The following is a 72,089-nucleotide window of genomic DNA, read 5'->3' as shown; positions in this document are numbered from 1 at the left end:
TATAAGCTTACAATAATATACGCTCAGCTATTTTATAGATAAAAACTAAGCTTAAGTTATATTAGAATATAGAAACTTGTAAGTTGGTACTATCGACCAAATTTTTTTGTATACTATCGAAATAATAATCGTTTTTAATTTTGGTGCAAATTACAATTCCTATTTCTTACTACCTGAGGGTGGTGCAAATTGCTTACCCTTATTTTGGTGCAAATTACAAACGCATTTTAAAAAAAATGGTGCAAATTACACATGTTTTATATATTTTGGGTCAATTTTGGTGCAAATTGACTACAGCCAAAAATATTCATCAGTTGCTACGCATGACATGATGTATAACCTGAAAATCGAATTTTTTTCACATATCAGTTTTTGGCTCCCAACCACAGAATTATTCATAGAATAACATGCATATAATTATTTAAATATTTGAGACCCATATAGACTTCATCATCATACATTAAAATGTGTAACCATATAAATGTACAAGCAAACTTACTGGAAGGCGAAGATTTCAAATGTATGGGTAGGTACAACCTGTAGGCGTGTGATATTTGTCCTCCTCAAAACTGAAGAACGTCCACATAGGTATGTGAAACACACGGTACGCATTTTAAATTAGTAACATCAAAGTAACCATAGCTCGTGTTACGTTCTCGGCAACTCAAATAAGAATTATTGCTTTGAATGGTCGTCGATGACGAATATTATATGAACGTATTTCTTCCATATTTTACAAACTGAAAAAAAAATGTAAGTATCATCAGTGTTATTTAAAAAATATTGTGTCTAATTTTGGCCAAGATATTTATTGACGTTTGGAATTTTCGATTTTCGATTTTTTTTTCAATTTAAATCTAGATACACAATTATCGATTGAGCGTTTTTAAAGTTCAGATATTGACAAATTCGTTAAAATCGCAACTATTTCCGAACGTCAAATGTGTGTAAAATTGCAATTAAAAACCAAAGTCTTAAAAATGAAACACAGATTCGTCATAAGTAGTTCGTAAAAAATCAAAAAATATATAAGCACGGTTTTTAATATAATATATGGACATTTGAAATTCAAATTTGTACAAAACTGAATACACTTAAACGAAGAAGATCGATTTTAGTTTTTAGTTACCTATGCTGTTGTGATTTCAAGTTGTTGTTCGAAGGGACTTGAAACTTTTACGTATATTATTAAATGTCATATTATGCATAATGACTTTTTCAAAATATTTTGATTAATTTTATACTACCTATATGAACCCATTTATATTCACGCCGTTCTACGTTAAGTCGGCATTGACACAGAAGTTAATAACAACAATATATAATATGATATAAGTATTACAATATACTACCTATTATAATAATAAAATGTAATATGTATTCATGTTTTTCGCAAAAATTAATTCAACCTAACATATCATTAAAATAAATATAAATATTACCATCATATTATAGCGGTATAATAATACATCGAAAAATATGCCAATGGTAATATAGACTGGCAGACTGCGATCTTTGTTCGGAATCATTTTTCGTGTCCATCCAATGATTTGTCATTGAATTCAAATTTAACCCATAGGTACATTGCAATGACACTATAACAGTAACTCATTCAATGAAGAGGGACACAACACTCACTGTAGGTATACATCAGAGCGGTTACCTTCTGGCTGCTTGTCCGATTTTTTTTTAAATTAATGTTGTTTGATATACTCGGTAATATTGCAGATACTCGAGGCAAAATATAATTATATATTTGGTCACTAGTGTAGGTGTAGGTAGTGTAGGTACCTAGGTGTATAGTAGGTCATCATTTTTTTTTTTTGATTACATAGGTACTTGGAATTTCGTTAAATATATTTTCTGTCATAACTTCTAGTGACGACTACTACTATGATAAGTAATAACAATTGATTTTATTTTTACCATCGTAGGTAATTCCTGTTTTTGATTGACTCTCAGCTTTTCATAAGTATAGGTTGAAATGTTCTTTTTTATTTAATTTTTTGTTTCTGTCACTAGAATGGTTGGACTTTCGAGCAGTAAAAATGCTTCAATCTTCGACTTCGGTATGTTTAATGGCAGTAAAATGAACGTGGTTGGTACTCAGGAGGGTCAACATTGAGAAAAGGTGGGTGAGTGGGTATCGCTCTGCTGTGCATTAGGTGTCATGTGGGTATTTGTAATGGATGTGTTAAATTTGAATTCAACGACATATATAACGATTCCGGGCAAAGACCGTCCTATTAGTTAATTAGGCGCTAAGTATATTTTTTGACATTGCGATGAGCGTAAGTAGTTTAATCGATTCGCCCCAAAATGTGGTCAGGTTGGATGCGGTTATGTATATTGTCAATAAAAAAACAATTTCATACTCAAAATATAACTCTATATGGCAGTGCTGTTCCAGGCACACAGTCAACATTAATAACGATTTTGCAATTAAGAAACCAAAATCATACCTATGCGACATTGCGATGTACTCAATTATCGAAGTAATCATAATAAACTCTATTTTTAAAATGTGCCTACGTTCTTTGTATAATAAGTATGTATTTACGATAAACACACTGCGTATACTATCTACTGGTATCCCTCTAACTCAATGACGAAGTACACTATTGACACCTGATCACAGATTTGTGTAGCGACTAGTCCATTTTATTTTTTAAATATGGACGTAAAACATTTTTTACGGGCTACTGATTTTAGAATGAATTTGTTAAAAAATTGTTGCAACATTATAATAATATTATGGTCTATAACAGGGATGGCAAATCCATGGCACGCGAAAAGATTTCGTGGGCACGCGAAAATGTTTACTATTGTATATTTACAATAAATAATATTGTGGATAATAGGTAAAAAGCTTACGGCTTATATCGGCCATTAACGATTAACTGATGAATGCAGTGCCGCGTGTAGGTACTTTATTAAAAGTTACTAATTATATAAACCAAACATCAACGGGTTGGCAACAAGTGTTCAATGACGAAAATCACATCAAAATAAATAATCAACAAGGCAATGTTATTATAATAATTATTATTATGTACCTGAACTAACCTTTTTATACTAATACATTAGTTATACAATCAAATTATAATATAATAAAATATAATTTTTTTTTCGTGGCACGCTCTAAAAAAAAAAAGGCGCGATTTTGGGCACGAAGTGTTCAAAAGGTTTGCCATCCCTGGTCTATATTATCAAAACAATATGGTTTTTATAAATCCAGTTACCTATATGTACGCAGAAGTATCACATTATTTTTACAATTTTAAAAAAACTATAAATATAGCTTGATACGGTTTTGATAGCTTGTCCTGTGCTTTTACCCGGTCTTGGCCTAATTTAGTGCCCGGTCAATGGAAAATAAATCAGTGGTTCTTTAATACCGAGTGCTTGGTAAATAAATATTAACGTGAGGTCCCCTCGGGGTCCACGAAGCTATCATCATTTTGGCCGTATGCACACACAACATGCGTGTTTGTATCTATATAGAGTATTCGAGTCTATATTGTTATAATTAAAAAAAATATTTTTCTCGACATATTTTGAAAAATTAACCGTATAAGTTGGTATCTTTGAAAAAAAGAATAACAGAAATCGCATTAAAAACATAATATTATAAATAGTAAAAAGTAATAACTATTAGTAAAATAAAATTTAACACCTAACGTTAATTTATTTAAGAATATATCTCATTAAACAAACGGTTAACGGATAAACGAGTAATAAAATGTAACTAAATAAAAACCTTTTAATGTTCTTAGTAAAAAGACCTTTTTTTCGACGGGAGCACGTGATCATATTTTAAAAATTTTGTCGTTTCACTCGAAAAATGTTCGCTACCCCTGGTAGAGATAATAATTATAGTCGCGATGAGCAGGTGGCATTATAATTAAAACATTGTAAAAAAATATTTTTTTTTTGTAAATACTCATGGAAATATTATGCAATGTTTGGAGATCGCGATGACATGAATATGCACGTAGATTGTAAATTAATAAATATTTATAAAAAAAAAATCATATCACAATATTTTAATATAAAATCATAGTCGATATGACAATATTTATAATAGCCAACAAGTAATTAATGATGGTGATTCGTGGATAAAATTGTGTTAACATATTCAGTGAATACATTGTAGATAAATAATTCAGACAAGAGATATTGGTAAAATATTAAAATGTATTTTTCGAAAATGTTTATACGATTTGACTGACTTTCAGCTACTTATACTGTACGGAACGTCGATGTCTACATCGGTTACAAAATATTTGAGGAAACGATAGTGTTGCCTTTGATTCGTATTTTCTGGGCTGAAAAAAATCACCGATCCGCCTCCGTAGGTAAGTACGATAATTTAAAAGTATACGTAGCATGCAATGACGTAATCAAATAAAGCAGTGCAAGTCTTAATATTATTAATATTTTCCCCTGCGCATATTTCTGCAAAAAAGCAACGCACATTTGAATACGAATGCGCTTGCGCAGAAACCGGTGGCAAAATACAGATTCCGATTGGCGGTCATTAAAACTACAGCTACATCCGGTACATCGAGAGTGAAACGTCGAAACTTTTAGCAGAATGCAACACCGTCAGCACATTAATCATAATTATTTTTTTTAACGTACCGTTGAATGTCGATTTATTTGTACAATTTGTAGTGGAAAAATACTAAAATTAAAATTAATTTTTCAATCAATACACATCGCGTGAAAAAACTCGGTTTTTAAAAATAATAATTGTTTGTTCGTAAACTTCGAGGTCCGCAGCGGCTTCAGAGATTATTTCGAAGGGTGTCCGCGAGCGACAAAAAATTAAGATGACTTGAGGACGTATTAGAACATTATATATATTGTCTTTGAGATAATATGCTGGTTTCGAATATTTTTAAAAAGGACACAGCGATTGAGCTATTTGTCAGACATGGCGGGAGGGGGGGTGGGACGGTAATCCTCGGTAACAACCACTTGGGCGTCTCCTCTTGGTGCGTTATTATAACTCAAATCATATAGCGTGCGGCACAAAAACAATACCCAGTGCAATGATTGTTTTTTTTTGTTTTTTTTTTTTTGTCAACCAGTGATGTTGTGTACTGCTGACACTACTATATTATGCAAATAGCACCTCCGTCGAAGTGTCCGAGACCTGCAAGTGCGCCCTAAGTATTCGTCGGAATTCTTCAGACGCCTCCGCGTTTGAGCTTCGTAGACATTTTTTTCCTGCGCGTGCACGATATACATACGCAGACCATATTTTAAATCATGCCAGCGCGACAGTATAAATTCGCTGACGCAGTGCAATAATATATATAATAACTCGTATCTAATATTTTATTCTGTATATGGCCACTGGCGGGTGTGTATAATATTATATAATATAGACACATTGTGTGTGTGTGTTGTTGTCTCCGTCTTACAGACTACGTGCGGCGTATAGCAATTTTTCGTTCACTAGTTTCGATATTATCAGAGTAAATTATACTATCAAAGTGATAAATATAAGCGCGTTATCTGAGCTCGAGCGTCAGAGATGTTTCGATATTTTCATTTTCGAGCACGCTGCAGCAGTGATCAAAAACTAAAAACAATCATAACTCGCTTTGCAATCAAAATATCGGACGGAATTCGACGCCCGAGCACATATAGATAATTTCGTTACCTAAACGTTTGATAGCGGGCCATCGATTCCCTCTAAAATCGAAACTAACTATGTTGAAACTAGTGAGCCGACATTTGCTGTGCCAAGTACGTGCGCTAATAGACGGAGACAACGCGAACGAGTGGGTAGCATATACCAGCGACACATACGGTTGCGCACCGTCTTCATCGGCGGTATAGGTACCTGATGCCGGGGACGGGCGACTCAAAGTTACTGGAGGGTCAATTTTTAGAAAATGAAAATCTGGCGGGCCAGAGCACGGAAAGCAAAGCAAAAAAGAAAAGAGCAATTCAAAATGTACATTTTGATTAGAATTTATTTTGTTTTGCAATTTAATTTGAAAATGTAGCTCGGGCTAGATAAAAAAAGGTTCGCCGAGTTGTTCTATTCGAAAATATTTTCGCGACATAAAAACTGTCGAGAGAACCGTTCGATCATTCTTCGAAGTTTTTAAGCACCACCCACTCGTCCACCCATTTTTTTTTTTTTTTTTGAACCAGATATATATTTTATACGTGACAAAAACACATTCGCAGTCCTCTGTAGACCGAAAACTATGAACGAAAACACCGAAATGACCGTCTATAGACAGAATAACAGGCGGCACTGCAGAAATATTCGTATCTGTGAACGACGATAACAACCGAGAACTGGCACAAGTCTGACGAGTAGATTTACAGGTGGGTCGTACGAATTATTATCCAAAGCCGTGGACTGCGGTCGGTTCCTGGTCAATACGTCTATTTCGAAGGTACGCAATATTTAACATTAATTCTAATTATGATGAATAACGACGATTTTTATCATTATTTTTTTTTTTAATTTTACACTTCTATACAAAAATGTCGATCTTCGAAAAAATTACAAACCAAAGCTAATGGGGGGGGTAGGTGACTATAGTCATTCAGATACTCGCATCGGGCACTGCTTTTGCTGCTTTCACTGACAAACAATATATATAGGTACACATCCATGGTAAATATCCATACGGATTGAGGCGATCTATATCTATATACATTATTATAATAGATTATTTATTGTACTTTCAATTGCCGCTGCCAGACAGACTTTCCATCACAAAGCACTAACTGGTTATATTTTGGATCATACTTTTTTTTTTATTTTTTTTTTATTAATGATAAGGCTTCAACAGCTTAGGTTATTAGCCTACAGAAAGTTATAACAATGTGAAATTATAAATATTTACAACTTATTGTTTAAATGTATATAATAAAAGAATTTGTATATAGCTTCTGTGTTTTCTTCGCTGAGGGCAAGTCGGAGAGAAGATGAATTTTTGAATATCTAATCTTTACTTAAGATCATACTTTTATATTGGATCTTTATCGTAAACTCTCATGATGTACACGGGTACGATGATGTGTTAAGTGTAAAAAAATCGTTAAAACAACAATATCGTTATGTTCAAGCCGCGCGTAATGATTTGTCTGATATTGTTCAAAGTCAATATTCAAAACTTTACATAAATCATTATATTATTTTTAAAACATAAAAATAAATCGCTGGCAATCGTACTCCACCGATAATATATATATATATATACATAGACTAGTTGCATACCTGATTTATCGGATTTTCTATCGACCCGAAAGAATCCAAAACATCAGCTCTTCTGCCCCGTTGCACGGTCGGCCGTTGTGGGCCGTCGGTTGATTTCGAGACACTTTGGTGGATCCGTAGTCGTTGTCGGTTTCACGACATAAATCGTCACACTAACATAATTATATTCATTTCGAGTAAAAAGTCTAAACGTCATTCACGGATAAATTCAAATTGTTAAAATCGTTTGAAACGAATGCGATGATATAAATAATTACAGTAGCATGATTGATATCGTGACGAATGGAATAATTCTGATGAACTATGGACGATGAGGTATATGTCGCACCCGACTGCCGTCACCGAGCCGCACAGCCGTCGGCGCGATAATTATAATTTTGCTTACCGATGTTAAAATCGTATGACATCAAACAAGGAGTTCCTAACATGCGTTGTAATGGCTTATAAAAGCGGTTTAATTGTCCATACATTATATAGTGCCGGCGATTTAATTTCGACTCAATATCGATTCATGTTTTCGCTTAGTCCGGTAATTACATTTTGCGTATTTTTTATTATTTTTTTTTTTTGTTTATTAAGTAAGACACTAGCAGGCTATCTACATCTATATAAAGATAAGTTTATGACAATTTTAAGCATGGTAACAATAGTTAATAGTAACAATAGTAAAGATAAGGTTGATTAGACAATACATGCAAAGAAGAAAAAAAAAAAATAGATAAAATGATAAGAGTTTTAAGCCGGTTACACACCTAGCGTTTTAGACGCGGCGTTCAAACGCAGCGTTCAAAACGCTGAATCTATATCTTACACACCTAGCGTACGTTCGCGGTTTTCAAACGCGCGGGAAAAATATTTTTCACTACGCACGCCTCGGAACTTGCCAATCGTTCATAACTCGAGTTTCGTTCAGTACCATCACACGATCGCGGAATTATATTTTTGCTTTTTACTGAAAATATGGACGCCTTAAATAACTTAAATGATGCAGAAGCTGTCTGTATAGTGTATTCGTTGTATAAAATTAATATGAGACAAAAAAAAGATAAAAAAATTAAGCGTCGTTGGTGGGTACATCCACTTAACTTAAAAAGGCCGCGTGAAGGACAGTTTCAAGTAACTTTTTTGACATTAAGGAAATATCCAGAAGAGTTTTTTAAATATTTCCGTATGTCAATTAAAACATTTGATGAGCTGGTAAGTATCAAATTATATTATTTTATATAAATCAAATACGTATGAAGTGTAAAGAACTTGAATTGAATTACTATTTTATTTCTTAAAACATGGGTTTGGTTATATTATATTTAAATTGTAATTGATTATTCAGTTAGATATCATTGGAAGAAAGTTGAAAAAGCAAGATACTGTGTTACGGTTATCTATTCCACCTGAAGAAAGACTAACTGTTACATTAAGGTAAGTGACTAATTATTAGTATGTGATTTACAATCAGTATTTAAGTTTGCTAAAAAATNATATGTAATAAAAATGAAATGCATAAAATACTCGTAAGTTGTAGTTGAATATAAAAAACAACAATATATTAATTATATTAAATTAATATTGTATTTCAAAACATTAAATTAAAATATTAATTTTTTTTTAAATGATACTTCAAACTTAGTATTGTATTATAATAATATATAAAATATTAATATAAAAAAAATCATACTTTATATATTATATAGTATTTAACAATATTAAATACAAATATTAACATATATAAAAAAAAAATGATACTTCAAACATAATGATATTGTATTATAACAATATATAAAATATTAATAAAAAAAAAAATCATCCTTTATAAATTATATTGTATTTTACAATATTAATTCAAATCTTAATATAAAACAAAAAAATATACTCAAACATAATAATATTGTATTCTAACAATGTATAAAATATATTTTAAGATATATTATGTATTTTAATTAAGAATGTTCATGATAGCTAGGAAGATTGTTGTGGTGTGTTTGAGTAATAGGCTGATTTTGGGGCAGATTTACAGGACAATGGGTAGACTGAGAAAATTGTGAACTTTGATTATTTTGCATATAATGCTGTGGCACAGGAGCAAACATAGGAGTCTGATATGGAGAGTTAATATTGTTTACTTTATGGTGTAAAATAGGAGATGAATCAGTGAGTACGTTTAATGGTGTCTGCAAGGGACTTGAGGAATAACCTTGAGGATGTGAAGAATGAAACTCTGTTTGTGGATTATTAGAAATATGACTTATTTGTTGAATTCCATTTAAAAAATAAATATATAATTGAGTTTTATTGTCCTGTGAGATTTGTTTAATTTGTGGCAACAATGATAATAGGAACAATTTGTCAGGGTCAGGTTCTTCTTGTGGTCTATTATGTAAATAGGAAATCAATTTGTTTTCAAATGCTGTTTCATTTTTGATGCTTTTAGTTTTTATTTTTTTACTGATAGTAGGTGAGTAAGGACGTTTGGTTCTTAAATTATTATTCTCACTTGATTCAAAAGAGTTTTCGATTTTTTTATTTTGTTTTTTATCATACAATTTGCTGGTTGAAGGAGATTGGACATCTACTTCACTTTCATTCAAGCCAATCATCAATATTTCATCTTCTCTTTCACTATCTTGGTCACTAATTTCTTCGTTGCTTGACTCACTAGAAATATTACTCTCAGTCCTACAAAAAAAAAAAAATTATATTATTTAAATACTATTTTTACATTGAATTAATTACTTTCTGTTTTCCATTGTCGGACGCAAAAATTCTAATACTTTAGTATAAGTATAACCTTTTGCATTTTTAGCAGCCATACCAGACTTTGAAACACATTTTCTACGAAAATTGTCTTTTAAATTTTTCCACTTTTTTTGCAGTTCTAGAACTGTAAAAACAGTAATTTCAGTAATATTTCAATAATAATAGAATGATAAGAAGGTAGGTATAGAAAGAAATATATTGATGCATATTTATATTTTTTCATGATTTTATACTATTTTTTAAAATCTGAGTGAAATGACTTTAGAATGGTATTAAGTTAGACATACTTTTTGAAATTTTATATAAATTGTATATTAATTTGTTTTTAAAAAAAATGTTATGATTAATTAACGTATACACATGAAATTTTCCCTGCATTTTTATACTGGCATTTTCTATAGATGATAAAATTTTCAAAATATTTCAAATCTTTTTATGTTATTTATAGATATTTTCAATTTTCAATCTTTTTAGTTTTTTATTCTATTAGTTGATAAAATCTTGTGGACGGCCGCGTTTGAGACGTCTTACAGGTGGTGGACGTATGCGAAGGTTGAAGTGTACCGAGCCTGTTGATTTTTGAAGTGAGTTGTGGAAATTAGTAGCAAGGGCCCTTATTATGAGGTCCTGGACTTCGGGGATTTGGAAGTCTTTATGAAGGTTTGCGTTTCGTACGAACCATGGTGCGTTTGTTACTGTTCTTAAGATTTTATTTTGGAAAATTTGAATTTTTCTTATATGTATAGCTGAGCAGTTACCCCAGACCGGACAAGCATATGTTAGTAGGGGGCGAAATAGTTACTTGTAGATTAGTAGTGAGCATTTTTTTTGTGCAGCTGATTTTTTGTTAAGAATAACATTGAGAGGCGTTGGTACGCTTGTTGAAGTTTTGTGGATATGTGTGGCCACCAGATTACATTTTGGCATTTTGCGTACATAATGGGTTCATACTGCGCTTGAATGGCTTTGGCGAGACGTTCAAGTGCATTTTAGTGTTAGGTAATACATTTTTTATAACATGTTTGAGATTTTTAAAATCCAATTTTCTTTGAAACTGTTGTGATGTTCAAAAATATTATTTGTTATTTAAATATTTTAAGTGTATTATTGTTCGTTACAACATCGTTTGGAGTGTAAATTTGTGTTTTATTTTTTTATTGTTTTACAGTATATTTACTAGTATTTCGTTGCGTTAATGATACAATAATGCATAATATGCACACAATATCTACGTACAAAGGTTATAAGACTAGGTATATGGTTAAAATAAATTTTACTTGTTTAATGAGATTATATTTTGTAATGTTAGTTTCTCGGTTTTTTTTGTCTATACCTTACTCGCAAGTCGTATGCTAAATTTCTATGAATTTCTATGGAAGTATTGTTTCAGAGGGTTTAAAATTCACATTCTCTGTAGCTTGTGCAGTATTACTTAGTACTTGGGTGCCTATAGGTATTAGTTATAGTATTAGGTATAGTTCGTATAGAACACTGTTATTGTTATTTTTCGTAAATGAATGTATTTTTTATACTTTTGAGGTCAAATTTATTTTTGCAATCCAATAAATATCAAGTTGAAGTTCAGAATTATCGTGTTTAGTATTATGATACGTATATCGGTAGAGGCCGTTTTTCAACCAAAAACGTACACTTCCCTTTTCGGCCGATCCACTTTTCGACCAAATATAAAAATTGAGCAATTGCCTTTTTCGACAGAGTTGTGGTACTTTAAATCTTTCAGCCAAAACAAAAAGTTTAATATATACTTTATATCATACGTATCAAAAATAATTTTTAAAATTGATCGGTCGCCGAGTTTGATTGTGATGGCAACTACTATTTATAGGTAGGTATATGTAATTTGTATCGAGTATACAACTTACATTTTTAATAAGTTTATTTTTTTATGTATTAAACACATTAGTATTATACTTAATAATTATTGACAACAATTCTATATTATTATTATTTATATTTTATGTAGTTTTGTGTACCTAAGTGGCTGAGTTTAACATAAAAACTTGAAGTGCATGGTATTAATTATTATTAAACTTTTCGTTTGAGTCGAAAAGGAAATCAACCTTTTTTAATTTAGTCGAAAAGTGAATCTACTGAAGAGGGAAGGGTACGTTTTTGGTCGAAAACGGACATTTCCGATTTATCAATATTTATAGTTTTAATAATGTTTGCACTTTGCAAACCGTGTGAGTAATTTTGCATTTTTGATCTGCAGAACTACAATAATAGGTAATAAATTACCTATCTTTCTTGATTATCTAATTTGTGTAGTAAAATTCTTAATTATTAAGGTTTGAGTTATAATGTTGTTAACACAAAATTCTCTAATTATTGTAATATTTTATTGTTTTTGAAATTTAGTTGTAACACTTTAGGAAAAAATATCACTGAAGTAAGTCATCTTGCAACACATTTTTCACGTCAAAACGTGATATTGGCTAACAAAATTTAAAGTTTTTACAAATTATTCAAATATTTTAAACTAGTTTTCGAAAACATCGGGAATAACAATATTAAATAAAACGGGAATTTTCACACGAAAGCAGTTTTCGACAAAATCGATTGTTTTTTGGTGTAACTCTTAAACCATACTTGTAGATGCATATGGAATTTACACCGAATGTTTATTTTGAGATATTTTACACAATACATAAATTTAATAATATTTTGACTTTTTTTGGGGTATAAGAAACTTTCTATTGTTGTAAGTAGGGCGCGGATTTTAATGCCCTAAAAAAAACCTAAAAATGTCTTAGAAAAAATGCAATTACGACCTAAAAAATTCAATTAATGACGTAAAAAAATGTACTAAAGATGTGAAAAATGATGTAAAAAAATGCACAACATTTTTTTTAATTTTATTAAAATTTAATTAATGACATAAAAAATAGAATATTTAGAAGATAGCAATAATAGAAATAGCTGATTAGAACGATATGTAGGTATAAAACTATATTTCGTTGATAAACGGAAATTCTGTCCTCTGACGGGAATATTAATAGTGTGGCTAGTCCCACTATGTACACTATACACACGTAGTCCGTTTTATTGTTATCGTCATCAACTATTATTATTTACCACAATTCATATATGAAACAGATGATAATGTGTAGTTTTCAATAATTTAGTAAAAGAAAAATATTGAATACTTGAAATTTTTTTATTTCTCTCCAAAAATGCTACATTTTTCGAAAATATGAAAATAATAACCTTAAAAGTAGCGAAAATGACCAAAAATGCATTAAAGAAGTTATGACGACAAAAAAAAATGCAAAATAAAAATTGAATTATATGAATCTACACCACTTGAAACGCATTTTTGCCAAACTGAGCATTGCGTAAGGATTTAGGAAAAAAAATGCATTTCAATTGAAATCCGCGCTCTAGTTATAAGTATTTTTTTTAAATTATTGTCGTTGAAATTTGTTGATGAAATTCGTCATAATCACGATAATTTGCAAAATTATTTCGAGTTTGATATTCATAAAAATATTTCTTGTTCTATCTAAGATTTGATAATTTAGTTCAATATTTTTCATGAATTTATAAGTTAAAAAAAAAAATAATAAAACAGTTTACTGAACAGTCCAATCAACTTTTTACGATCCTTTAGAGACCCGTAAGTTGTAACTTATAGATTTCTCTTCGAACAATTTTCTTATTTTGTTGTGATTTAAAAACGAATAACTAAGTAGATTCTTGAAATTTTCAACATTTTGGAACTATTTATAAACATTTTATTATTATCATCAGTTTTTTTCATTGAAGCAGTGTCAATCATCTTGAAAATTGAATTCAATGTTACTCATTAGTAGTATTAAAATTCATCAAAATTACAAAAATTTGTCGCTATACAGCTAGCACAATAATTAACGGTCAAATGATAGGATTAAATAATAGAAAATATGTAGGTACCTACATGGTTGTTAATCAAATAAAACAACGAGCTCTTATTACTCTTCAAAAAGGAGACGTAGGCAATTTTAATTAACTAAAAACAGCAGAAACTCATTTCGAAAAAAATTGTTCAGAAATTTAAAATTTACTAATAATACTCAATACTTTTAATTTTAATATAGGTACTGAGTGATTTTGTAAGCATGCTCACCCCATTTTTATGCTTAAATTATGCATATATTCAAATTCTGATTTTTGGAATTTTTAAGCGTAGTTAAATATGATATTTTCGTGTAGGTACTTAGATTTTTCACGACATTTAAGGATTATCCTGTGGTGATACCATCTTTTGTTTTTCAAATGACAACCTTTTCTTTTTTAAAGCAAATTGTGATTCAGATAATTTTTCTGAATACGTTGACGTCGTGTAATCGAAATTTGAACGAAAACTTCCTTAGTTATTCTTCTTTACATACTAAAGAATACGGATAGTAATGTATTAAATACTAAATACTTTGTGAATGGATACGAGCTTGTAACGTCTCGCACGATGCCTGTCTTGATTCGACGTGGAGCGTACATTGATGAAACTGGATTTTGTAGGTCGCCAACCCACAGCCGAGATTCGGAAATCGGAGCATGTGGGATTTAAAAAAAAAAAAAAAAACAGGGAACAATAATTTAACACTCAGTTGCTGGGTGAATTGTGGTATATTTAATTTAGATGTAGAAAAAAAAAATTGATTAATCATAGGCAAGAAAATTTGCACCAAAAGAGGGTCACAAAAAAAAAACAGAAACAAAAGAGAACACAATAATAATATATAAGTATATTACTGCCGTGCGTTATGGCGCGGCTCCACTGGGGTTACCGTCGTACATATAGTACTAATAATTACTATTAATATAATAATAATATGTGTTCATTAGGGTGGTCATTAGGATGGTCCTTATTTTTTAATTTTCAAAATGTTGAGTCAGGTATCTGCAATTTTGTTCATTACAACTAGTAAGTTATTTAGGCTTAATGTAGTTATAATAACTCACCCCCTTCTTCCGTGCCTCAAGAGGGTTGAAAATTCGCCATAGGTTTTAGTTTTATAGTTTTTTGATTTAACTCAAAAGTTTTAGTACTTAGCGAAAAAATGTATAGAAGGTTAATTAAATATTTTAATATTCCTCATAAAAATATATTTATAAAATTTGTCGTAAGTCTTTTATTTTCTAAGAAAAATAGTAAAGTACGAAATATTTTATTTATTTTGCAAAATAGATTTTTTACATTTATTCTAGGGTATTTGATAAAATATTAAAAATACAATAAAATTTATTTAAAAATCGAACAAAATTTAATCTCTTGAAAAAAATGTAATTTGTAATAACTACATTTATGTAAGTTAGGCAAATTATATAAAAATTATTATAAAATTGTATTTTAATTATAAGTTTGTTTTAAAACTTCACGACTGAATCCCGGGTATTACTTCCTATAATCTTGAACGATCTAAAATAATACATTTTAATAAGTTCCTAATTATTCCACGAGCAAAAAATACTTAAAAAATACCTGTAACACGTATTGTTTCTGTTTCTCTTGTTTCGTAAATTTGTTGTTGAACTCCTCCATCAATTTCACACCTCTTTCTGCACTATCATTGACAACTTTTAATGTAGCTATAAATTATAATATCTTTTGCTTCTTTATATTCGGTGGTTATTTTCCATAAATTTGGATCTTATGTAAAAAGTCCGAAGAAACACGAAATCTTTGAAAAAACTGTATCGATTTATTTGATATTAATTCAAATTGAAGGTCTTTACACACAAAATGTTGAACGTCATCGAATTGTAAAACAATTTTTTTTTGGAGTCTTTTTCTTGTTCGTCAGCATTGATTTCTTCTTCATTTGTTTCCAATATCCGTTTTGCCATTTTTGATTGAGTATTATAATCAATGTGATCATCAAATAAAGAAAATACTGCACTTCCAGCATTTAAGTACCACAAATGGTTGATACATTTTTTTATTGCTACTTCTCCTATTTTTTTATTATGTTTTGTGTTTCTTCTTCTATAACTAAGAACCACCCTAGTGTTCATACACATGACGCATAGAGACGATAATAATAATAATAATAATAATAATAAGAGAATACCGACCAAGGTGTATAGTTACGGTGACTATTATAAAAATGTGCATTACCATTTCGAGTGCGGTATTGGACATCGTCACCAGGACGTCCTCGGTGAAACGGTGGTGTTTTCACTCGCTCATCGTGTTTGACCGTCGAAGTGACGAAAGATAAAAGAAAGAAGTCTGTGTCAGCGTCGGACGTGTCGCGCATCATCACACCCGAAATACGACTACGTTGTTATAATATAATTCTCGACATTGTTTCGATCAGCCGGTATTCTTGTAATTCTAATTAGTGACGTGGTGCCGGTCGGCCACATCCAAACCACGGGTACTATTATAGGTGGCGGTGATAGTGTGTGCATGTACAAAGATTAACACATCAGCATCTGCGTTTTCTCTGGTGTGGCCAGAGAAGGCAGCGGGACGGACACATCGTATAACGTATCTGCGATGTTGATCTTTGAATTTTTTTTACAATCATAATTCGGTTGGGTAGTAATATTGTTGACGAATATCTTACATTGCATACCGAATCGTAATTATCGAGCTCATATCCATCTTACAAAGCATTTTAGTGCGATAGTCTATCTATATTATCCTTATTATTCCTTAGTATGTAAAGAAGAACAACTATAAGGAAGTTTTAGTTCAAATTTCGATTACACCACGTCAACATTTTCAGAACAATTAACAGAATCACGTTTAGCTTTAAAACACACACGGGTTGTCATTTGAAAAACAAAAGTTGGTATCGCCACAGGATAATCCTTAAATGTGGTGAAAAATCCAAGCACACGAAAATATCGTATTTTACTACACGTACAAATTTCAAAAATCAGAATTCGAATATACCTATGCACAATTTAAGCATATAAATGGGGCGAGCATGCTTAAAAAATCATCCTGTATATTTACACGACTATATAACAGACACAACATTTAAATTCAAATTGTACATACAATATACACACACACACACACGTACACACACACACACACGCGCGCGCGCGCATAAACGTATACATACATACATATAACAGTAAATAAACCTTGTCATAAATACGTTTTTTAGTATGTGCATATTATTGTGCATTTGTGTGTGTACCTATTTTGGGTTTTTTTATGCACTCAATATAGCGGCCATCTGGAAGTATACGTATTGCACTTCTGTTATCGGTTACGTCTGTAAAATGGCCACCTATAAATAGCGGTCATTGTTTCCGGTCCTTCCGATGACCGGACATGGAAGTTTTACTGTACATGCGATCAGTGGAGACTATTCTAGAAATTGTAATGTGTCTTGCAGAATGCTGGTGATCACGATGTACCTGATAATTTGTCATCGATATTTTATGTACACCGTGCTGGGGACATTGCCAAACTGTACTCCACTATACCATTTCTGGGTTTCATAAACAATCACTAAACATGTGATGAATCTTACGGCGAGCACATATGGATTGTATATTTGTTTGATGATCGTCGCCGAAACATGATTAATGCCGAGTTCCATAAGACATTCAATATAGGTCAATGGAGAAAGCTAACCGCGGTCCCCTAAACAATATTTAGTGGTCCATTACATTTCAGCGAACCGTTCAATTTAATTATTTGTTTATGCGACGTAGTCCATTTAATAATATATAGTAAACCGATAAATAAATAATTTTATTTATGCAGCCGGCGTGGCATAATTATATCAATATATTAACTATAAATTACTATCAATTTAAAAATAATTAGAACTAACCATCCGAATTCCAAACCCAAAACTTAAGGGAGGGTTCCCTTACACTTCTCAAGTTCACAAAAATTGCTGATACATATAAACTAGGCATAGAATAATGTTAACGTTGTTTGTGATAAGGAATGGGAATTTTATCAGATGATATAAGCTGCTATTAATTTGAAAATTAACACACTAAACGATGTAATTTCGTTTAGAAAAAACAAGAATATATAATTCAAATAATGACGAAATTGTAAGGCTCATTTGATATTTTATTAAAAAAAAAAAACAACAAAAAATGTTAAAAATAATTATTAAAATTACAATTTCCTGTAAGCTATAGCATGATTTTTCTTTTTTTTAAAAACATATCAAAGTAATATAATTTGTTTTTATTAATAAATAACATAAAATGTAAATTGTATAACTCATTATTAGTATTTTAAAAAGCGCGAGGTATTAAAGGAATAGACACAAATGAAAAATCATTAAATTAAATACCAATCAAATACAATATTAATTTAAACACACATTTTGGCACAAAATTATAACGTAACTGTAATGACTCAAAACAAATTCAACAACATCAACAAATAATACATTATAATAACATAGTAGTTATGAAACGAAAAACATTTTAAAAACAAACGGCTTTAAATCATATAAACGTAAAATAATTAAAACATAATATAAGAGTATAATAAAATTACATAAACTTAATTAATAATACTGAATAGAAAAAACATGAACTAAAAAAAAACTACACTGAGTACACAACATAGATAGAGGTATGATCTTTAATAAAAATAATAATAATAATAATAATAATAATAATTACTAAAAGTACCTTGGTGATAACAAATATGTGATGACTAGGTCGTTTTGCTTATTATATATTTTAGATATACATATTATAAATATAATCATTAATTTAGAGTAATAATAATAAACTTTCGGGATGAGATTTTTTAAAGTTTGTTAAACAGAATAACAATAATAACTAGGTATATATTTGATTCCAATCAATGTATAATATAAAATTAATTATTTAAACATAAATATAGTTTAATAGAACACGTGATTTTCACACAAAAACTATAATAATAATATTAAAATGATTAAAAAAACGATACGGTAATATTACATAATATTACACTACCTACATCTACGTATAATAAAATAAAAAGGCTTTTGGAAAATAATCAGTGAACTTTTCATAGCCACGAACAGTTAACATTGTTAACGTAAATAATAATAATAATAACAACAAGTAATATTGGGAAGTTTTCAGCACCCAGAAGAAGATTGAAACAAATAAATAAAATTGACAAGCCCACAATATAATGAACGTAGTATTATAATTAATTAATAAATTTAAGTGCATAAATGTTCTTTATATAAGTGGTAATCATTGTAACTAATGATAATTGCGTATTAATAAAATGTAATGCTTTGTTGTATGTTTTCCTATATCACTATAATGATAATAATGATAATGATAATAATAATAATTATAATAATAATAATAATAATGACAATAATAATAATGACAATAATAATATATCCCATTCGGACAACGCAAATTGTGCATAATAATAATATAATACGAGTATATAATATAATATTATATTATATACCATAAATGACGCAGTATTGAACATTAAAAGTAAATAATATAATAATATGTCGTGTCGACACATTTTTACGCCTTTCTATAATATGTATATATAAATATATAGATAATTAATCACTAATGGTATATATATTAGAATTTTTTTTATAATTAAACCTAAGTTATTATCACTAATAGCTTTTATAATAATATGTTTTATTATAATATATATTATATTTTATTTGTTTGTGTTTTTTTTTATTCTTTTTAATGTTTTTTATTATTCCAAAATAGGTACGTCGTCCTCGTAATCGTATAGTCGTTCGGATTTCATAGAATTCAAATGAACAAAATCATTAAAAAATTAAGCTATTAACTACGGTCTTGGACCAAAATATGAAAAAACCTATAGGTAACACGTTTATCGTTATGTTGATAAGCCTAGGTATTTATATCGTTAGCTGTAAAAAAAAAAAATGTCTATATAAATCGTACATAATTATTAAATTGCTTTTATGAGCATAATCGTATATAGTATAATATTATATTATAAATAGGAAACGTTGAAAAGACATATTTTCAAAAAATATGCAATCTACAGATATAAATATGATCCGTTCGAACCCGTATGCATAATATCGTTAATCTACTGTTGTAAACGAAAACTAAGCAGATCTATGTATCAAAATCAAAGTACCTACTCGTATATTATTTTAATATTATTATGTTTCAATTGATAATGTAGAACAGTGTCGGTGGAAGGGCTGCACGTCGTCGTCAAGTTACATAATATTTTATATTAGTGCCGTTTGCAATAATATAATAATATACGTATTACATTATAATATAGATCGTTTGTTCACACGTCGTATTGTTGTGGCGTAAAGTTTCCGTAAAATCGTTCGACAATGCGAGTGTGTTTATGTTTACAGGTGTCGACGAGACGAATTATTATTCTTAGTTTCTCGAAATTATTATTATTATTATTATTATTTATTATTCGCACGGGGTGTAAAACAATAACGACACCATCGCGTCGTCTTGAGTCATCATTTGGGGCGTTCGTTTGCCGTTCGAATTTAACGCGTGCGACCAGGTATTAAGTACCCACGGTTTACATGTATAATAATATTACGAATGGTTTGTCGTTTCGTGCGGTTGCGTTTTTATTTGGTTTCCGGAGCGCGGACGATCAGAGAGAAAAAAAATAAAAGGCGAGTCCGTACTATGTGCATTGTTAGTGCGTCAAGTCTCGTGATTCGAGTGTATGACCGGCACAATATGGAGGCATATGCAAGGATATGCAGACACAGCAGAATACGATTGTCAGTTTTGAAATTCAACCTCAAACTACGGAGTAGTGAAATCTCGAATTGATTGCGTCGTCTAAATAACGCTTCCCACGCAGTATTATATCATGATAACAAGCTTACCAGCAGTCGAGTAAGTGATAATAATATAATATTGTGAAACAACAGGTGGAACATAGAAAAGCGTAATATAATATGGCTTACGGATTGCAGTTATTTTAATACGCACGCGAATCAAGCGAATTTCACTGGAAATTAAAATAATATATTACAAGTTTGTCGTAAATCAATCGAAATGTAATGATAATATTAAATTATAAATTCGCGGGACACCAGTTGATCCATACGGGTACGACCGTTTTCCTATTCGAGTCGACAACGCAACGTCATAATGATTGCGATAATGATGTAGGAATGACGACCAGTGCGTTGTCGGGTTTTGAAAAGCCTACAAAAAGGTCTCGATGACCAAGTGCGGGTGCGGGTGTAAGAAAACTCACTTTTTAAGAGTTATTAAAATATGAACGTAAAGATAAACACACGCCCGAAACAACAAACGGCAGTCGTGCCGAAGCCGAGAGACGCACACGGTAAAATATTGTAAAATAACACGATAATAAATCGTTATTGTTGAGTTCACCTATTAGTCATTTCCACCCGCGCCCATTATCGTGATACGCGAACACCGCGGAGAGACTTGAATCGTCGTTATTGCGTCGTTTGGCTGAAAAATCATGGGAAGCGTTTATGTATTATTTTTATGATCGTAAATTATTGTAATTGGGCACCCTACACATGGTGTATCTGGGGGATTTTTCGTCGAAATTACACTCGTCCGGACACGCAATTTCATATATACGTCTTCCAGACACACCTTGTATAATATACTATATTATTGGACGACGTCGGCACGTGGCAAAATATTACGTCTTCCGGCCACCATATTCGACGGAATGGTGTGTCATGACACGTCATGACGGGCGAAAACTATAGACACCCAGACGCGTGAACGGAAAGCGAAATATTACGGACCGTCGACGGTAATGGAAACGGAAGCGACACACAGAAAAAACCGCCGCACGGAAACCGAATAATTTAAACACAACAATAATGCATAATATTAATTTGTGCGGTTAGACAGAAAAACAGATTCCGTGTATACTGTGCACACCGTTCCACAATACGACCCTGTTCTGCTGCAGGTCGCGTTTAAAAAAAAAAACGAATAAAACAGAAGAAACGTTTGTGGCGCATTATTCTACATTATATTATTATACATAATATTATAACATAGGTAATCGTTTATGTAGGGGCTACGAGTATGGCCATTCAATAAATTGTCCTTTAAATTATTTTTGATATCCTATAGTTAAACACATAAAACACAACGTTTGTTCGATATATTTATTTACTAAATGGTCCGTGTCTTCGTTATATATTGCGTACTTTACTAAAAATTAAACATTTAAAGGCCACTTGAATGAACACACTTTTATGTCTAATCTGAGAAACAAAAACAATCAAATCGTTTTTAAAAATAAATTTGTCATAGTTTTTTTTTCTTTTTCTTTTTTAACGAAACTAGTTTACAATAAAATTTATAATAATAATTTACCTATAATCTATATATAATATGTTATATTATTATATTATGACTTAATCGAGTTTGTATTTAAATCTAAAAATGATTGTTGTTCGATACAGGTAACCCGAGACTAATTTTATTATAATTTATATAACATTAGTTTAAGTCCATTGCTGGACAAACCGCTGCCAAAGCATTTGAGATCCTCGGGACGTATTTATTATTTATAAAAAATAATAATATTATTTGATATACACATAAATAATACAATATAATATATTTTATAATATGTATATGTATATTTTATTCAAGGGAATATGTATATATATTTTATGAATACGTCCAAAGTTTCGAGATGTTTTTTTTTATTGGACTGTATTATACGCGTTTTAGGCAACAAAATAATTATAAATTAATTTGAAAGTTCCGACGTCGGTTACTATGTATAATAATATATTATAATAATTAGATCATAACAAATTCGTAGGTAAGTATTAGAATTTCACGTTACATAATATGTGTTATTATGCGAATTCAGTTTCGGTCACATCACACGGAATTGTATGTCGTATAGAGATTGACGAATTGTCGATGGTCACTTTGTAAAGACGTTTGTAAAATGGTAAACAAAAATACATTGGTAGCGTAGTAAAAAATAATAAGTATCGTAATTCGCAGTAAATTAACGTTCAATTAACATATATACATATTAAATAATTGAGTGATATTCGAGGGTGATTATACGATCGATAATAATATAGGTAGTGACTAGTTTGGTTATATAATAAAATGCAAAATAATACTGTTTAATTTACGATAGAATTCTAGATCATTCCGAGCACGGGTATAATATTTTACTTTAATAATAAATTAGGTACTTTAGTTTTAGCTAAACTAATCAATATTGCTGGATCGATCGATTCGCTTAATTGATCCTAGACTAGACAAATATTAGAGTGATAATCTTATAAGAAGTTATACATATATATACTATATTAGAGGCAACTCGTGAGTAATAATACCAATATGTAGACTTGTGCGTATCACATAACAATCATTTTTGTTTATTGCAGATTGTTCGTTAAAATTCTCTTCGAATCGGTTTTCAGCTGAAAGTACAAAAAATTCGACGATTAAAATTTTATATTTCTAACACGGTCCAGTGAGTGGTGAATGGTGATGATGACGACAGTTTGATGAACAATACATTCATCGAAACGTCGATGCCAAATTTCTACTTGCAGGCCACTCGAAAAATACACAACTCATATAGGTACATTTTTTGGTCAGCTACGCTTCTAGTGTGTATTGCGTAGGTAATACGAAAACAAACTTTTAAGTGACGATGTGATGTCCAATCATGATCATGATGTATTTAATTGATATTGTATATTTTAATATTTATACTAAAAAGACATATTAGTGTTTCATGATAAATATTAAACAGACAATGATTTGGTTTTTGGAAATTATAAAAATCATTATAATTCATTTGAAAATTTTCTTTTGATTGCAAACAAGCCTAATAAAACATTTTTTTAAAATTAAAAATACAAAATTGAATTAATAAACTTACAATGAACCTATACTTTGTAATACACTGCTTGAAACTAATAAATGTAAAATGTTGGTGGTAAAGTTTACTTTAAAAAAATTAAAAAATACTAAACATATTATACTCAGTACTCACCAAAATTAAATATTTGATAGGATTATTATTATTTAGAAGAATCTGAAGATTGAGAAGAGATGAATTTGCTTGGATTGAAGTCAAAATTGACAAATGAGAACCCTTGAAATTCTTCTTGGTTAATAGATAAAGTTACATCCACAGGCACAGGTGTCAAGACTGGTTCTTCCTTAGTGAACTCGGCGTCAAAGTTCATCGCGTCTTTTTTATTTTTCTAATAAGGAAAATAAATAAATTAATCTACAATAGTTTCACTATAAGCGATTTCCAGGAGTTTTACTATACAATATAATACAATATATTATACATATAAATACAAAAATTACAATTTTTGGTTTGAAAGGCGGTTTGACACGACGATTTTCTAAGGCTTCCCAATCCAAATCTCGAAAAAATGAATGGATTCTAATAGCTGATTCTAAGCCATCAGCAACCACACAGCCAAGACGCTTGTTACGGTTTTTTGTCATGAACTAGAATTGATGATAAAAACGTTATTAGCATTATTATGAAGTATAAAGTACTTTTCAATCTGGTTTGTGATTGTGATAAACTTTAATTGGCCTTCGACCTATGATAAAGCTGTAATAATTACCCCTTTTAAAATGGAAACTGCTTCTTTACTGAGCCAAACCGGATAAAGAACATCATCGTGCAAAATAGATTCAAAAAGATCATCTTCGTTGTCAGCTTCAAATGGCGGTTGACCAGCCATCATTTCATACATAAGAACACCCAAGGCCCACCAGTCGACACTTGCACCATAATTTAATTCTTGAAGAATCTGATTTAATTTTAAAATTAATTAAAATAAAACTACGATAACAGCTTGTAAAAATAAATTTTGGACATTATCATACTTCTGGAGCTATGTAATCCGGGGTTCCACAAAATGTGGTAGTAGTCACTCCATCACTTATGCCTTCTTTGCACATTCCAAAATCAGCAAGCTTGCAGTGGCCTTCGTTATCCAATAATATGTTGTCTAACTTCAAATCTCTGCAAATAAAATACAACTATTAGAAATGAAGTAAGTAGGTATGTTCATTGTAGTGAAAATAATTAGAACCAAACGGATTTTATTGTGTCGTAATATGCAGAAAGTAAATGGTGGTTAAGGGTAAATAGAATAAACCTTTTAATGAAATAAAAACACTTAGATAGATATCAATGTAGCCAGATTAATCTGTACACAAAAATGTGTTTTTGAAGTAGGTACAAATCGGCTCAAAAAGATGGTAAGACAGTAATACTTAAACAGCATTATAGGTATACTATCAAGTTAAAGTATGGCGCAAACAACACTTAACACAGTTTTTGGACGACTTAATATTATTAGGTACACTTTTCAACGGACTTTCCAAGCTTCAGTTGCCGGCTATCGCACTACAATGTGACATTTACTTACTAACTGTAACAGTTTATTGTGTGTTTCGGTATGAATAATAGTATGCACATTGAGCCAATTATTAACTTGGGTACCCGAAACCCATTCATATAACTGCATATGGTAGCTTCAACTCGAGAAATAAAAATAAGGCACAGAATCTATATTTCGTCTGCTTCCTGGCAAGTATTGATGTAAATATAAAAAGTATATAACATTTAGTACCGGGCTGAACATCAAGTCATTATTATTGTACGTCAAGTAATTCCAAACACGATACAGTTCCTAGAAGAATACATGGACTGTGTTCACATATACCCATGGACCTTACACTATTAGACAAGAGGTGATCGCACACTGACCAGGGTAACACGAAGAACGCTTTTCGGCGTCATTGAATGACTCAACCCAAGACAGCTTAAATCACTGCAAAATGTTCGCACACCGCTCGTAATGCTGTTGTTAGACACAGTTCTTGTCTGTAAGTTTAAGGTCTATGTATGCAACTAATTAATGAGCAAGTTCCTATATTATGACCGTCTCGTTGGACTAACTATTGACTGTGGACCTCGATTTAAGATATATTTTATATTTGTTGAGGGAATCGAAGCACACATATTTTTCAAACGTTTAAGACCAAAGAGCGGTGGAAAGTGACACATGATTTGGGATGTGCGATTTCAATCTTTAATATATGTTTGAATTCTTTTGAAAAATATCTAAGCTTTCAGGAAGTTGATGTTCAATTTTCAACTTTAAAGGACCTTAAAATTAAGATATTTTTTCGAAAATTTCATGAAATAGCTGCATTACGTTTGTATTTATTTTGGGAACATCTGATTTTAATTCGAAAAGAGATTTCTAAAGAGTCTGGATATTTTTTGTCAAAGAATTCATCATAATATATTAAAAGTTAAAATCGGACATTTCAAATTATGTGTAATTTACCGCCGCTTATTGGTCTAAAACGTATAAGAAATAAGTGTGCTTCGATCCCTTTGACACACATAACCAGCCTAGTACTAAATTGTATATACTTATTTGTATTAACATCAATTCTTGGAAACACACACTAATGTTAATTTACTACTGACGCGTCATGGACATAGCCCAAATGCACATGTCATATGAATTGCCTAAACATTACTCCTTAAAACACAGACCCCTTTCAAGTACGAATCAACATGTTTCCGAAACAGGTGTACTTGTTTACCTATAAACTACACCGTGCCGATGTAGAAACTGCAGAGCAAGCGTCACTTCTGCTGCGTAAAATCTGGCGCGTAGCTCGTCGAACTTCCTGGCCCTTTGTATTTGGAACATCAGATCGCCACCGTTCACATACTCCATGACGAAAAACAACCGATCCTAAACGGACACGGAACATTGTCAGTGTATTCAAAAACACAGGAAAAAAAATAACTCGAAAATTGGTTCTCGGAGAATTCGAAATCAAATCGAGTATATACAGGGCGAATTTTTAAGCGTGCTCGCCCCATTTTTATGGCATAAATTAATTATGCATGTATTCAAATTCTGATTTTTGGGATTTTTAAGTGTAGTTAAATACGTTATTTTCGTGTAGGTACTCAGATTTTTCACGACATTTAAGGATTATCATGTGGCGATAACCAACTTTTATTTTTCGAATGACAACCTATATTATGTCTTAAAGCAAAATGTGATAAGTACTGATAATTTTTCTGAACATTTTGGCGTAGTGTAACGAAAACTTCCTTAGTTATTCTTCTTTACATACTAAGGAATAAGGATAATAGATAGACTATTATACTAAAACGCTTTGTGAAATGGATATGAGCTCGATAATTATAATTCAGTATGCAATATATATTAGATATTCGTCAATAATTACTACCTAACCGAATTATAATTATCGAGCACGTATCCATTCACAAAGTATTTAGTATTTAATATTTTACTATCCTTAGTCTTTAGTATGTAAAGAAGAATAACTAAGGAAGTTTTCGTTCAAATTTCGATTACACTACGTCAACATTTTTAGAAAAATTATCTGAATCACATTTTGCTTTAAAACATATAGGTTGTCATTTGAAAAACAGAAGTTGGTATCGCCACAGGATAATCCTTAAATGTCGTGAAAAATCCAAGTACTCGAAAATATCGTATGTATTAAACTACTCTTAAAAATTCCAAAAATTAGAATTTGAATGTATGCATAATTTAAGCATAAAAATGGGGCGAGCATGCTTAAAAAATCACCCTGCACACGGCGTACCTTGGTCTGGAAAGAAGAATGTAGAGCCGTTAAAAACGGATGTTTAGCCGCCAGAGCTAAAATACGTTTCTCAGTCATGGTACAATCAACGTCGTCGTCCTGCACAATCACGTCTTTTTTCAACACCTGGACAACGAGCAAAAATCATCACGTTATAGGTATAAATTATATTTCTAATCGTTTGTTCACGTTGTCATCGTGTTAAAGGTATAGGTATAGGTCAGGGATGGCAAATCCGTGGCACGCGAACATTTTTATTGTTATATATTATATAATGTATAATATTATAGGTAATAGTATACATATACAATAATCACATCAAAATAAATAGTTAACAAAGCAATATATCATTACAATTATTATGTACCTAAACTAACCTTTTTATAGTAATAGGTACATTAATTATACAATCAAATTATAGTATACAAGGCCGTAGCCGGAAAAATATTTAGGGGGAGGGGGTTTAGAGTAAATATATGTTATATGATATAATAAAATATGAAAATATAAAAATATTATTTACTGCCTACCCCCTGGCTACAGTTTTGATAGTTTAATAAAATAAAATATTTTTGATATTTTTTTTCATGGCACGCTCTAAAAAAAAGAGGTAATTTTGGGCACGCAGTGTTTCAAAGGTTTGCCATCCCTGATTTAGGTAAGCCTCATGATATAATAAAATATTTGTCGTACTTTGACCGCGTAGACTTCGTCGGTTCCTCGTTTTTCGGCCAACATCACTTTGCCAAAACTTCCTTTGCCCAGCACTTTTATGAAAGTAAAATCTGTTACACTCATTTTTCGATTACCTAAGTTAAAACAGCTCATGCTTTGGTTCACTGAAAATAACGTTTGGAATAACGTGTTTTAGGTATAATGGTGAATATTATGTTTTAAAATAAATATATCTATAATTTTTACTTTTGGACATTTTGTCGCTACTTCGTTTGTCCTGCGAGGAATGCTTATCAGACATTATGCTCAATAAGGTAGTGGAAGATTGTTGACTGAGATCACGGTGCAAACCACTTCCGCTTCCTGAAACACTGCTGATGCTAAAACTACCATTTCCACCGGGCCAGTCCTGGAAAATTTTACATGCATTCAAAGTTATACTTATTATTATTATTTTTTGGTTTGTAATCTGATTAGCTGCAATTCATTGTCCGTAGAATTGTAAGATCTAAAAATTCTCGTCCGACAAGCCGGGCGTTGACGAGTTCACAAAAGTTAAACTTTAAATCCATTCCTATAGTAACTGTTTCTTTTTCTTTATATATGAAGTAGGTAATTGGTTAATATTTAAACATGTGCTAAGTAACAGTCTTAATAAAAGTGGATATTTTACTTTGGTGTAAGCTTAACGAGTAGCTGACGACTCATAACATGTTGATTTTAAAACAGTGCTTGTTATACCAAATATTTTTTCCTATGTTTTAATAAAAAATATTTTGTCATTTTTAAATGTTTTTCACATCTGTTGATCATGATGAAAATATTTCTATTAACGATTCGTATAAAATATAACGAACTGATGAGCAATGTGTGTAATATGCACAAGATATAAATATAACTATTTTATGAAAATAATTATTATACACGAATAACTATTATAACCGAACTTTGTCCAAAAACTACATAGTTCTCGTGTCTTAGATCCTGGGCTGAGTGATGAATGTATTGATTATACAATGTGTTTTATTTTTTTTGTATACCTACATGATCTGAAGTAGAAAAAATGATTTGATTTTAACTTCAGTATTTTTTCTTGTACTAAAGTGAATCTAGTTGTAATTTAAGAAAAATAAAATCAGGGAAAAAAGAAATCTCTTAATCGCAGCTACTTGAAATGTTCAATAAATGTCTAAATAAGCATTTTCTATACCTACGTGGATTCATTTTCAAAATATTTTGACCACTATTGAACTATTTATAGACAATTGCAATTCCCAAAGTTTTTTTTCCTTATATCGATAAAAATATATTCAATTTAATACAGGGTACCTTATATTTTATTATTATACCTATAGCTGTTTAAACAAATTAAAAATACATAACAGACACGATATTTTTGTACAAGCATTTTAAATTAAACCTTGTCAACATGCGTCAATATCACGAGTATTAATTGCTTATTATTTTGTAGTTAAATATATATAAAAATAAAAATAATATTAGATATAAAATTTTTAAATTTTTTTGCAAGATTTGATATGTATTGTCGAAGGTTTACATTGAGGTTTCTCAAAAGTAGTTCATAGTTGGAACCATGGCTTAAATATACAAGGTTATTGCACATAGCCAAATTGTTATCAAATAAAAATAAAATGGCAGCGTAAGGGTACGGTCCATATCATAGGATATAATATCATAATATAGCCTGTATACGTCGTCCCCTTACGCTGCCATTTTAATTCCTTAACGTGATAAAATGATATAGTGGGGGTACTATTGCAATAACCTTGTATATTTAAGCCATGGTTGGAACCAACTTTGAAGTCCAGATTTGGTTGAAAGTAGATATTTGAACGAAATTCATAATATTTTTCATTAGGTATAGTAACTTTTATGTAAATAATGACATTTAATATACATAGTGACATTTTTAAAATATTTAGACTAGTTATGTATGCTATTGCTATTGCTTTATTGCTTATTTATATCACGAACCAATTCACACAGTTCTACGGTAAGTCGATATTGAATCAAAAGTTATTAAAAAAAGATATGAATATGAATATAAATATTAAATAGGTACCGTTTTATAATTATATTATATTAATAATAAAATAAATTAAATATTTTCATAAAAAATGCATTCAACTTAAGGTACTAATGTAGTAAAATAAATAAAAATAGTAGCAGCATAAATGTAAAATAAAAAAAATTACGTACACCTACTTAGTACTTAGTATAATATAGGCTAACAAACCGTTTTCGCTCAGAATCATTTTTCGTAAGAAAAGATTTATCATTTAATTCAAATTCAACACATTTCTGTAATCGTACTCGACAACGATATAAACTCGACACTTTCAGAGCGGTTACCTTTCCTTAACCGTTTTTCAATACAAAAAAGTACCAACGATTTTTTTAATCAACTTAAACTATAGTCCATACACTCTATATAATTTAAAAATGTTAACTAGCCCAGCTTTGTCGTCTGTAAATAAACGGTGAGTAATTTTAAAATTAATATTTAATGGTTTAAATCTTACAACATTTTTGCTGACATTCAAACCACAGCTTCGTAATGTGTCTGCCATTTCGCGAGGATTGATACCACAGTTATTCGCGACGTTTTTCACACATCTCCTGTGCACGTTTAGAGTACAAACTGGACACAAACATAATATTCGAAAACATTAATACATTTTTTTTTCATGCATAAATCCCGTTTTGAAAACATAAAATTATAAACACCTTCGCATTGCAGGCCTTGTCTATAGATTCCGTAAAGTAGTGAACCACAATGATCACAAAATGTAAATATTTTATAAGTATGTGGTTTGAATCTATGAGGAACATTGACACTGAACCGTTGAGATTGGGTTCCTTGACTTAACTAAAACACAGGAAAACGCACTCGTACATTATGGGTTAGAAAATATTAACAGACATGGTTTCAATAAGTATTAGCATGAATACTTGAATACTTGTGAAAAATGTATTCCAACATTTCACAAAAATAGTATTCCAAATAGTTTTAAAATATTTTTTTGTTTTAGATGTACATAAAAAATGATAAGTTTATACTGTTTTTGAAAAAATATGAAATTTTAGACGATGTTAAAATATATTGTATTTAACTGTGATAATTTACGATTTATAGCATATTAGAACAATAAATATTAAAACAAAAATTGAATTTTAATACATTAAAAGTAGTCTGAATAAAGTATTCGAAATACTGCCCAAAGGATTCGGAATACAGCATTGATTTAAATACTTTTCGAACCAGCAGTCTAAAATTATTCAAAATACTTGAAAAGTATTCCGAATACTTTATTCGAAATACTAGTCTGGTACGTAATACGGCGAAATTGAATCACCAACCTCTTTCTTCCCGAATCCCGGACAGATCGTCACCACTTCCATGTGACATCGCTTGTGGACCACACACGTGCAAACTGTAAACGATTTCATTCATGATCATTAATTGTTCGGCATTCGGGCAAGTCGGGGAAACCGAAATATCTAACACTTTACTCGGGAAAAAACCCCGGCCAACTTTTCGTCGACACGCAAGATACATATTATATTCTATTGCGTTATGTGCAGGGGGGGGGGTGTTCGGGACTTGCGGGATTTGCATACCCATGTATACCGGATTCAGCCGAATGTTGCACAGTGATAATATATACATTTCCGATGAGTAGGTATGGAATATGGAGGATTGAATTTTTGCATATTTCGAAGATTTTATTGTGTTGCGGAATATTTTACCATTGTCGTGCTTCATTTGCATATATATTTTTAAAGATGTTTGGTGAATCAACAATTTAATCTCCATGTCATTACATAAAATAGCAGTGATAGGTGGTAATAATCCCACGCCACGGTTTACAATTCAGTGCATAGATATACCCCCACGTGATAAGTAAATTACGTTGACCGAAAATAATTAACGACATTATTAACAAAATACACGGATACCCAATTATTGTTTTCAACCAGACGTTCAGGCGAATCCCAACAACGACAATAATAATAATAATAATAATAATAATAGCAACCGAAACATGCGGTGTAGGTAGATATTTTTTTTTCAAACGTACGTATTATCATTACATTATATTATTGTATTATTTGTTTTTACAAGAATAATAAGCACTTGCGCCGCGACATTTACTGTCACACAACTCTCTTCAGCCCCGCCGCAGGCACAATGTTTATTGTTGCAATTTGTCTTGCGATGGCTGCCATTGCACTGTACCCCCGAGGGCCTAACATCACAACTAAATAATATAACGTACTCAAGTCCACGACAGAGAACGACCAGTTTTGGGGGGCATGCAGGCCGACTATACGCACTACGGTTTACCTAAAACTCACTCGTTTAGTCATTCCGTCACCGACAAACATATTATAATATATACGATCGTATTATAATTCATAAGATATATCGTCCTGTATGCGCATGAGATTAATCTTGTAATTTTTATCGACATTTCCATTTCATACGGTTTGCGGGGAAAATATAACGTACCGAAAGACCTGCGAATAACGTTGTATTATATTCGGTCGGATATAAGGTAATTTATAGCCACAGACGGATACGTCATATCTATCAAAATATGTGAAGGTTAATAATTAAGATATGAATTTATGTTATTCGGATTGAATTTATCATTGTTTCGGAGTGATCGTCGCTGGTTCGCAGTTTAATCCAATTTAAAAAAAGAAACGCTTTCCAAGAATATATTATATTATAGATGCTTCTCAATTTTGAAATACTAAATTGTTTACCTACGACAAAATGTCACATTCATACAGTCAGTATTATGTTATAAAAATAAAATAAAATAAAGTAATAATAAACAAATGTTGTGCATATTTTTACATTTTCAAGAGCACAAGAAAGCACATATTTTAATGTATTTTAGTGCTCTATAAATCCCGAACCCTGATTATGTGGATTCCGAATTCGATGAAAGCTTAAAAATATTTACATGTGAGTTGATGATATCCGTGAGGATAAGATAATTTATGTTTATAATCATTTTCGTCGTGAACACCGCCTGGAATAGACTATTTTTTTTTTTTTTTAATTAAAAATCCTACAGCGAATGTTAATCTCGATTCGTTCTCATCGTCGGCAGCCGACGAGTGTTGTATTATTATTCAAAAATATATATCGTACGATTGGACGTTTAGACGACATTTTTAACACCGTTTTGCCTCGAGTTTCGGCTCTATCGTGTAAAATATATATGCATATTTGTTGGCTCGTTACGTAGAATAGAAAACGCACACGATACGTTTCAACGTAATAAGAAAACTTTCATCGATATAATTTACTTGACAAATTACTAAGGTTCACAATTTTATAACATAACGAAAAACATTTTTAAGTTTTAACAATGACTGACACGACTGTTTACTAAAGCTCGGAAAACAAATTTAATACATAATATATAATAACAAAAATAACCTTAAAACAGTGTATAGAGAATAATCTGGCTGAGCCCAGCATATATTCTGACGTGATCACAATAATGATCTGAAAACAGCGATAAATTAGGGTAATCGAAAAATGGTTCGGGTCGAAATTTGAAACTAGGTTGCCAATTTGGCTTATTACTATAATGGTATTTTTTTTTTTAGTTTGTCAAGCTCGGGACGTTTCCGACAAACACGTAAGTAAAAATTGTTGAAATCTATTATGCATAAATATATAATTCAATATATAGATGATGGTCAACACATAAAGTTGAAAGTTTTTTGAAAATTATAAAGTTCAACTTATACAATTATTTACTCAAAATCTAAGTCAGTAGATTGATTACTGTTATTTTTTTAATTTGTATACAATAGGTAACAAAAATATGTTTCGTTTGAATAAATAGATTTAAAATAAAAAAAAAAATTTTAAAAATGAACAACTATAGAGCTTATAAGTATTTATTTAATTGCATGGTTAAAAATGTACATGTCATCGAATCGTGGTCTTGTGCGGATTTAATTTCGTGATGTGTGCGAAATGAACAAATAATATTACCTTATGAAACGATGTACACTATTTTTTATTTTAGGAAAACGATCAACGATCAATTAGGGTAGTTGTATACCTTCAGTAAAACTTTAAACGGTGTTTGCGTTAAGAGAGGTTTTAATTAATCACGCATTAGTGTGATTGCATCCGTTTCCATGTCGGAGTTAGGCGTTTGTCATAATAAGTGATTTATTAGAAATTATTGATAAAGTTATAACTAAGTTATTCTATGTGTAATGTACGTGTATACTACGTAGTACTATGCGATTCACTCGATTATTATTTATTACCCATCCCTAATACCTGTGCAGCGACTTTGAGGTAGGATGCGTCTTTGAATTTGAAATCAATTTTAATTCATTTAGATCGAAAAACAATAAATTAGATCACAGTATATAATTAGAAAAATTCAAACACAACACGAAATACATCCGAGATTTTGGTCGAACGAGAAATCAAGAAAATGTACTATGCGGAATTTTATATATAAAAAAAAATAATAATAATACCTAATCATAATAAATGAAAAATAAGTTCAGCAGAAAATCTGTTCAATGACAATGAAAATTATAACATAGTGTTCTATAGAGTATTTACAGGTGTTAAATAATTTTCAGACAATAAATATTACTTACTTAGTTCATTAATAATTAGGTACTATTATTAATAGGGTATAATTAATTTTGGAATAAATAATAACATTTTTGTGTGAATACGGTTAAGTCCCCGAGAGACTTTTCGTAAAACAGGTATATATTATGATATTAGATACATATATATTTCTAAAACACAATTTCGACGTCAGACGTAGTCTGGGAGAAACCAAAAAACTTCAAACGCCGTCGATTTTCATACATTGAGTTTGCTGTTCTAAAATTAATATTTATGTGACAGTCAAAGCCCTATAGGAGCTAAAAACGATAGTGGGTAGCTAGATATATACATATTGGTAGGTAATCAAAAATGTTTGATCCTATGTACTTATTTTCGAGATTATAAATACAAACCACCTGCTTTTTTAAACGCGTATAACGTGCAATTCGCCAATAAAACTGCGGAAAGGGAAAATGTTTAGTAATTTTATAACACTGCAGAACGAGTAATAGTGGAACAATCGGCGGAATTCGGAGTTGTGCGAAATAATTGCAAAAGTATTTTAAGTCCCGCAACAGATTTCAAACGCCGACGCCAGTGATGTAGTGCAAGTCCGAAAATACGGTTTGGAATATATAAAAAAAAACCTACGAAAAGTCACTGGCGGGACCCAATAAACTGCACGTAAACCTCGTTTTAATTTGTTCTCGCGAAGAAACGACAGCAAAAAAAAAGTCATTTTTTTTATACCAAAGACACATTTTTACCGTATTGGGGCGTGATTGCGCGAAGTTGTGCTTTCGCCCGTCCTGGCAATATCAATAGTGCTTAGGCCTGGCATGTGCCACCTGTGTTCGGTTTCCAATCTATTATCTGCATACAACTTTTTATTACTCGAAAAAACGTTAGCCAAAATGTACGTTACACACAGGTATCTGTGTATAAAAAAGCGCGTCGTTGCAGAACCAATCTCGATATTAAACATTTCGTAGAATTTGTGTGTTTGCTTTTTACGACCATGGAGGTTTATAATTATATTTGTGTCATCCGAATTCCTTATTTATATACGTAATTTTGTGATCTAATAGAATTGTATAAATTAACGTGTTATATATGTGTGTATCGGGATATTTAATTTGAGTATTCTTATTTTTAATTAAATATTTTAATATTCGCAATAATTTTTAATAAATTTAATTTCGAGGGAAAACCGTTCGGGTCCCAATAATAATTGCTTTGAAATTTAATACGATAACACCCACCACCACCGCCACCGCCACCATCACCAACACCCCTGAAGAAAAGATCTGATCTTTTTAATTAACATTTTTATTATTATTATTATTGTTATTAATTAATTCAAAATTGCAATGTGAAAAAACTCAATTTAATAATATAAACTAAAAAAAAAATTATACATTCTAAATTATTACTTTAAAGTTAAACTCACCTTGACATTGATATCCTTGTTTGCCAAATCCCCTTAAAAATAAAACGCTTAAATTAATTTTTAATAATAATATGTAATATTTTAATGCTTTTGTAGTAGGCAGGTACTCCAAAAGTATAATTTCATTAAAATCTCATCGTTAGAAAACAAAAGAATTATTAGTATTCGATAAAAATGGTTTCAATTAGTCGATATGACATGACATATAATATTTTATGATACATTTTGATGTTCTCGGCAATTTTCTATGCAAATAATATTCATACCTAGGTAATGAAATATATCGGTTAAAATTAATTCAAATATTATAACAAACTGTTTATTGATGTATCGTGGGAACCCTCGAATTATTCATCATTGTTTGCCATTAATGAACAAAACAGACATTTATTTTATCTTGCGCCTATTGTCATTCGGCGCACAACTAATAAACAATAATATTTGAGTACCTATATTATGCATGGAGAATCACCAATCATACCCCCCCCCCTCCCCAACATTTTCTTTAATAGTGAATTTATTCGAATTCTGATTTTTAGAATTGTCAAGTGTAATTTAAACTTATGGTGATATATAAGCATATTTGTTGTAAGTCAAAGACCCTTTTTTTTTTTGTTATCATTGTTGAGGAGATGATTTTCTTTTAAATATATATTTTTATAAATCGAAATTCAAACGTGTACCTATTGTCAGAGTTATATAACTTTAATTACCAAGGATAATAGTGCATGATAATAGATTGAGCAGATGGGGTCTTTGATGATTTAAAATTATAATACAAGTTAATACAAGTTTATTAAAATTGTATAAATTATAATTATGGAATTTAATTTATGCATTAGTCTAAATATTAGATTTATTTTATATTTTATGCAAACCCATTATGGACTTTTACCTTTAACATCTGTATAGGTAGGTAAAGATAATAACTCAGAGGCAACTCGATCGAATTTCGATTTAAACAATAGTCAAAATGTTCAAAAAAAAAAAAACGTCTGTTTAACAATTTACAGTAAGAAATTAGAGATTATTTTTTAAAAATAAAGTTTGCAGATATGAGACACTCCTTAAGTTACACAAAAATGTCCAAGAGTACATGGCAAAATTCATAATTTAAATAATTGTATTATAAAATGAATAACATTATAGATAACATTGTGTAATATTGTATATACAGCCCAAACAACATGTCGCCACAATTAAAAACTATTGTTATTGTTACTATTAAATATTAATATGGTTCTACTTATCGTGTGAATATTATTCTCGGCCCACAGATTTCGTACAACGATCGGTGTCTCGTTGTTATTAAAGCATGATTTATAATATTTAATTTTTATGCACCGATCGTCGATGATAACCACTACACGAGTAAGGGGAACATATTATTTTAAATTTTGTTCGTAATAATAATAATAATAATAGGCGCTGTAGTTTAGATGCACTAAAAAAAAATCATTTTCCAGTGATAAAATTCCATGTAAGTATGTGTTTCAGTCACGACGGTCCCCCAGGCTTATTTGCATTTTTCTGAGTTAAAACATTTTCGGAATTTTCAGAGCATATTTTTATTCTATATTTTATAATTGAGCTGAAATATTATACTTACTCTGAATTAAAAATGTATATTAAAAAAAAAAAAGATGGAGCATTTTTACAAATATTTTTATCGCGCGTTCTATAGTGGAAGAGAAAAAAATCATTACCAATAATAAAACCAAAAATTTAATAGTGCGACAATATTCTCGATAAAAATGTAATTACATTTTGAGTCACATTAAATAACACTACTCGTGACAATTTTTTTCTGGAGATTTTAAGTCTGCGACCTCACGTCTAAAAAGATTTCAGTATAGATTAAACAGTTAATTATTTAAAATGGTAATTTTAGTTTTTTCATGTTAATGATTTCACACTTCACTTGTTTGGACGATTTGTAAATACAATTGAATAAGTTTACTTTTTTTTGTGTTGTTGATATTTTTAAGGCACTCAAATAAGTGTACACAATTTGAACACGAATTTTTTTATTTTTTCTATTTTGTTTGGACATTAAAATCCAATTTCTACTCATTAACAATTTATTGATAATATAAAATATGTATCTACGGTATAAAGGATGTAATTTTTACATACATATTAGGTTCTTAATGTTCTTATACAATGTAAGGTATCGTGCTGTATAATTATTATCATCTAATACGTCCGTTGACCTATTTTAGGTACAGTAATAGCGAGCAAATGAAACCAAAACATAAATACGTAATTAAAATATTATAAGCACATATTATTAAACAAGTCGACAGCTGTTAACATGTTATCTTCGGGTATGCGCTAAATGCCATTAAAACGCTTTACTGTGTTAAATAATATTATGTACTATGCCACTATGCTTATAGAATGTTTTTATACCTACCTATTAAAATATTCAAGCGTAATTTTGAATATACCTACTAGGAATAAATTGTGTGAAACCAAACAAATTTCAAAAATATTATTTTAAGTTGTAATTCGATGGATTTGTCATCGCGACAAAAGCGTGACGACAATTTTAGCTTAGTGCTAAAAAATATTTCATGTTTAAAAAAAATGAATACAAGTTAAGAGAATGGAAATATATTATTTAAAATGAATAGGTATGGTCATAATATGAGTATAATGCGTACCATTGTACCAAATGGTTTTAAAATGCAAGAGAATATGATATAAATAATAGTCTGATATACTTGTGAGAGCTTAAAATTTTTGTTTGATCGTATAATACTATGACCTACATTTATCGGTAAATAAAACGAAAACTAATGTTAAATAAAAAAAATGCCTGTGACCCAGTTGAGCTCCAAGATAATAATGAATAGTAAGTTTGTTTTTAGTTCCTTTTACTTATATCTATTTTTATTATTATAATAATAATGTATATACGGCGTGCCTACAGTGGAGTAAAAACTGCATTTAAACAAAAAAATCAACAAATCGTATATAGCCGCCATCCAGGATTAACCGTACGGGACTGATCTGCAATTACATACTAAGCATTATAATCAAATTATACTCAAGTCTTGAAGGTTTCAGAGTTTTACGAAAAATATATAAACAAAGATGATACCAAATACGATATTAGCTATGTTATATACTACATATTACAACGATCTTTGGATATGATTTTGCAGCAGATGAAACGTTTATAATAATGAAAATACAATTTAGTACTTGATGATATTTTAAAAATATATATTAAACACAGAAAATATTTAAAACTTTTTATAAAAGTTTTCAAGATGAACTTATGTTTAATGTACTAATTCTATTAAATATATATGATAATAGAAACGTCGCCAGTTTAAATATCGATTTTACGAAATTTAATGTATATTATGTTATATGAAAAATGTAAGTTAAGTAACATAATAATTGCAAAGTAACACAAATGGTGTAGACGTTAAGATGCATTATAATTACTTGATACATTCTAAATTTATGTTGACATAGACTTTAATAAGTCTACCATAGTTTATTTTCAGGGAATTTTAAACACTCTAAACGGGTGTTTACGAATTTTCATAAAAAGAGCTTAATTTAGTTTTAACCAAAAAAAACGATTTATTTGATAAAAAATAAATATGTAACAAAATTAGACTTCCATTCAGTTTTATTTTATGAATGCGATTCGCGAAGCATTCAAATAAAGAACAGAGAAATCAGAGATGGCCTGCTGTTCAATAGAACACATAATAAGTACCTACGCGTGGCATAATAAGAAAAAAATTATATGGTATAGTATAATAAAAATCGAATTTTATTTTTACTTGAAATAAAACATTTTTTATCGAGTTAAATGTAGATATTTCTATCACATAATTACAAAGTTTTATTGTTTGAATAAAAATTATAAGCGCTAATCGTACAGTATACCTAATACCTATATAGTATATACAACCCAATCGTCGTAGTTGACACTTGATATTATTTTAACTCAAATCATACAATTCAAATATTAATGATAAGATAATTATTGCAGAAATATATTTTTTTTCACAGTGACATTATTGGATTTTAAATTTAAAAAAACATTTTTTTTATATGTGTCAATTTTATCGTACGAACACATACCTATAAATGGCTTATTGCTTATTAGGTTTTACCACGACATTACCTAAAAATTGTACTCAAGCCTGGGCATAAACGAGTTCAAAAGTTTACGTTAAGCTAAATGTTAAGTTAAGCTCAATTTTATGAAATTTAATATTACTAATATTCATTAACTTAATAAAAAACAAGTAACGAGTAACGAGTTACATTTAATCAAATTCAAGTTACGTTCATTTATAAATAATAAAATAAAATCAATAATAATTGTAAAAATACAATTATTATAGATGACGCATTTAAAACGTTTACTTTTTGTTATTTTAAGCCATATTACTGGCTGTTTATATATTTAAAAACATAAAAATAAATAAAATAAGGTTAATGAGTTAGTTGAAAGTCACCATATCTGCACTTGACTGAGTTGATTAAAAAAATAGAGTTACTATTAACTTAAGGCTTTTTAAAATGTTTTTTCTATCACTTTAACTCAACTCGGCTGAAATGTATCGTTAACTAGGCTTGATCTCATTATACGCGTCGTATTAATATTTAACATCTAACTTATTAAAAAGTGTTTGCATTACCATATGAAATTTCTGCAATGTGAACAAAACGTCGGTTGCCTGAGGAACGTCGCCATAAACTTATGTCCGTTCACTTGATGTACTCGTCTCCTCATGGCCCCACGTCTTCGGTTTAATAGTCCTTGCCGTTCCTTGAATTCCAATGGGCGAACTGGTAAATCTGATAAATTTATTTATAATATAAATATAGACAGCGACGACATGAAATTTCAATCTTTCAAAATACATTTTTTTCACGTAGAAGTTCGAAAAAAGTATTCCGATGTGAGCATACGCATTTAAACATAATACAACACGTTTACCTTTTGAATTCCATTTCAGATCTATTCGAAGATGCAATTTTCCTTGCGGTTCTAAATGCACCTAAAAAATAAATAACAATGCAATGTAAAAAACGAAACGTAGAATTTTATTTGAAAACAATATCATATTATTTGAAACCCGCATCCGCTGAGACGGGTATTATTATTATTATTATTGTTATTATTCATTGGTATTTAAAAACCCAATGAAGTGTATTAAGTATGTTAATTGTTGTTTTATTGGTATTTGGTGGGTATTTCAACTTTCAACAACAAAAGACTTATTAAACCGAAGGAAACGCGAAACAATGTACAGTAGTATTTTGTATCGATAGAAGTTTATGAGAATAATAACGAATTTAACGTTAATACTCTATTACAAATTATTGTAAGTAACAATATAATGTATAAACTGATTAATTTCAAACGTATTGCCTTCTACGCACTCGGTCAGTTTAGATATACTCAAATTAATACGATTTTAGTCACGAGAATCAGTAAATCAAATTGCCCAGTGTTAAAGAAGTTTCATAAACACAATATCCAGGGCAACTGGAAGAATTATATTGTACTGTGTAGAACGGCTAAAATAAAACACATATTATAATATGATCCTAAATATTATTAGACTATAAAATTATTTATTGATGACCCACACGCTGGGAATTAAAAAATGTCGATCGAAATATAATACTCAACGAGTGTGAAAAAACCGAGACCGAAAATATTAGACCGAGTCGACACACATTCGTCAATGCGACGATCGGAGCGGTTATTCGAGGCCGCTCCTCCGTCGCTCGTTCTCGGATGGGTGACCACCAGAAAATTTCAATAACGCGACGTCGTAACATTTAATCGTGAAATAATCACCGGTATATAATATAATGTCATAACGATGAAATCTCTAACGACATTTTCCTCAAACCGATCTTGTTTCTTATTAACGAATTCTTTGGCCATCGACACATTATAGTTTACATACCTATACATACGTTATAGTATCTAATATAATATAATGTGCCGAAAAACTGTTTTACATTCAAAATCATTATTCAATTTTTATCGATACCCCGACGTTTCAGTGAACGTCTCATTATCAGTAATTATAATGTGTTATATTTTTGTCACTTGAAAAACTGTATGAACATAAATTTAGAAAAAAAATATTGAATATTATTTTCGTAAGCTCTTTGAAATACGTATTGAAATTAAAATATGATTTTGGTACTTATTTTTTTTGCCGAGGTGAAATATTTTGATTATTTTCCTTTTTTTTAAATAAAGTGTTATTTTTTCACAAAAATCAATTTTAATAATTATGTTTTTTTTTTATCCGAAAAAATCTCAAGTCATTCAATACATGTAATATGCAGGCTTTGTACTTCAATTATTTTATGAGGCGAATAAATCGGTCGAAAATCGCATGCGCTGATAAAAGATAATGGCTGTCAATAGATCAGAAAGCAATAACCATAAAATATATTGAAATTCAGGTCAAAGGGTTAATATTATAATTTGACAGTGTTTACTTGACAGGGTTTAAAGTGTTTTGGATTTGCCGGGTGTAGGTGGGTGTAGGTGGGTGTAATCGAATTCGGCTTTCGTTTTCACTGCAGTAGTTAATCCTCCGTATTCCCCGATAAGAAGAGACATTTTCGAAATAACAAATTAAAATTTTAATTAGATCACCGGGGCGGATTTTTCGCCCGGTTATTTTTGAAAAACAAAAAAAAATCCGAAGACTTTATTTAGAGAATAAGTCCATCAAGCTTGGCAGAGTACAATAAAAACATTCCCGCCCAGAATCGTTTTCGTAAGCTGCGTTCTGTCACTTGTATATTTAATTATAACATCGGGCAACTATATTATAGTCCACCCACTCCAGTGTGGTACGTCAGCGTGTGTATTATATTCTATATACACTCATCATTGGTATGTCTGATTAAATAATATACTGCTAATGTACATATACGGTAACTGTGGCGGCGGTGGTCGATTTCGGTTAAACGAATTACATTCATGTTGACACAAACTATTATAATATTATAAAGGCATTAATTATGTTATCTACATGATATTAATACGCGACTGTGGCCCAATTTATTGACGTTTTTCCCCCGACAGCAAAGCACAATATAATACAAGTATTATAATAGGTATTATACTACCTATTATAGCTTATAATATCAAGAGTTACGATGTACAATGCGAATACCTATACATAATGTATAACGATATCACTCACAGCGACCAAGCCGAAAGACGATTTTCAAATTTTCTTACTACTCAGATATTAATATATCATATTATGCGCTGTATTGATATAATATTGTAAAATTAAAAAATGAAAGAAAAAGAAAAGTTTTCGTTTTAAGTTGTATATATGCAATATTTTGCGAACTTTTATATTACATTTCTGTGAAATTTTGAGCGATAACCTTTAAATAAACTTATCGATATTTTTTATGTTCCCATCGGTCATATTATTATTATTTCGATACGACTCGACTGACATAACATAATTTAATTTTTGTATTTCAATTTTGAACAATTTCTAAAAAACCACGTTCATTTAAATATATGCGCTTTTAAAAGTTTTCTTTAATATATTATTTATACACAACACGTCAGAATCTTAATCGAAATGCATCACTACAGTATATTTTTAATCATTTATTTAGCGAACGGCAATAAAGTTTAAAAACGCGTAGACTAAATATGCAAAAAAAAAAAAAACAGCAAATACCAACAAATATATTAAAATGTTTATAATAAAATTATCTGTCTGAGTGTAATATTCATTCAAGTCCCAATTTGAATTTTTTTTTTTTTTTTGTTGCTTTATAATTCGTTTGAGGAATTTTATATGCGAGAACAAAATAATTTAATAAGAATTTAAAATATTACCTAGCTATTTAACAAGAATTTAGTTAACCTGTTGAAAACAGTTACAATCTCATTGTAATTTTATTTTACAATTAAAAGTGAATTGAATTCGCAAAGAAAATGTACTAAATCTACGTGGGTGTAAATATTACGATGTAATGTACAAATAATGTGCATTCCTCTGCGAAAATATTCAACTTTTTTGCTCGTTTAGAATTTGCTTTGTAATTTCCAATAGTATCTTATGTATTATAAAAGTGGGTGAACGTAGAGTAAACCCCACACGCGCTGCTCCAGTCTCCGCGTAGGCGTTTCAAAACTAATGCAACAATTTATTTACGAATGGTAATTTCGACGAGTTTTTCATTATTAATTTAAATTTAAAACTTTGACGCGAAATAACCTTTTAAAAGATATCGACGCAGGTTTTATGCAGGACATGGGTGTATAATATAGTACCCAAACGTGGGCATTAACTAGTTAAAAAGTTATTTGTTTAAAATGTTCTAACCTAACTTGTTAGTTGGCTAATTTCGTAATTAACTTAAATATAGTTTCACTATAGCTTAATAAGTGACCATCATTGTCGCAATAACTTTGCGTGTTCAGTTAACTCCAAAATTAATACGATAAGTTAAAATCAATCTCGCGGTTAAATTAATAATTCGTCTAATACGCTGATGTATCTATATAATATGATTAACGATTCAGCTGCAAACACCGGCCCGTACACAATCATCATTTGAAACAAACATAAACCAATAAAAAATCGAGAGTCATATACTCATATACGATATGTGCTTGTGAGTTGTGGCACAGAAGGCAATTATAAATGAAATGAATTGACCTTTTTTTTACCGAGTTAAGTTCATATATATAGCATTTAGAAACATGTTAAGTTAATTAATGCATACGATAGTACGTCGCGCAAACACGCGTTATTTCAAGACATGACTATTACCTACTGCATTCACGGTTAATTCGCAGTTCAGTAGGGTCAAACTCAATTTAAGCGCTGGAGGGAGAGGTGACATTAAAAGCAAATAATTATGACTATTTTTGTGTTTTTATTTTTACGCACATCGAACAGGGTTTTGATCATCTAAGAACGACAGCTGCAATAACACATAACGCAGTATTAATAAAAAAATAAATAAAAATGTTATATCATATTACTATGGAGGCAATCCATAATAAAGCTGTGATTTCCCGCGTCGATAAAAGGTCGTGGATATAATGAAAAACCTCGTGCGAGCGTGATATCATTTATTTATTTTTCAAATTTTATCGCATATAATACGATGACGCGCATTCGGACATCGAATATCTTTTACGAGTTTTATATTATATATATATACAGTGGACGCCGCTTATAAGACTCGCTTTGGGACCAGCACAAAATGAGTCTTATAACCGAATGAATCTGATGGGCGAAGTGGAAAAAATGTAATTACATATTGATGAATTTTAATTTACTATATATTTTGCTTTAATTTTATAATACATATTACATATTATATATTTATTATTGAATACATTTAAAAAGTTAAAATTATAATATATATAAATAAATGATAACATATTATATTAATAACAAATTATAAAAGATGTATGTATATAACGTACCTATTTATTATTTATGAAGAAAAATTGTAATTTTGGTTTGCTTTGAGTTATTAACTAATATCCCGGAAATATATTGGAAAATGTGAAATGCGATAATATGTGTTGTACATACTCACATGATAAAGCAAAAAAAAACAATTTATTTCTAAATTTTAACCGAAAATGTTTATGTTTTACCATTCTGTTTACGAAATTTGAGTCTTATAAGTTATAACCGAATTTTTTATAATGTTTTTGGATACGTCCGGACCGTTTCAGACGATTTTGAGTCTAATGAGCGACTGAACCTCATTTCCATGAGTCTTATAAGCGGCGCCCAGTGTATAAGTTATATTACAGTCTACGGGATATATGTGTTACAGTTAAAGTGTTGAATCAGTTAGTTTGTGAAATAACTAGGTAATTTATAAAATAACTAAAGCTCGTAGGCATGTATATAGTTTATACTTTAACTGGTTATTTTATACATTCCCTGATATCACTTCGTTAATGTGTCAGATTGTAAATAACAAAATATCGTGATAAATAAATAGGGTTCTAACATTTTCAACAATTTAATATAACATATATCAAATCAGATAAGATCGACGTCCTTTTATTTTTTATTTTTTTATTTATGTAATACCTACCTACACATTATAATTACAGGAGTGTTATTACAACTACTATACTCTCGATCCCAGTTCACAGTATGTTCAGAAAATTTGTGAGCTGTAGAAGCTGTTCTCATCTGTTCTAATATTACATTAAGATCTGCGGCAACTGCGCAGTCACTGAGAACCGATCGGGGTTTTTTGCAGTTAGTGCACTTGTACCAAAATATGTGGCACAAAGCGATGTGTTTGTAGAAAAAGAGGTATTGTGCAACTCCAAATGCCATAATAGCCTTACACGAACAAATAAATAAATAGTATAACTATAATTAATTCAGTGAAATAAAATATTTTAATATATATTTAAAATTTTAATGTATTTTACACTTTAACGGATATCAAACTGAAATTGTATAGAACAACTAGATATTCCATGAAGTTATTTAGTAACCAGTTTAAGTACAATTTCCATGTATTATTTCACACTTTAACTAACATTCGTAGGTAATTAATGAACTACCTACCTAGTTATTTCATAAAATAACGGAGTTCAACACTTTAGCTGCAATATACTCGTATGTACATATATAGGTGCGTATTGAATGATACAAATCTGCTGCTGGTCAGTTGTCGGGAAGGGGGGGGGTGTACATTCGAATAGGGGAGGATGACCGCCCGCTTACCACCACAACGCACCCACGCGTCCAAGGTGTCGGACCTGAGCTGCAGACGACCCGAGCGGAGAGAATTTAGACCAAACGATATTCACAATAATAATAACAATAATAATAATAATATTATAATCAGCTGGTAACAAAAGCGAATGCATCCCGCGACTCATCTCGACCCGACAGTATATTATATTATCATATATTATTATTTACTTTGCGGCGAGTGGATTTTAAATATTACGGCGGACGAACGCGGCTAGCGCAATTAATTAAACAAATAATAACCAGCGTTATCGTTATCATTGTTTTGATTACTCGAAACGAGTAAGACCTACTTTTGCGCAGTAAATACGTGTAATATACGAACGGTATATAATATTATACTGCAATATATTATTACTATTATTATTATTATTATTATTATTACGATACGTCGCCGCCGCAGCCTCGGTGATATTATATTATTTTAAAAAGCGCGCGTTTATCGATAGTTTATTATTACGCCCGCAATCGTACGACGACGATATTTCTCCGGCGTTTTGTCGATAGAAGTGTAGAACAACGCGTGGAAAACATAAAACATAATAATATAATAAATAATAATATCACTGCTGCAGTACGCTCCGCCATACCAGGGATGGCAAATCCATGGCACGCGAAAATTTTGACTATTACATATTGCATGACACATAATGTTTAGGTAATAGGTGAAAAGCACAAGGCTTTTATCGGTCATTATAACGATTAACCGACAAACGCAGTGCCGCATGTACTTTATTGAGTGACTAATTATATAAGCCAAAAATATATCAACGAATTGGCGTCAAGTGTTCGACAACAAAAATCACATCGAAATAAATCATTGACAAAGCAATATTATCACAATTATTATATGTACCTAAACTAACCTTTTTTCATATACTAATACACATTAATCGTACACAATAAAATCATATAGTATAACAAAATATGATATTTTTAATTTTTTTTTTCGCGGAACGCTCTAAAAAAAAAAAGGTAATTTTGGGCACGCAGTGTTCAAAAGGTTTGCAATCCCCGCTCTACTCGTATTATAATATGCACGTCGGGGCCGGGCAAAATTTTTGGACGTGGATTCGATTTGCAGGCGGCACACGACGACGACGACGAGCGTTCGATCCGTTTCTAGCGTTATGCGCGCAGTTTACTCATTTCATTTCCCCCCCCCCCTCCCCCGCACGGAATCCGTACACAATCATCGTACGGCGACAATGATAACGACAATAGTAATAATAATGATGATGATGACGATGATAATAATTATAAAACGCAAACAAGGCCGAGCGCGACGACGATAATAATTAACGACGGTGTGTTGTATATTATTATAATATTGTTATGTGTATAATAATATGCACGAGACGAAAATATAACGCTGCAATGCATAATATAGTAACAACTACCCCCTTAATTTTGACGCAAGCGCAAGAGGGCGCACATAACTTTTCGGAAACGCTGCCCGTCGACCCCTGCGCGAAGTCTCGTGCGCGGAGCTTACGTCGCGCACACAGGCCGTACAGGTTATATGCCGTACGATGTTATGTATTTGAACGAAAGCGTCCGGCGGACCGCTACCGCACATAGGTATGTACCGCGGGGCGGTACCCTTTTCCACCAAAAGTGTACCTTTCCCTTTTCCACCAAAAGTGTACCTTTCCCTTTTCCACCAAAAGTGTACATTTACCTTTTCCACCGAGACGAGTTATATATACCACGCTCATAAATCGTGTTAAAAGCTGTTAAAAAGTAATAAGTCAAAATACAACATAGGTTATATAAATGTATATATAATGTTGCCTTATAATAATAACAATAACGTTTATAATAGTCAAAATTGTCAAATGTATAAATTTAATAAAAAAAAAAATCATTTAATAATGTCGTATAATAGTAAAATGTTACTTTACAACAGTTGGTGGATATTTTTTTCAAAAAATTGTACGATATAGATTTCACAAGATCGTACTTGTAATTTAAAACAATATTTTGTTTTGATTAATACATTTAGTGTATTATATAATATATTGTACTAAACACAATATAGGTTAAACAAAAATTGGTTAATACCGGAACACGGTTATATTATTACTTATACTTTGTCTCGCCCTGACTTTTATACCATATTATTGTATATATATATATATTTTTTTTTTTATTAAATTTGTACATTTTTATTATTGTGTTGTACATTAATTTATTACATTTTAACAGCTTTTAACATAACTTATAAGCGTAGTATATAACTCGTCTTGGGTGGAAATGATTATTGGTGATGGAAAAGGGAAAGGTACACTTTTGGTGGAAACGTGATGTACCGCGTATACCGGTGTTTTTCGACCTATTCGCCGTGCGGGCGACCCCCTTTTTGAATTTCGATTTCTCGGCGACCCCCTACGTGATTTTTCTTTTCTGCAAACTCGCATAGATCGTAATCGATAATAATCAATACTACAATAGTGCCGTACGCGTTGTACACTTTACGGTGCACTGCGCGAGTAGCACGTAAAATACATACGATATTGTAATTATTTTTAATTCAAAAAACGTAAAATATATTATTCTCACGATAATAGCAGTGTACCTATACTCGTATAATTGTGTAATGTTTATCGATTTTATTTTTCCGTCGCTTCGTCCGAGCTTTTCGATTTTCGTAGCATTTTAAATCATAAACGCCAACCTTGACGACAAGTTAGCGACCCCCTGGTTGAGAAACGCTGCGATTCGCAGGAAATCGAGTTGGGTACAATGTTCGAGCGGATTCGTTGTGATGTGATATAATATTGTAATAAAATATAATACATCATACCTGGGTATAGGGTATATTATATAATAACCGTATACACGGGGATTATTCGCAAAATATATGCTCACCCCCGCCCCGCTGCAGTGTGGGTACATCCATTAGTGATGCGTATTATTTTACTGAAATTCCGGTTTTCGAAAATATATTTGAGCGTGTACCTACACTAGCTGGTAAAATTACGAATACCGCGTTATTTAAAAATAAGCATTGGGATTTTTTTATATACCCGTTATACCATGTTTAAATAGCACTGTTAGGCGTGATTATATTTTTTCGAACGAAAATCACCATACTTTGTTCCTGTAAATAATTCTAGTTTTGGAAATATTCAAGTACACTATTAGACACGGTTATTTAAAAACATTAAGATAATTCTATGCCTACCTTTAAAGGGTACCTAGTTATATACCTAATTATACTTTTCGGATGAAAACTCTATTGCTGTAAATAATATTTTACTGTGTGACTTTTTTGAAAAGCTCGGCGAATCTAAATCGAATTTCAGACGACAAGTCTTTTTTTTGTTAGTTATTTAACTTTGTGCGCCAAGGCGACAGTAATTCGGCTCGATGATATATTATTGGGAAGATAGCGGGGGGTTATAAATTTCAGTTATTGATATCGATGTGTTAACAATTTTAAATTGTCTTAGTGCTATAAGTACTAGATTACACTGTACTACGATATCTTTCGCAATTTTTGTAAGACAATATTTAACGGCTATATTGGCTAATAAGTATTTACATTTAAACATATATATATATATACTTTAAAAAAGTGGTTGTCTTTTAAAATTAAAAAAATGCGCAAGTGCTCATCACGCTCTAAAATTACATTAAAAAAAAAAAAATCCAAGTAATCAAAAATACGGCCCTTGAAAATTCTGAAAATCGGGATTCGAATAATACGTCGTCGTTTAACGACAAAACAACGCGGATGCAAATATATATCGTAGAACGTCGATATAGTCGCCATTTGGTGATATCATCACGTCATTACCCCCTGCAAGTGGTGCGTAACACATGGTAACGTACGCCGCGGCGGCGAAACAACGACAATAATTATTACGAAATCACAGTGCATATATTTAACGCACACTCGGGTAATTAAATTGAAATCTATTATTGTGTAACGTGTATTAATTAGTTTTATGAAATCGGGGTGCAATACCTGCGCGCAGTTTATTATTTCTCCGGAAAGTACACCCACCGCCCACCCACAATACACACACACACACACACACACACACACACACACACACACACACATATATATATATGACATTCACCGGTGAGCACAGTATTATAGTCAAAGTTCTCCGAAAGTATTCGCGCACAACCTTGATCTTTGATCTGGAATTTAATGTGCGAATTCTGCGCTTTGAGCGCGTCGGAATATTGTCAAACTTTTTATTATTATATTTTGCGAGAAACACGAGAAGCCGCGGAGAAAAATAACAGCGCCGCCGCCCACTGCGCTCGCGGTGTGCCCGCGTTCGAGCATTTCGATTGCACGAATTCGAATTAAATATAATATATTTTATAGTCGTAATATTGTAATATTGTATACACTTACTTTGAGCGTTTTCGTTTTCTTCGGCATTTTCCAAATCGCTCGGAAAACTCGTCCGTTCGAAACACGTTGTGTATACCTACGTCTACTGCACATACCTACGGCGGCGTATATATACCGCCCGTCACGTCTGCACGATCGCAGCGCACATACCGCGACCGCGGTATCCGGCTTTCGAGTTGTCCGCGTCTAGGACCTAGGTATACCGACAACGCCGCCGCCCGCCCTAACCGCTGCGGTTCCGAGTGCGACTTATTGCGCTCATTGTTGTACATTGTAATATTAACATATTATATTATTATCGACGAGAGTGAAACCGTGTAGGCGTTCGTGGAACAACGTCTGTTCGCGATATACCCATAGACGTTTGAGTGATCATGGCAGTTTACCCGTTTGCCCAGATTGCAGTAAGTCTACTGCACAGCAGTATAGCTGGTCTGAGTACGAAAAACAAAACCCGTACACAATCAATTAACATTTTTGAAACAACCGTCGAACTTCAAACACCGTACTACTATATACGCACTACCCACACTCGAATATCCGCGCACCTATAATAATGTATATATGTTACCTAACGTGAATATTAATTAATTCAGCAATTTGAGTATAGGACGTTGCACAGGTAAGCGTAATATATGTATTATGTACCGACCTATTTGATTATGACTGAAAATAAACGAGGTCTAAAAGTAAAACTTTTAATGAAACATTGTTTTTGAACGCAAAGGGTTAAAGTTTTGATCCGGCAATTTTGAACTTTTAGCTTTTAGAACCACTGCAAATTCGAGGAATTATGAGCAACTTAATCTTAGTTAAATTTAAATATAGTATCAAGTTGATATACACGGATAATAATATAAATCAGAACACGATCACGAGTGTAGACCATATTATATAGTTATTGGAACTTCTACTAAATTAATAACATTCGTCAAAACTTTGAAACGCAAAGTTATAACCAAGATAAATACCTTATACCAACAAAACATGAAGTTTTTATCCTAATTACTAAATTTAAAAAGTTTGACGTCTAAAAAGTATTAATATTTTCACGAGCTCGCGCTAGGTATTTGCTTATAAACTGATGTTGTAAAAATGTAAAAAATAATTAATCGATATTTTTAATCATATTATCTATTGATGTTTATATATATGTCCCGATTTCTGATGGTACGATAAAATTTCATCATTCTGAACCGAATTGGGCCGCCGGGAAACCAGGAATATTCCCGGCGGGACACAACTGTTTTTAATAAATTTAATTTCGTTTCAGATAGATTATTACAAAATAAAGTGCATGGTTCAGCCCAATAACCATGTAAAAGCCACATATTTTCTTATTGCAACATGGCTATAAATACATCGTACAATGTATATTTTTAAGGCCTGTATGACCACGAATATAATATTATTATAGCTAGCACGTACGTATTTGTACATTTTACTGCTCCCATGCAGCAGTTATGATGACATAATGGCTGGAACATAATTATAGACGATATTATTATGACAAGAAATAATAAAAACGGAAATCATATATATTCTAAAATATATTTTAATGAAAACAAGAAAAATCCTCATACTCTAAAACTTTAGTGTCGTCATAAAAATATGTATGGGACGCGTTTCGTCAGTATAATATAGTGCGTAATATATTTTTTATTTTTACGAAGAAAAAAATCAACTTTGTTGTAGATCAAATAAATGATTTAATTTGAATTAAAAATTATTTTTTCACCGTTTATGATAATAATAAGCTCAGAGCTACCGAAAAGTTATGAATTTCCCGATTCGACACTCCTACGCATAGTTTTGTTTGGATACTATTAACTGAGTCTAAAATTGTTTTTGAAATAACACATTTTTTTCCACAAAATTCAAGTTTTCTTTTGTTCAAGAATATATTATACATATTTAAATGTTCCAAATCAAATTATAAATTAGGTAGTCTTTATCTACGAGATTTTTCTTAAATATTTACACACCATAACTCGTTTTATTATATTTCGTATTGCCATGAATAAAACATAAATAACAAATTATGAAGTTTGCGAGCAGGAATGGAATGCACCTACCCTCATGCCCAACTACCTACACACGTTCCTTTGCAAAGGTATTCGAGATGCTGCTGCGCTGTGTTGTTATATTTTCGAAGTAATAAAGGTCACAGGAAACATTTTACAATTCAAAACATTATTCTTAACCGTTATAACCCCCTTCAATATGTGTGTGCATTCGCGTGCCACTAAATTTTATTGACCTTTTCAAAAATCCTGCAAAAGGGATGTACAAACTTCATTGATTGACAGCGTAAACGAATGCAAATTCAACGATAAAATAGTATTTTTGCATTCGGATGAGATATTGAAGGCTGTTGGGTCTCAATCGATTTGTTCGCAATGTTCGAATGTGGAGTAGGTACCTACCAACGATATGCACACAGTAATGGCAGAGATTTATTTTTTTTTCGAACAGACAAAAGGTATAATATACACATTGATAGTAATAATATATACCTATACAAAATACATAATGGTCATTTGTTTACTCTTTTGTTTACCTTTCGGTATAAATTTAGCATTTGATTTTAATTATAAATCGGCTACAGTTCACTCGTAGGGATATTTTTTATACATCGGAATTAAAAACGAAATTACTTTGACATGTATATATACCATAATATATACTCCCCAAACTAAGTATAATACTATTATAAATACGTATAGACGAAATAATAAATGGATTCAATATCGTTATTTATTTAGGAATTAATGAAATTTTATCGACAGCGAAAAAAATCCCGGCATTATTGCAGCCTACCAATTAAGATAAGTACATTTTTGTTCTAAAACAAGGTTTAAAAATCAAAATAAATAGTAGGTATCACATTTCGCATATTAAAAACGATTTAAATGTCAAACAACACTTCCGCTCTAACTGATTTTACACGGATCCGTTTAAACATAATGGAAAATTGAAACGTTCTTCCTTAAAAATGAATAAAACGGATAAATTGACAATTTATTCGTGTGATAAAGAAAAACCAAAAACCAAACTCGGGATCTGAAAAAAAATGTAAGTCGAAGAATGCATTAAGTATGTACATAATTTTAATGATGAAACACCGCACTGTTATGCAAAAAATGAGGAACGCAGAAATGTAAAATATTAAATATTATATACAATTTTACTTGCCAGTTATGTATTACCATTATCGTTGAACTCGTTTTAGAGGAACAAAAAGCGCCCTTTTTTAATCCGAATGGAAGGGACGCAACAAAGAAGTTATTGATTTTACAAAGCGATATATTTGTTGTATTGGTTTTACAGCCGTCTTTATTTTTATTATCTTTTTCCGCGAACACTTAGGAGTGTTGAAAAAGTTACACGAAGCACCTTAAACGATCGGAAATCAAGTATGAATGATATTTTTGAAGAGGTTATTTTTCAATTGTCACGGTACAGTTTCCGCGAGCGCGAGGAAAGACGAAAACGTTTGAAGAAATATTCGAGCAAAGCACGATTTTTTATTTCGCCGAGTTCCGTTCGAAATATCGTTTATCGAACACACTTCGACTAATTCCGTCGTCGTAATTTCGTTCAAATTTAATTCCGTGACACGGCTTCCCCTAGACCATTTCTATGTTGTCTATAATGAAAACAATTATTTCCGAGCGCATTTTGAGCTCGGGAAACGAACGGTTTTTTATTCGCTGTTTGACGTTATAACAATAGAAATATTGCATAGGTTTGTTTTAAATGAATAAAAAATATAATTTGGTTCAATTCTTTCGCATTTTTGGGGTCTTTTTCGTTCGAAGTACAGTAATAATAATAAACCGAGCGATACCCAAGTATCGTAATGTCCATCCGGCAATCGTAACTTTCGTTTCCGCGATTACCCATCGAGACAATGGATAGTAACATTGCTGACTTTATGAAAACACTTTTATTTTTTCAACACACAATATTTACTAACATTGCTACATCCTAAGGTCGTCGTTGTCTACATTTATAAATATTATATATTATTAGCATTATTAAATTAAATCTCCATAAACCCATACACTACAGCTGATTAAATAAATTCGCATTTTCTTATTAGGATATGTTTTAAGAACTATACTCGAAACTATATGTGCGCAGTCGTATGAAAAAATGTTTTCCGTGTTTACAGAGCAATGATTTTTCAAAAGAACAAAAAATAATCAATACCTAAGAATAGTTTAGGATCAATTACGTTTTCCAAAATGTTTTGAAATCTGTTTAATATAAGTCGAAAAAAATTTTTTTAACGGTTCTATTATTTTTTCTAGAATCAAGTACTAATATGTACCAAACCAACTATGTGCTTTAACAAATATTTTCATTTTCATAAAAAAAACAACATAATATTAAATACATTTACTGTGTATATTTTATGTTTAAAATGTGTTTTTGCATTGTGTGAGTTATTTATTTTTATTACGTATGTTTAATGATATTATGGGTTACATAAAAAAAATATTTCAAAATAATTAAAAAGTGTTTGGTACTTTATTTTAACGGTAAATAAGAGAAATTGTTTCATAATAATTAAAAATATCTTACGCACTTATTTGTACCAACTACCAACAACAAAATCAGCTTGATTTTTTAAATGTTGTAACATATATAAATATCTTTTTTAATGGATTTTAGTATAAAAGGACTATTTTTTTTTTTTTTGAAAATGTTGAAACGAATTCTGGTTCACTAAAATTTCAATAAATTATTTAGAAATTTAAAAAATAATACTGGAATAAATGCTTGGCAGTCAGTCAAATATCTATATTCTAAAAACGAGTGAAATGTTTTTTTTGTACTTAATAAGATTTCCCATTTAAGTTTATAAAAAGGAATAGTACTGCATTGACAGCTCATTAAAAAAAATATATTTGTCATTAGAAAATTAAATATATTTCAATTCAAATTAGAGAGTCGAAGTTAATTAAGTAGAAGACAAAATTTGATGATTTCGCCATCAATATTTAAAAAAAAAAAATGAGCACTAAGTACCAGAATCAATAAAAAAATAGAGCTGCCGACGTTTAAAATACATTATTTATTTTGTTGTTTGTACAACTGAGCGCCTAAGGAATTTTAAATTGTTAAAACAACTGTCCGTAAAAAAATAACGAAACATAGTATAATTTTTAATTTTTTTTTTTTAAATTCGATTTTACCTATCCAATCATTGATACAACACGCGCACGACATAAAGTGCACTCCAATCGCTATCGGCCATGTTCACTGAAAGATAAAGCGCCAATCCGGGTTGGTAAATAAATAAAATGAGTTTAACAAAAAAAAATCCCCTACGCGCAGAAAAAAATCTCGAAAATATTTTACCAAACAATTTTGTCGTATACCTATGTATAATAATATTCAGAAATGTGTTTGAAAATGTCTTGTAAGTATATACGGCACAGGTACAAATATGTACAAAGGTAATATGTTTACGGTATACGCACGTATGCATATATATTATATATATATATGTGTGTATATTCATTTTGTATATAGTCATTAGGTATATAATACTATATATACATAGTGTCGAGTGTAGGCAGACACGAATATTATCGACTGTCTGTTTTTTTTTAAATTCCATTGTTTACTCTTAAAATAACAGAACAGTGACAGAAGAAATTACCGAAATACGCTTCGATCCATCTATATAAAATAAGAGACGGATTGCTACCCTTCTTGCTACCTATTCTGATGATGCACGCCCTTGGACTCGTAAATAACGTGCAAAAAACAGGTAGTCAACTGTCAAGACGAATGTAGTATTTCGCTTCCTTTACTTGTTTGTAATTACTTTTTCAGAATTTCGACGCTTTCGAATCCATCTATATAGGTAATACTGCAGCAGCTATTTCCCATTTAGTCCTCAATGTTTTCCTAACAAACATTTCGATTGTTATAACGTCCAGAACGAAACAAACGTCATGTACCTATGTGCAGTGTTGGACAGTGACTTAAAGTGCGTTACTCGTTACTGTAACAAAGTTACATTTTTTAGTAACGTTATGGCATCAGCTTTGTTATTATTATTTTTGGGTACCGCAAGAGTAACTGCGTTATTTATTGAGAAGTAACTTAGCAGAAGAACGCGTTACATTGTAAATTTAACTTCTTTTTGGTGGAGCGGGATACATCGTGGTGCTACATCACGGGGCTGCAGTCCTTCCCCTCGGATCCGCATCAGAAAATTTAACCATACTAATAATATTTAAGTAGCATGTAATCACAACATTTTTTCCAGTATAATCTAATATAATCATATAAATAAACGATTTTGTGTTGGTATTATTTTCAATTTAACTGATTATAAACTTTGATTACAGTCTATACAGGCAGCAACTCTTATAGTTTATTAGCTTATTTCGTTTTAAATCACCTTATAAAATATGTACACGTCACACTGACAGACAATCGTGCGGATTTCCGCTAGTAACGACTATTGGTAGGTCGGATCTTTTCTTCACAATTCATAATAATTAAACTATCACTCATTTGACGAAAGAGCAACTACGTCATTGTTACTAGTTACTTTTGAGTAAAAATGTAACGTTACGCATTACTTTTGTCGCGTCGAGTAACTAACAAGTAATCTATAGTTACCTATTTTATTTTGTAGCTCGCAGTAACGTAGGCACCTTGGTTACTTTTAAAAAGTAACTTACCCAACACTGCACATGTGTAGGTACATAAAAAATACAATATTAGCAACGTACGCGCGTAATACTGCAGGTAGACGACTTTTATCCGTACGCGTAGGTATATATGACCCGAACAAAATATGAGTTGTTGGTCGTTTGCATCATAGGCCCAATTACGGGATTTTTTTCGCAGCGAGCTTTTTCATGTTGCACGAGGACCTTTTGAATTTTGGGAATTGACCGCATGCGAGCAAACATCAAAGAAACCTTCCAAACACGAATGTATCCTATACACGCATATAGCACCGCCGAAAACTTATTATACAAAGTAACTACTATAGGTATGTCAAGTTGGCATATGGTAATCTTACACATAAATATATATATATACAACATGCACACCGTAAACATAGTTATACCCGCAGTGGTGGAGATAAGAATACATTAGCATTGTAACCTAACCATCGAATGTAAAATATTATGATGTACTGCCTATAATACCCATACCTACGCAATATAATATAGCGAATTGAATGAATAAAATATTGTAGGTACACATACATTCAAAACCGTGAACATTGTGACACTGTGTGACATTCTACAAGAAATAATACACACACACACACACACACACACACACACACACACACAAAAGTGTATTTTAATAATAATAACGCCTATGAGAAACCTATGTGAGAATTATTTGGGAGTTTCCAGTGAAATAGTCAACTTTCTTTGACATTTCCGCGATCTTCCCGGCCGTTCCGGACATTTTTTCCAGGAACGAAGTAATCGTGTTTCCGTATTTTTTTTTTTTAGTAAATGAATTATGCAGTTAGTTTACACTTTATCGCAGTTAATAAAGATCGATAGTGATATTTTAGATTCAGTCCGAGTAAGTTTTGTCGAAGAGAGGATGGATTTTATATCAAGTAAAAACTTAAGATATCGTAAAGAAATAAAAATACAGAAAAGAGAACTTTTATTCGAGTTGTAAAAAAAATCAAAATCGACAAAATTGGAATATTCAACTTTGCAGTCTGTAATACCTGCGCAACCGTCCAACTAATTTTGCATTCAAGTTAGGCAGCCATACTTTCGATGTATAAAATTATTCACAACAGAGGTTTATTGATGTAATTTCTTTTAAATACAAATTTGTGTATTGGAACTGCAATTAATTTTTTTTTAAACATGACGCATAAAATTACGCGAAGTCTTATAAAACCACAATTTAAAAAACCTATGAAAAATTAATTCTGCATCCACGGCATTAATCATTTACTTTCGAAATATAAGTAATAAGTAACAGTTTTTTTTTCTAACATCAATTTCTGTCAAAACCAATGTATGAATGAAGCCATTTAATTTTTGCTAAAATCGATAAACAGCCATTTCATATACATTATTTCCAATTTCATTATTACTCATAAAATATGTATATAATTAATTTCGAGAAACCGTTGAAAGTATTTTTCATAAATTTTTCAAAATTGTATCAACAACGAATATCATTGATAATGTAAACATAAATGTTTTCCTATGTCTGAATAGATTTATTTTTTTAAATTTCCCAACGAAATCAAATCTAACACAAAATACATAATAATCGGCACAAACAAAGTAGAAATAACAGACTATATCGAAGTATAAATCCTATTTAATAATATATGAGATCTTACATAAAAGAAAATGTATCACAAATGCGTTTGAATAATTTTAGAAAGGCATAGATATAGAGTGACAAGTTATCACCTTAGTTACCTCTAGACATTCGATTTTTTTTTAACTGAATATGGAACGTTGATGTCACAAAAAAAATAAAAATCGAATATCTACTGTAACACACATTTATAAATGATACCGTATTTTTATCTCAATTTAGAGTATCAGTTTCCGAAGGTTCCAACAATATTATAGAGTCAGTATAGTAACCCATTCTGAACAACTTTGTTACGTATATATTATCAAACGATTTTGCGGCAAATGTTTTAATTGGTTTTTTCTCGTTAATAAGAAAGCGAACACAGACGGTATTTCAGTATTATTATAAGATTCAACTGCATTGGCTCTATTTAAATAGGTAATATTATATTATAGGTATATTTTTTTAATCTTTAATATAAATTAAAAAAAAAAAAACTTTTGAGTTATAATTTATCAAACTTTAACACGATCTGCAAAAATGTCTTCTTTGAAAAAAAAATGTTCTCGTTCGTCTCGCTTCACTTATCCTGAGCTCTCTGACTAAGGATCGAGTTGTTTTTATACAAAATAATATGAAAATAATGGTAATTCATCGGATTCAAATAATATTTGGTTTGTATAAAACAGTTCGGTTTACCCGGTGTATATATTAAATAAATTATAAGTATTTACAAAAAAATACCACACGACGAATAAGTACGGTTTTATGTTTCATCAAGACCTTTTTAATATTTTCAAATCGTACAGAGAAATGTCGAAGTTTTGAAATACATTAGAAAGGTACTATTTAACTCGTAAAATGTTACGTTTTAGTACCTATCTAAAATTACAAATGTTTTAAATTAAAAAAATATAAAGTTAAGACTATCAATTTGTAACAATTATCGTTTATTGGTGTTTTTTCAAAATTTCGATGAATACATACATTTAGAAAAAAAAATTAATTTAAGAACATAATAAGTTATTTATAGAGGGGCTAGGTCAATAAGATTTTTGAAATTTTTTATTCAAAAGTATACAGTTATTAAATAATTGCAAAAATTGAATTTGAACAAAAAAACTTGAAATCCGATGAAATAATATTTGACCCTGGATCTCACTTTATTCTTAACCTCAATTTATCGAAACAAATGTCAATTAACAATTTGTATAAATCCACTATTAATTAAACTAAGTTTTGAAGTTAAGTTTTCAATTAAATATTATATATATATATATGTGTGTGTATATACAGGGTGATTTGTCAAGCATGTTTAACCCTCATTGTTTCCTTAAATAATGAAATTATAGAAATCCAAACATTAGGAATATTAAACTACACAGACTTTTTTTTTCAAATTCTTGATTTTTTTGTTGTACTAATTAAGGAGTAGAATGTTTCAAAAAAACGTGATTTCTCAAATCAGAAGTCCTTTTTTTTATTGTAAATTATTTAGTGAATATTTTTTTGAAAATTTTGATGCACGCAATTCAAAATGTGGATGAGTAATTTCTCAATCATTAAAACCTTTATTCTAAGGATAATAGTCCTTAAAAATGGTTTTACAAAAATATAAAACAGATGTAGTATTGGATCTAGTATTTTGTATACTCGGATCATTTTTACAAACTATTTATGTCGATAAATTAATATAAATCAACAGAAAATAAAAATTTTTAAATTTTTAAAAAAATAGTCATTGAGTAGGTATATTTAAAAAATTCTAAAAATCAGAATTTTAATAAATTCGTTATTAAAAGAAAAATGGAGATGACGTATATATTTGAATAAATAATAGGAATATCATATTTATCATTAATAATTTAACATTAGGTAAGCTATTTAACTTGTCAAGTTAATTTCAATGCCTAGGTAATTGAATAATTTCCAATTTGTTAGTATCTTATCATTCATATAGGTAAGTACATATTTTCAAACACAAATTTAATTAATTATACTTGCAATTATTAAAATGTTGAAAAAAAAATAAATTGATTGATTCGATAAATTATAAATAAGTACAAATTTAATTTATATTTACAACAAAACAATATTTTTGATTTATTCTTTCTATTCTAAGTGAAACATGGATCTATTGTTATTTAATATTTAATATCAAAAAAATATTTCGTGAGTAAACGGTTTTATTTATACAGTAGAAATGAGTGCTCTGCAATTTTTAGATAGCCTAGTTATATATTTATGTACTGGAAATTCAACACATAAGATGCGTCATATAGTACCCACCCTACTACCTACCTATATACATACCTACTATGGAATGATATGATGTGATATAATTATCTTAATTCGTAATACAATTTTTGTTGAAAATAAATAAATACATTGATAAATAATACAATGTTATGGACTATGATACCAGTGCAAATTTGTTTTATATATTAAAGTGGTACATATTTTGTATAATTAAATACATTTTAATGTTATTAGGTAGTAAAATACTATAGCTATACACTTAAGCACTTGTAGCTTTAATATTTAGATTATTAATTATTGTACATACCTAGGTATATTTATTGGCACAACTGGTATAAGTATAACTCAATCAAGTACCTATATTGATGTAATTTATAAATTATCATCAACAACAACCTTAATAAAGTTCAAAAGTGTTTACATGGTTGACAGTGTTTAATTTATTAGAACTCCATAAAGATACATTTCAAAACACAAGTAGGTACCGGGTACCTATATCAAAAAGTCCTAATTGTTTATACAAGACTCTAACAATGCAAACATCATTACAAATAATCTAGATATTAAATAGGTAATCCTATTTCATCTAGATTATTAATTTTGCTCAATGTTTACAATTTTAATATTTTTCTTACTCATACATTTTGAAAGCCATAAAATATTATATATTGGCAAAACTCCTAAATTTAAAACTATTATTGAATCGTGTACTAAGAAAAAGTATTATAAATTTTAAGATATTTCAAAAATAACAAAATAGATGAATTTTAAAAAGAAAAATGTTTATATATTTAAGTAAGTATAAATTATATGCAATTATCTAGTTTTAGTACCTAAAATAATAAACGAAAAATATTTATACACTAACTTATTAAGTTTCAGAACTTTGAACATTTATTTAATAGTTAGTTCATCACTTATTATCATTTATTTTAATTAAATGTAAAAAACATGAAAACATTATTTAAAACTTTCTTTCTTTTCTTATCAACTTGTGAGTAGCTCAAAATAAAATTGATCTAGCTTAACTACACAAGGTGCAACTAATAATAAGTACCAAACTATACTCTGTCTTAAAATGAGAATAATCAGTCGGATTATCGTCAGTTCTGCTCATCTCTTAACAACGATCAGTTGTTAGCACGATCACGTAGTTCTTAACACCAACCGCCTCATTCACAATGCACAAAAAACAATTGTTCTCCATTGAGACAGAGTATATAAGTAATAATTTGATTCATCAAAATAAAGAGTTGTAAACGCAAACCATGTCTAACAGGAACAGTAAATAATGCGTAAGATTCCTATGAAAATACAAAAATGTTTAAGTATCTAATCAGCAAACATGAGAAAGAACTAAAGAAGATTAATAATCCAATATGAAAAGGTAACATCTTATGTCAAAAATATGTATAATATATAAATGTATAAATCTTTGTATGTAAGAAAATGTAATACGTATTATTTACTAAGTACTTATAATATTAGATACATCAGATACCAACATTATAGGTACCTACCAACAATTGTGCATTAATTATTTGAAAACAACCATTTATTAATATTGGTATACTTTATATTTTTAACTCACAAAAACTAGTTATTTTGTATAGAAAGACAACAACGGGGTACAAAAATCTTTATCACAGAATTAAGAATTATCAAAAGGTATACAAAATTAATTATTGATTACTATAAAGTATATTAGCTTTGTGTTTGATAATTTTACTAATCAAATGGTCATTACTGTAATACCATAATTATTACATTTAAGTGGCAACTTATGTGACTGTATATTATATTAAAAATATAAGAAACATATTGATTTTTTTAATGTAAAAGGGTTACATTGAAACCAATTGCAAGACATCCGCTCAACCTTTTTTATAAATAAGTAATAGGTACAATAAGTAGGTATAACACATAATATTTAAGGTCAATGAATATTATGTTCAAATTACCTATCAGTAATTGTCAAAGCAACAAAGATTATTAGGTATAGAAATTGTTAATTATTAATATTAGTTTTATTAATTATCTTATAATATATTTTATCAGTATTATGAATCACCTAAATTATTAGTTAAATAAAAACAAAAATATTGAAATATTAAACTGTAAGTAGGTACCTATATATTACACTCAACACTAATAAATATGTGTTTTGTAATGTCGTTGAAGTATCGGTCTCTTTTTAAATGTATCCGATACATTCTTGACAAGTAAAAAAATATTGGTACATGACAAAAATTGCTCACCCAAAATTAATTTATTCAAGCAATGTAGGTAGTTATTTAAGTTATTTTTAATATGATAATGAATCAGTTTTTTTTTTAAATTAAAGGATGATATCTGTTCAACAAATATATTATATCCATTAAATTAAGTTAATTGTATTGGAGGCTACCTACTCAATTAATATTAAAGCATTATATCTTAAGAATAAAACACATACATTTTTATACATAATATTAACTAATACAATTATTAAAACTACAATATATTTGTTTAAGAATTAAATTATGAGAGTTTAAATTAACCTATACTTAATACAGCTAAGGTAGTTTAAAAATATTTTTTTTGACATAAGATTTTACATATTTTAAAATTGTATTTACTATTAAATAGTTATTGGCTATAAAGAAAAAGTATGGAGGTAAGCACTACTACATATCATAATGACTCATTACTTTGATATTCAACAAATTTCAGATTTAAATTAGTATATTAATTATTCAAGTTACTTTATAAAACAAAAACATGCACACAAACAGACAATACAAGAGATTTTACATGCAACTTTAGAATACAATAAAAATAATATTGGTCTCAACGAATTTTTATAGTAAATTTTATTAGGTAAGTACCTAGTGTTTTAATAAAATATATTTTCATATCAAAACAATAGACAAACTACAACAGTAACAGAACATATTATTTATTAAAAATCAAATAACACATTGTAAAATAAATACTTGGTAAGTTGCAGAAATCATAAAACATCACTTCTTTTATATTAGGTAATAAAGTAAACAATGGCAATATTGTTTAATTACTTGCATGCATAAGCAATAATACTGATAGAAATCCGGTAAATAATTCAATCTATTCTTCCACTTAGGTATCTATAACTGTGTAGAAATTCAACTCATACCTAACAAAAAAAATATAATTTCTAGTTTTACAAATAAAAATACATAGGTGGGTAACACTAAACCTAGAAGTTATAATTGGATTCAATCGTCAGTTTATTTAAGCGACGTATCGCGTATGATTTTTTTTTATGTATTACCCAATTATAACGCAACATAAAGTAGAATACGTACCCAGAATTCTTGGTCCTCTGATATTTCACGTTGAATGAGTTCACTGAACGACAGCTTACAGTTGGCCACAAACAAGTCTTCAATGACAGCATCGTGGAACACCGTCAAGCCCAGTCGGTTGGCGTCGTGAACGTCTTGAGTGAAATACTCGTTCCAGACTGGATCATAGGTCTTGGGCACAGTGGACGACCGCAGCAGTATGTTGTCGTCGACGTCGATGCTGACGTAGGCGTCCAGCAACGGGTCCTCGGGTTTCAAAAACGACATGTTCTTCAGACGTGTCTGCAGGTCAGTGGGCCGCAGGCCTGAGGCCTCGCACAGCTTTATGCGTATGGTGCCCGTGAACGTCTGGTCCATCGAAACGGTCGAACGGTCGCCATCGTCTTTCTTCTCGACACCGATCATGGTGACAGGAAGTGCGGACGCGGATCTGGACAGGACGAAAAGAATTCAACGACAGGTCGACCTATCCTCTTGCCGCTCGGACACCGCTCAGACCATGTAATATTATGATACGATTATAACGTCGGTAATATTGTTCTTGTGAACGTTAATTAATTAACTGGCAAATTGGACAGGTGCAGGCATCGGTGAACGCGCGAAGACGGTGTGGATTAATTAAATTTTTATTCCGTCGAAGAACGACCGAAAATATTGCGGCGGTATTATTTCAGCAACAATAACAAAATTGAACGCGGCCCTTTCTCGGCGGTGGTGGTGACGAGAGAATAACAACAACAACAACAATTGTTATGATATTAATATCGCGCGCGACATTCAACGGCGGCGGCGGCGGACGTAACGCACCATTGTCTGCCGTCCGACTACTAACCGCGGCGGCCGCGTACGTAGACGTACGTCGGCGGTCTTTCCGGAGCGGTGTCGGCGGCGGCGGCGGCAGCGACGGCGGCGGCGGTGGTACAAAGAACGCGGCGACTGAATTGATAATAGCTGCTGCTGCTGCTGCTGCTCCGACCGACCGACCGACATCAACCGCGGGCGCCCATTTTCGTAATGCTCCGGTCACATCCTTTTTTTCCTTCTCACCGCACACACTCGGCGGCGGCACACTCGCGCGTCACGGGCGCCGTCGCCAGCTATCGATGTTTGCGGCACATCTCATCCGGTACCCTCCTGCCCCCCGCCCGTGCCGGATAAGCGCGGAAGGTGCGCCCCCCTCCCCGTCGTCCCGCGGTACGACAATCGTGTCGATTTCGATGGCGCGACGTCGTCTCGCCTGACGGGCCCGCCGCCGCCGTCGCCGAACAATCGAAACCGCGCGGGGCGGGGGATGGCGAGACGAAATATCATCGCCGATAGTATCGATTCCGCGCGCGCGCGCGCGCACGCACGCACGCACGCAGTAGTGACAACTGCCGCGGGACGGCGCTCTAATTTGATAATGCGAACAGCTGAGTTTCGGCCGTGCCGCCGCCGGTCCGACACCGTCCGTCGTCCGCCGGTGGCCGGCGGTGTGGGCACCACGCTGGGTCGGGTCGTCGTCGTCCGAAACGGCCGCGGCAGGCGCCACAACGATTCGCGGCGGATGGCGCCAATTTCATTACGAACAGACGTCGCACAAAGACGCGCGCGTGTACCTATATTAATAATAATAATAATAATAATAATAATGACAAGACCCTTGGCGAAAAATTTGACGATCGGGTTTGTGCAAACAATTCGGCGACGGCGGCGGCGGCGGTGTTTGCGGATTGCGCAATGTTTTCTCGTCCGCCGTCCGCGGGTGACGCGCGCGTGGTTACAATGTTGCGGGAGGTCGGGGCGACGTCGTCGTCTTGGCCTCGGCCCGCCGCCGCCGCGGAGCTCGGGGGAAAACAATTATTGCGTGGCGAAGACGCGCGCACGAAATCCGAAAACACAACACACGCGGAAACCCGATGCCGCCGCCGCCGCCGCCACCGCCGCCGCCGATCTTCGGCGACCCAATAACGCACGCCCATATTAGATTTACGCGGCGCGTCGTCTTCAGTACGCGTGCAGCGGGCGAGGGGCGATTTCGTGCTATACGCGCGCGCCGGATCGTTAAGAACGCAAACACGACGTGCATAAAACCCTTATTGCGGCCCGTCGCCGTCGTCGTCGGCCAGTGCCCGCACATTACGGGCGGCGACCGAATCCCGCGGGGCGGTGCGGGGAATACCCAAAAATATAATACACGCCGACTTCGACTCGACGACCCGTTTCCTGTATACAATATTGTATGACGGCGTTATTGTGACGGCGACGACGACGTCATAAAATAACATAAATATTTGTTCGCGAGTCTTAAAAATATGTACTCCTAATTCCGTCTTGTTTGGCGTACATTACGTAGTGTTATGATATAGGGGGTATTAAAGCAGATGAGGTTCCCGACCGGGGGAATCACCCAGGGGGAAATTTAGAGTCTGCTCGGGGGGGGGGGGGATATAGCGACGACGGAATTACGAAAGCGATGATTATATGTTATTTTACAATGTGCAAAATTGAAATCACTGTATTACTAGCGAACTTTACAAAATAATTATTATATTATATTGTGGGTATAACGATATATTATATACGTATAGAGTGTCGACAGACCGAGATTGTTATTTATAAATTTTTTTTTTTTTATTTGTCGATGAAAATTTTTAAATTTAACAACAGTCCATAATTACAAAACTCGATCGTCTATCTGTTTCGAGCAAAGCTTGATAGTTACAGATAGAGAGTGTGTACAATATTATATGAATAAATAAATATCGTGTACAGTTTAGTTAGTGATTTAAATAAAACAATTACAGTGAAACCCGTCTCATCCGAACCCTATCGATAAGACGGGATCCTTTTCTGCGCGGAAATTTATTATGGCCCCGGCAGACTTCTATAATTTAACACAGGATTAAACCCTTGATGATAAAACGGAACCTGTCTAACGTAAAACGGAAAGCTATTTATTGGTTCCGCAAAATCATATACACCTCACGGAAAAACACATCGTGTAATGAACGAAAATATTTTTGATACCCACGTTTATTTTGCTAATAAACGATAGTTATTGAGTGCAGCGATTAATCCGTATCGACAGATGAGTACATTTTATCTTGGATCAACACACGGGCGGGGATCTAGAACATATTTATGGGGGGGGGGGGGCATCTTAAATAAAATCAAAAACGGATACGGCCGAAACGCTATCGGCGATAGATATGCATTTTATCGGCTGCAGAAAGTAGATATAATAGACAATTCACTAGAGTCCACGAGGGGGGCATAGCCCCTTGCCCCCCCCCCGGATCCGCGCCTGTCTACACATCAGTGCTTATTATTGTCACTGTAGTCGTAGTTTACCTGTCGTTTCGTGTCGTTGTTTTGCTCTCATAATGTCTTCAAAGATTTGTTTAGGCCTATGACATGTATAGCCTATGATATTTTTTATTATTGGCCGGAAAATGTTACAACCTCAATCGTGCGGAATATTATACCTCCATATTACGGAATTTTCCTTTTTATTCAGTCGTATGGAAACCTGCCTAAAACGGAAATTTTTATTGGTCCCTTGCAATTCCGCACGAGACAGGTTTTACTGTAAAATGTTATAGAAAAATCAAAATTACGAGAGAAATAAAAGATTTAGTGTTTAAACATATTTACAAATTAAAATTAAGAATCGTAATAAAAATAATACAAAAAACAAATTATGAAGTTAAATTACTTGAATGTATCTATTTAGTAATATATAAATAATACAATAATAGATTAAATTAATTTTAAGAATAAATACTTATAAACAAATTATTTAACACTATTTTGACGCTGATGGATGTTTTTTATACTCATACGGCATTAAGTTAAAGTACGTTGGCCCTAAGTAGTCCACAAGTGATTGACCAAAAGATTTTTTGGCATATTTGACAAGAATATTATAAACCATATTTTCTCTTTTATTTTCAAAAAATGTATTATTTTTTCCCTTTATTAATCGCTTAAGCATAAACATAATTGCTATTTTTTTTATAGAGGGATTTGTGTCTTGATGTTAATATTATTGTTTTTATATTCAATATTTTTTTCTCATACTTAATATTATTACTTCGAAAGTTGATTTATAATACATTTTCAAAATGATGAAGATAATAAAAGTAAATGGTTGTAAATTGTGTAATAATTTATAGTTAATTTTTATGATGTTTTATTTGTAGCGCTCATAAAAAAAAAATTGGCCTTAACTCTAATTTAAGGGGGGGGGGGGAAATGAGATTTTAGTAGATTTACAATGGGGGCGTAGAATGAAAAATGTCGGGAACTTCTGTATTATAGGTAATATCTAATTATCTTTCTGTGCCTTGAAGGGTGCTACCCGCGATGGGTAACTTCCCTACCGGTTAGGTTATATATTTCTTCTGCGATTGGACTTGTTCAGAGATTTATTTAAAAATTTTGAAAAATATATTAATACAGACGTGAGGTTCACAGTCCGACGTCCAAAAAATCCATTGTAGTGCCCAACGTGGGATTTAAAGCGAAAACCGTAAAATGAAACTGCAGTATAATTCTCAATGTTTCACCCTCACTTCCCCTCCTGCGTGCGAATTATTTTAAACTCAAAAAACTATTGTGAATTTAAGCCGGACTTTGTTTTTTTTTTTTTAATTACATTAATAATATCTTATAAGGGTTATATTGCATTCTAGTTTTTTATGGAAATAGACATTTTTTGTCCACAAGAATTTAAAAAAAGCTAAAAAAAATAAGAAATTTCCTATATCTATAAACAGTTCAAATGAGTAAAATCATTTAGAATTTTATGATGTATGGAAAATGATAATATATTCATTTGGTCAATACAGCGTTGGGAAAAACAAAAAAAAAAAAAAATAAAGAAAAACCAGTTTTCAAAAAATCGATTTAGTTCTTTTGGTTTAACTAAAAAGTCAACAACCGCAGATGCTTTAAATTTTCACCGGATGTTTGCTTATATTATCATTTTCTATACATCGTTCGATTTTGGAAAACAAAAGGTGAATATTTCATAACTTCTCAATATTATTATATGTAAATTTATTTATCTGAATAATTACTAAATCTAGCTAAAACCAATTAAAATGTACGTTGAAATAATTTATTCATCTGCGCTACAAGCAGACTGGTGACAATGGAAACCGTTGTATATAAAGTATGATGTACGTACTGCAATCATAGTAAAAGCATTTAATTTTAGCGTTATTCTATACTATTCTATTGAAAGTATTGAAGGATAAAGATTTAGTGTGTTTATTCGTGCTAAAATTGATAACATTTTAAGTATAGATCCTGTGCCCTGTTCCTGCAATGATTATACTAAGATCCACCACCAAAATAATGTACCCTGTGTTCGGCGCCATCACTTAACATGATACTACATCTCATTAGGTAGTCATTAACAATTAATTTAAGACTTTATAACTTATAAATTATAACTATCACAATGTTATGAAAAAATAAAAATGGAATGCTTCCATAAAATTCAAATTTTTTTTAACACGCGTGCCTCTAATGTACATCCTTTAGAAGTCAAAACATAGACGAAAAATATTTAATACATTGATAGATAGTGTTTGAACTGTACTGTCTGTACTGTATCCTCCTTGTCTGTCCATTGACCGAAGACTGATGAAGAGTATACCAATTAATATAAACATAGCTCATATTATTACATATGTACGGAAAAGCGAGCAAGAGAGATGGGGGTTTCTGTGGACTCGATACTAAGACTTTATAATAGCCCCCCCCCTTAAATGAAATTGTATGTACATTCATGGACCATGTAAATATTAGTCGGATGCGGGTCACTTTTGTTTGGAAAATGCTAACAACCCTCGTCAAAAATTAAAAAAATAATATTCGACCAAACATCTGCCTAAATATATATGTATATATTGTATACTATAGTTGTCCCTCCAGACTTTGCCCGTGAAAAAAATATATTTCATACATAGGTGTACATTGGTTTTGGGGCGCACACTAGTTGCCTCCCGAAGTCAAAAAGGCCCATAATTTGTATACGAATTGCCTCCCGACTATATACGAGTTGCCTCCTGACGTATCCTAAATTTCATCATAAACGAAAAGGGTCTAGTACTAGTTGCCTCCCATTAGTCAGGTAATAAATATATAAGTGGTTCCAAACATTTTCAAACATCATGTATGGGCAGATAAAAGTTCCAGCATTCATCGCACAACCAATGCATGCGAATCCTTCCATAGCAAATTTAATAGTTATTTTGAGTCTCCGCATCCTAATATAATCAAATTTATTGACATTTTAAAACTAATTCAGACTGAGACTGTAATTTTAATACAAAGTTCTCATAATCCTAAACTACATGGACGATTACAAATTAGAAACAAAATAATTTTCATTGATACCCAAATAAAAAAGCTAAATGAAAAAAAAATATCAAATTTTGAGTACTTACAAATATTGGCAAAAAAATACAAGCCTAAACAATGTTATAAATAATTTTTTACCATTATATGCATATTATATTATATTATTATTACCATACATTTATTTTATTGACTAATAATAGGTACTACTTACTATTTTGTTTAAATTATTGATTTATTATTCGACTGATGTTTTTTAAC

At 31.2% G+C, this 72,089-nt stretch overlaps 3 protein-coding genes, 1 long non-coding RNA gene and 1 pseudogene across 4 annotated transcripts in view; 1 reads left to right on the top strand and 4 right to left on the bottom strand.

Moving 5' to 3' along the window:
- The window catches only part of LOC111039672, a 16,301-nt gene extending 8,731 nt beyond the window's left edge, over window positions 1-7,570 (bottom strand). The window contains exons 1-2 of the long non-coding RNA XR_002605122.1: window positions 7,256-7,570; window positions 500-740 (exon numbers count right to left, since the gene is read on the bottom strand). This is a non-coding gene — a long non-coding RNA (uncharacterized LOC111039672). The remainder of the gene's footprint in view (window positions 1-499; window positions 741-7,255) is intronic.
- Window positions 7,571-8,015: 445 nt separating this feature from the next.
- Window positions 8,016-8,695, top strand: LOC111039671. The gene is made up of 2 exons (XM_022323265.1): window positions 8,016-8,452; window positions 8,586-8,695. Exons 1-2 carry the CDS (start codon window positions 8,216-8,218, stop codon window positions 8,676-8,678), a joined length of 330 nt encoding a protein of 109 aa, XP_022178957.1. The 5' UTR covers window positions 8,016-8,215; the 3' UTR covers window positions 8,679-8,695.
- Window positions 8,696-9,130: 435 nt separating this feature from the next.
- On the bottom strand, window positions 9,131-10,875 carry LOC111039669. Its single transcript, XM_022323262.1, has 2 exons — window positions 9,986-10,875; window positions 9,131-9,928 (listed from the first exon to the last, which is right to left on the bottom strand). Exons 1-2 carry the CDS (start codon window positions 10,060-10,062, stop codon window positions 9,193-9,195), a joined length of 813 nt encoding a protein of 270 aa, XP_022178954.1. The 5' UTR covers window positions 10,063-10,875; the 3' UTR covers window positions 9,131-9,192.
- A 4,484-nt stretch (window positions 10,876-15,359) lies between these two features.
- LOC111039666 lies at window positions 15,360-15,985 on the bottom strand (annotated as a pseudogene).
- Window positions 15,986-19,829: 3,844 nt separating this feature from the next.
- On the bottom strand, window positions 19,830-66,561 carry LOC111039668 (protein kinase C). Its single transcript, XM_022323261.1, has 16 exons — window positions 65,478-66,561; window positions 41,366-41,426; window positions 41,064-41,223; window positions 36,391-36,422; window positions 31,688-31,761; window positions 31,055-31,196; window positions 30,850-30,968; window positions 28,553-28,715; window positions 28,325-28,470; window positions 27,632-27,757; window positions 26,588-26,742; window positions 24,848-24,986; window positions 24,583-24,771; window positions 24,314-24,460; window positions 23,988-24,201; window positions 19,830-23,406 (listed from the first exon to the last, which is right to left on the bottom strand). The coding sequence occupies exons 1-15, from the start codon at window positions 65,880-65,882 to the stop codon at window positions 24,016-24,018; spliced, it is 2,244 nt and encodes a 747-aa protein (XP_022178953.1). The 5' UTR covers window positions 65,883-66,561; the 3' UTR covers window positions 19,830-23,406; window positions 23,988-24,015.
- Window positions 66,562-72,089: the final 5,528 nt, after the last annotated feature.

The sequence above is a fragment of the Myzus persicae genome, unplaced genomic scaffold (genome assembly GCF_001856785.1).
Source record: "Myzus persicae strain clone G006 unplaced genomic scaffold, MPER_G0061.0, whole genome shotgun sequence".
Taxonomy (NCBI): domain Eukaryota; kingdom Metazoa; phylum Arthropoda; class Insecta; order Hemiptera; family Aphididae; genus Myzus; species Myzus persicae.
The sequence above is the reverse complement of the archived record's forward strand: the minus strand, read 5'-3'. Positions and strand labels throughout refer to the sequence as shown.

What these genes read in the sequence shown, in the direction of transcription:
- LOC111039669 (XM_022323262.1), bottom strand. Translation starts at nt 10,062, where the DNA reads ATGGCTGCTAAAAATGCAAAAGGTTATACTTATACTAAAGTATTAGAA. An exon ending in CCGACAATGGAAAACAGAAA is followed by an intron (nt 9,929 to 9,985) that starts GTAATTAATTCA and finishes TTTTTTTTGTAG; the next exon opens with GACTGAGAGTAATATTTCTA.
- LOC111039668 (XM_022323261.1), bottom strand. Translation starts at nt 65,882, where the DNA reads ATGATCGGTGTCGAGAAGAAAGACGATGGCGACCGTTCGACCGTTTCG. An exon ending in TCTGAAATGGAATTCAAAAG is followed by an intron (nt 41,224 to 41,365) that starts GTAAACGTGTTG and finishes TAAATTTATCAG; the next exon opens with ATTTACCAGTTCGCCCATTG. An exon ending in ACAAGGCCTGCAATGCGAAG is followed by an intron (nt 30,969 to 31,054) that starts GTGTTTATAATT and finishes GTTTGTGTCCAG; the next exon opens with TTTGTACTCTAAACGTGCAC.
- LOC111039671 (XM_022323265.1), top strand. Translation starts at nt 8,216, where the DNA reads ATGGACGCCTTAAATAACTTAAATGATGCAGAAGCTGTCTGTATAGTG. An exon ending in TTAAAACATTTGATGAGCTG is followed by an intron (nt 8,453 to 8,585) that starts GTAAGTATCAAA and finishes TTGATTATTCAG; the next exon opens with TTAGATATCATTGGAAGAAA.